Source organism: Buteo buteo, chromosome 7 (assembly GCF_964188355.1).
Source record: "Buteo buteo chromosome 7, bButBut1.hap1.1, whole genome shotgun sequence".
NCBI lineage: Eukaryota > Metazoa > Chordata > Aves > Accipitriformes > Accipitridae > Buteo > Buteo buteo.
In genome coordinates, this window is record NC_134177.1 from 31,485,802 (window position 1) to 31,557,890 (window position 72,089).

Here is a 72,089-nt window from a genome sequence, read left to right on the forward strand (position 1 = left end):
TTAAAATTTTCTCAAGTTAGGGTGATACATGGTCCTCTAAATGGTCCTCTGGTTTCTAATGTGATGTAGGGCATCAATTTTCAGGTAGTCTTAGAGCCAGGTAACTTGCAGTTTGCTTGTGTTCTCTCTAAACACCTGGGTTGGTTTTTTTTTGTCAAGAGCTCCATGTATGGCATTCTCGGAACTCGGCTTATGTGGGTCTGCTTTCTCCTCTGCAAAATTTGTGTCTCTGTGGATTGTCATATGCCTCCCGTGGTCCCAACAGCCTTTATTCTCTTGGCCTATGACCTATCACAGGCATGCACTGAAAGCTGATTAACATCTCTATCAGGTGGATCAGTTATTGCTCTGTATCTGGCTCAAGCCAAGGAGCTGTAGATGTTGGATTTCTTTGATAAGGTGCCAAAGTGATATTCTGATATCTGAGCCAAAGCACTGACTAAATGCTTTTCCCATGTCCCACCATGGTAGACTCCCGAATCCCAGTAGAAGCAACTTATTTCTATTACTTGGCCGCTTGCTACCAGGAATTATCTGCCCTAGCAGAAGATAGTTTGCTTTCTTTGTGTTTGTAAGGCTCTTGCTATTGCTTGCTCCCTGTAGAGAGAAGTATAAAACTCCTTCCAGGTGACATTTGCAGAAAAAATCAATTGTTTATCAACATCCCTGCAATCAATAAATGCAGTGATAGGTGCAGCTGTCTCTATTGGAGCTGAACCTTGCTTGCTAAGTAGCCAGCTTTTTTGCTAAAGCCACCTGCGTCTGAAGCTTGGCTGTTTCTGTGGGGCCAAAGCATGAAGTTGGTCTCGGAGCATGAGTCCTTGGAGGAGCAGAGAGTTGCCTTGTGCTGTCCTGAGCCCTTCCCTTCCTTGGGATGGTGGTGCTTATTGCTCTGTCTTTATTCACTATGATCTGTTGTTCTCTGCTGTCTAATTGAGAGAGCTCTGGAGATGCTTGCACACATGTGATCAGTTAACAGCCAGGGAGGTATCTGGTCTCTGGATATTTCTACACCAAGCCACAGTTTCACAGTGAAGAGGTGAACCACAGGACAAGAGCCTCAGCCCAGGAGAATTCACCACCGATTTTGAAGTCTTAAGTGAAGTAGTGTCTGCTTGTCCATCTTCGCTAAGCCCCTAGACTCTCCTCCCTTTTCCTGAAGTACTCCAATGCCTGTATTACATTTTGCTCCCTGATTCTCTTGGCATCCTGGGCTTGGTGCTTGAGAAGATGGGCATGGAGGAGGACGTCTTACAAGGTTTGGGTGTTCCTGCTATGGGTGTTGATGAACTTGCTTTCAGCATGCTGCACGGGTGGTGCATCTCCAGATGCCTCCTTCTGTGTGTGCTACCTCTACCCAGCTGGTGCTGGCTGGTGGGCACAGAGCTGTTCCCTTTGCCTGGGACACCTGCAGGCTTTCCCTCTTGCTTGAAGCTGTTACTTGGTATCTCATTAAATGAGGGAATTTAAAGACGGCCCTATTTGCACAGGGTTCCTCAGCCTGAGCTTTCCCACCTAACCAACTTCAAGGTCTCCTAGGAACTGCCATGTGGCCAAGATACCCCCTCACAAAAAATACAGCTAGGAATGGAAGAGTTAACATCAGCAGCTCACAGACACGCTGGAGAGTTACATCATGTTGCTGTGGAAACTAACTTTCTGAAACCACAGTGATATATGGTAAAGCTTTGGGTCAGCGGGTAATAAATTCTGTTTAAAAAGTGATTTTTTCCCCATCTGCTGATGTAAACATCATTAAGAGAAATGACGGCTGAGAGATGGATTTCTTTTTATATCAATTTTCAGACAAAGAAAATAATTTTTTTTATAATAAAAAAGTTGCTGGAAATCAGAGAGTGCTATAAATAATAAAATAAAGAAAAAGCACCAGTGATGGAACAGAAATTTTCCCTGGTGATTGGTTTACAGCTTTCTGTGATTTAATGGGAACTTGCAGTTGCCTGTGGGAAGCTGCAGCAAAGCCCTAGATCGGCTCCGTAAGCCAGCGCTTTGCAAATTGTAGCCTGAATCTCAAACTTTGAGGACTTCAGACCATCATTGTCCTACAAGTCCTTTGTCATCTGCATTTTCTTGGCCTGCCCATTGCCATTGAGGGGACATGTTTCTGACCTGCCTGCCCTGGGTCCAGGCCTGCCATGATGCCATTGGGATGCTCAGTAAGATGTGCAAGTTCGGGGGTTTGTTTTTCACCCTTCAGGACCCAGGAGGGTCTGGAGTGAGGCAGTAAAAAGGGCTCAGTTTATACAAAGCAGTGTGACGGTCCCAGCTAACTGTAAGTGTGCTACTGGGAATGCAGACAAAGGTGTCACCATGATTAATGGGGTAATTAAGAAACAATTAATGTGCTTTAGAGCATGGCTATATCTTTTATCCCAGCCATCTACTCAGCACTGATCCACTTTCTCTGACAACCAGGGTTCAGAGCAGCTTGGGCTGATGGAGATGATGCTTCCAGATCTTCTCCTTGATGCCACCAAGAGCACCCTGTGCAACTCTGCATTAGCACAGCAGGGAATCTGCTTCAGAGGGAAGGGAAGGCAATTTGGTTTTTTTTCACTAATTGATGGGATTTAAAATGATTCAGTGCAACGCCCTTGAAATGAGTGCTCTGAAATGTCCTTCTTTGGCAGCTTCTGCATTCACATCCCCAAACACTCTGAAAGCTGGCCCATGTGCAGATACCCCACCTGGCATCACAAATTCACATTTCCCTGACCTACAGCATTTCTCTCAGCTTGTCTTTCTGCCTCTTTGCCTACATTTTTACATGCCCTCCAGCAGTCTGTGTTAGCCCGGTTCTTCATCGTGCCTGGGAGGGTTCTCTTAATAATATTAAAGCCCATCAAGGTGTTATGCTGATGTCTAGAGCTAGGCAAGAAGTGTATTTTCCATTTCATGGCAAAATTCTGGTGTTTAATTTAAATATATTTTTTTGATCCGAAATATCCCTGTGAAACCATTAAAAAATTGTTTACATATTTTGAGTCAATTTTGGCATTTAAAAGCAATTGGAATAGAGAAACTTCTAAGTGAAAAGTTTTTTTAGACTGAAAATCAAAGTATTCTATGCCCTCAAAATAATGAAACATGATGTTTTGATATTATCAAAACACTTGGGTCATTTTTTCATTTGGAAACAAGAGTGTGTTGGTATTGACATGCCCAGGTGAGTTGTTTCTTTTGCAAGAAATCAACGTTGTCCTGATCAAAAATCCCCAAGCAGCTCTGGTAAGAGCAGCCAAACCTTGCTCACATGTGTAATGCCATCCTTTTCACTCCTCAGCCTCAAGGCTTGTACTCTATGAGCAATCTAAAGGCTGTTAATTAGCCAGTGTAGCTACTTCATAGACAGAGAGGGAATACAATAGCAAGAAAATAATTCCTCAATTGTGAGTGATGGGGTAGCCACAAAGGGCAACCAGGGCTTGCTGAAGCACCAAAGTATCTTAGAGGATATGAATGTTATAATGCAGTGTAATAAAAAAAAAGAAATTAATGTGATAAAGTTGACCAAGTCAACAAGAGGCAAAAGATACCACAGCTCTGACACAGCAGACATGGGAAATTTTGCACTTTGTCGTAGACTAATGGAAACATTAGCAGGAATGAAAGTTCACTGGTTGCTTTTAAAAAGCAGAGGAGAGGAAAAATGGATGTGAGATTGCAAGAAACCTCATCCCCGAAGGTCAACACACGTGTCATTTGAGCTCGGTGTTTTGGGATATTAAGTGATTTCAGTTGCCTCTGTTTATGAAGACCAGGTGCATTGCTGGGGAGCTGCCTGTGCACCACTGCAATGGCTGCTCCTCAGCACTCCCCATCCCTCCTCTACAGGAGAGATGCTTGCTCAGGAAAACACTTCTCTCGAGCTCTTGGCTGAATTTGCTGCGGCTTGGACATGGTCACAAATGTGGAGACCAGGTTGACCCACATTGACTCCTCAAACTGCCTGCACTTGTAAAGTGCACCCATAACCTTTTGTTTCTCAGGCCCAGCCTGGCATGTGGATATTTTAAAGGCTACTTTTAGCCTGCCTATCTGCCAACACAGCTTGTCTACTGTAACCAACTCATTCATGTCATCATTTACTGCTCCTCCAATATTTGTGTCAACTGTGGTCTTTGCTGGCAGCAAGCTCATGTTTTCCCTTCCAGATCATGGAGAAAAATCTCCAACAGCATTAGGCTGAGAGCAGAGCTTTCCCTGGACCCTGCCTGAACTCCCGGTTCCCTCCAGAGCCAGAGAAAGGCATCAGTGGCCTCCTCTGCTTCGGAGGGGTCAAGATTTCAAGTCAAGGCCCCCAGTTATTTTAACTCCTTTTTGTCCACCCAGCAGAATTACAGGACGTGCACTGGGGAAATTGTTTGAGCTGTGGTCTTAGCTTGACAGCAGCGTCGAGAAGGCAAATGATCTTTCTGTCAATGTAGTGAAGGCCATCACATGCTACTGACTTTTTTTATATTATTTTTTTTTTAAGCAGAACACTCCGTTCAAAGCAGTGCAAACCACTGCTTTAAATATTAATGCTTTTCCCCACTGCTTCCCCCTTGCCCCCATCTTCTCCTGTTCTGCTGCGTATGCCCCAGAGTGCCGGACAGCTGGAGGATGTTCCCACCAAATGATTAGCAGGTTGAGGACAGTGCATAAAACACTCAGCAGTGCCCCTTTAACGTGGAAGCACTTGACTTTTATTGCCAGTGCTGAAAGCACCTACAAACGTAGATTTAGCATCAGCCTCCAGGCTTAAGATACAGCTGTTATATTTTTTCTTTCTTCCTTTAATTTTTTTTCTCTCCTTTGCACTAATGTAATGCTTATTTAGGAACTGCAGCCATCTGTGTCTGCTATGGATGGCACTGTTAAATTTACTATTGCTTTCTGTCCCCTGCTTTGATGAGACTCCCAGTGCATAGAAAATTTCCCAGGCCAGCAGAGACTTTCTTTGATTGCTTTTTTGATAACCTCCAAAAGAGATTGTTCATAGTGCTCTTTCTCTGCCAGAAAAAGGTGGTCAGCCAGAGAGCTGAAGATCCTGCCTTACGTTGGGTTAACAACATGAGTTTAATGAAGAGCCAGCCAGAAAAAAAAAGTTGATGAAATTAGAGGTGGTGGCTTTATCTGCAAATGAAAAGGGAGGGAAGGAGGAAGGGCTAGGACTGGAGCCCTTCCCGTTCCTCCAAGCAGCTTGCGGTTAACGGTGAGACAGTTCACGTGGGAACTGGGACAGTTGCAGTACTCCAGGGAATTTTTTTTTAGTGTTTTTCAAGTGGAATAATTCTGTCTCGACAGATGGACAGGGACGTATCCCAAGTCAGCAATCTGGTGGGAGGCTGTGGCACAGCTCTGTTCCAGCCAGGCAGAGCAAGGATGGGTATGTGGCTTCGCCATCAGGCACTTGGCTATTTTTGTCAGGCGAGGCAGAAGTTGATTTCTTCCTGTTTTGTCACCGAGTTGTTCACAAATGGCTCATGTTCACCCTTGTGAGGAAAGGTAAACCTTAAAAATTTCTATGAAGAGAAGAAAAAATCTTTCTCATTTGGGCAAAGCCCTGTGGAGGGAGCTGCTGTAGACAGACTCCCCCATCCTACAAGTTATTTACCTTTTAATTCTCCTCTCTTTGATTTTATTTTGAGTTTTCTCTGTCATCTGCTCCTTTAAACTCTCCTCCATGGGAACCATAGCTCCTCTTTGCACCCTAGGGCCTCTAGCCTGCTGATTGCCCTCTTAATGGGAAGGTTAATAACAAGTTTAACTGAAAATACTTTTCTATCTTACGGAGAATCATAGGACCCAGGCATTAGGTGGTGGAGGTGCTACTTTATGGTCTATAGGGGCTGAGGAAATGGGTCGTGTCTGACCATAAACCATTTGGCTGCATCTGTTTGGGTACCCAGGACCGTTCCTTGGTCCCTGTCCATACTCCTCCTCCAAAGTAGGCAGTCTGTCTGCAGGCTGTCTATTTGAAATGGCCTTGCCATCTCCCAGGATAGAATAAGGCATTGTTCGAAATGGTGATAATTGGCCTGGTTCAAAACCATGACAGGGACTGCTGCAGTCATGAGATGGTGGAGTTGGTCAAGTTCCAGATGTCAGGGAAGTTGGTTTAGTTTTCTAGGATGCCTGAAGGTCCCTGTGTACCTGAAGTCACAGACTCGCTGGAAGCTTGATAGCTGCTACCAAGACTTCCACTGATGCCTCTCCATCCTTAGAATCCAGGCAGTCAAGAGCACATGATCATGCCTTGCATGCTCAGAACCAGTCCCTGGGATGTGCTGCCAGCATCCCGCAGAGTCCACGGCACATTCAGCTCCCTGAGCTGGCGGTGTGGATTAGTACCTGCAATGCTTAAGGCACACACACACTCCCCACTAACACTTGAGAGCCTTGCAATATGGTTTTGCAGCTGTCAGCATGATGAATGGATGTTATGTTTTATTTCCTGCTTTATCAAATACTAATTATGTATATGATAATTTGAAGTATCATGGTTACTTTTGGCTCATTTGTTTTTCACTCTATAGAGACATAACAGGGGGTATTTCTACCCCCACCCCCTTCTTGAAATTCTGCTTTAATTGCTTCTCTTTGGCTTTTGCTTAAGGTTTTCTACTCCAAATGGGTCAGTGTATTGATCCTGCACTTTGATAAGGTCAGCAGAGATCAGCTGTGACGTTTCGAAGAGATTTGCTCCTCCCCTAATGGGCTTAGTCATCAAAGAGTTTTACAGGGGACAGGGGAGAGATTGAATTTAAACTCTTACATGTGTTTATCTAGGCAGTCCTGCAAGGCTCTGAATAGTGATATCACTTGAGAGACTAGAGCATCCGATGTACGGGTTATGAATGCTGCATATCATACTGACCATGGTAACAAAACTTCATTGAACCTCCATGTCTATGACCCACATTACAGCAGATGCTGTCCAGGTAACTGGGTGAGGTGGCACTAACTGATCCCAAAGGGTGCAGAAAAAGGTGACCCCCACTTTTGACACATCTGCAAACCCTGGGCTGTGCCTCCAGCAGGGTGTCTCCAGCCGCAGCTAATCTCTGATGATTCAGAAGAAGGTGAGGAAAAAAAAAGAAATAGCAAGCAACATCTGTCTGGCCAAATGAGCCTGGAAGAGGAAAACAAATAAATTAATTCCTTCCTTATGTCTGCAGGCAACCAGCTGAGGTCTTGGGGAATGAGATTGGACTACAGCTACTGGCTTAATGAGGAGCTCGAAGGCTGAGCAGCAGATAATGCAGAATTTCCTGTTCTTGTCATGGCTGAGGGCAGAAGGAAGGGAGCAGGGGCACAGAGGTATGCCCTGCACCATCCAGCCCTGCTCCCTCCGAGCCTAGGGTCTGGACTTTCTCCCAGGAGCTGGATTAAAGCCTAGCTGTTCAAAAGTTATCTACTGCTAGGCTAACGATGTCAAACGAGGAGGATCCACACCCTTGAGAGGTCCTCCAGTGTTCGGTTTCCCTCCCTGCTGGGAAATTGCACTGTATTTTGGGATTTATCTGACCTGAACTTCCAGGCATTGAATCTTGTCATGTTGTTGTCAAAAGCCTGGGAAGTCCCCTGCAACCCAGGGTATCTCCATGTTTGAGATGTCTAGACATCTTGTGATTTCTTAAGCAACTCTTTGACAAACTGAACAAGCTAAGTTATAAGTCAAGAATTATGAGTTTTTCCAGCTCTCAGACATGTGTCTGGCCTCCATTTGAATGCTTTCCGGTATCTCCCCTCCTTGCATGGACACCAAGGGTTGGGGCACAGTCTGTGGGGGAGCGGGTGGTGAGAGAAGGCTGGTAGCACAAGCTGGTTGGACATGGTTGAATCTTCAGCAGCTTTGTTGTCACCCCCGAGTGCTGCTTGGCCAGTCCCCGCGGCAGTACCTTCGCAGGGTCAAGCAACTGGTGCTGAGCCCAAACCTACAGCATCCTATGTTAACCTCGTGGTTCAGCAGGCACGCTTGCCCATAGCCCCACAGCTCTCCTGGAAGGGGATGTGTTGATGTCCCCTGCCTCTGAGTGGCTCATAAGGTTGCTGAAGAAGGGATAGTTGTATCTTCTGCCTGAGACATCCCCGCAGCTCCTGGAAAAGCTCTGTAAACGCAGAGCTATGGTATGCTCTACACAAGGGCTCTCTGAGCCTCTATTTAAAATGTTGGAGGGGGTTGTTTTTTTCCTTATGGAGTCATGTAAATGTGTGTAAAAGAGGGGCAAAACCGGGGGGTAAGAGAGGGAGCAAATGCAAATGGCCAGGGAAAGCCTGGTTCCTGTCCCTGCTTGGATGAATATTCACTTACTCCATGGAAAGCATCTTTAGTCCTTGCTGCAGTCAATGCTTTCTGAGGTAATCTCTCACATTGTAAGTAGCTGTAATTTGCATTCCTGGTTCCCAGAGTTGTTATCTTGCATTTGGTTGCATCAGAATGCATTTTTCCACAGTAATATACCTAGGTGGTGAGCAGCTTGTTGTCAAGGGACCACGTATAGCTGAACAAAACAGCCTGCACGTTATGTCATCCACTTCAACCACATATGAATGTTTATCCTCTTGAATCCATGCTTGGTCACACAGATCAAGGGGCCCTTGATCAGGGGTAGACTCTGTTGGCACCTGATAGGATAGGGTGACAAAAATGTATTTAGTGGCTCTATAATGGGCCATGATTCCTGCCCCTTGTATCTGATTTTGTTTAGCCTACTTTGTAACCTGCCCTGTTCTCATCATTACTTATTGCATGACCTCTCTTTCTGCTGTCTATAAATGTTCCCAGCAAAGAGTATCACTCCAGCAAATGGTGGCTAAAATGCCAAATGATGTGGACAGGGAGCAGAGCATTGGCGTTGATCTAAGCTGCCTGGAAGTCCCTGCTGATGCCAGAGCAAAAGCTTTTTGTCGATGTTTTTGGACTAGGAAGTGAGGCCATAAAGTTTTCAGGATATCCCAGGCAATGGCAGAGCAATTCAATCAGGCTCTCTTATCAGATTCTCTTTGTCTCACTTATCTTTCCCTTCTTTTCTCCATCAGGGTAGGAAATACCTTCTTTAAATGGTTGGTTGTGCATTGCTACAACGGGCAGCTGCAGCCTTTAGCAGAGTAAGCAGATATAAGACTATGAGTTAACTTTAAAAATTCAGCTGCTTAATGAAACATCTGACCTCCAGGTCCTCCCCAGCTCCAGTCCTGCGCACCCTTGTGCCTTGGGGCTCACTGTCAGACTCCCTAGGATGGGATAAAACGTGTTTCTTGCACACAGGCTTCTTCTCCATGGAGGATTTCCAAGGTACCAGCCTCTGAAATTCTCCTGGATGCTGCTCATCTTGGAAGCACCAGGGAGACATCTGTCAACTTGAGCCCACAGAGGGAGGCTAAGGGTAGGTGACTTTTTAATAAGCCGCTTTAACTAACTTTTTCTCACCTGGGTTTGAATTATCTTGAGGAACAGAATAGCTTTGGGTATTCTGGCTGTGATCCCAGCCCTAGCCCTGCAAATCCTGTCTAGCTCAGTTAAGGTAGAGCAGTGTGAGAGAGCAGAATCAAGCAGAAGGTCCCCTGCAAGCTGGGATGTCACTGGACCACACAGACAGATTAGGTTTTGTGCCATACTTGGGTTAATGCTTTGCAGACACTACTTCTAGATAAGAAGCAATATCTCCAATAATGTTTAAATAAGTTTAAAGACTGGGGATGAGATCCTTAGGCCTTGGAGTGGATGGAGCAGGACAGTGGAGTCCTCAAAAGTCAATCTGAGACACATAGCTGTCTTGTTTCTGTTTCTGTCTGGGGTATTGTGTGAGTTAGAGCAGTGACAGGGCTCCCACAGTTAAGAGTTTGAGGTACCTCAGTATCACCAAGCTGAAGGGTGCAGCATGGGCTGTGATGGTACCCTGAGTCCCATCAAGAACCTTCCCACATGCTCCTGGATGCTGTGGCATGGCATGGGCTGCATTGGCGGTGGAGCTGCAGTGAACAAGGTGCAGGATGGGGCTTGAAATACCTTGGTAAACTGCTTTGCAAAATGTGGCTTGGGGCTCATCATCAATGGGACTGTTGATATCTCCCTGCCAAAAAATATCTGCAAGCAGGCAGCTGAGATCGCCCTTTTTTCCCCTCCTTTTTTTTCACTCTACTGCTCCCGTTAAGCTCTCTTCACTGCACTCACCTTAATGGTCCCTCTCTTGGTTTATGTCCTTCAAACTCTTCCCTTTAAACACTTAGTCATCACTTAGCTAAACTACTATATACAAATATAGCTCTTTTGATCTTCCTACGTAAATCAATACCTCCTGCCCTTTAATCTTTGTAGTGGCTTTCTCTGAGCTCTCTCCAGTTTACTATCTGTCTTTGAAAGGGAGTTGTCTTTTGGGCCTGATTCTCCACAATTTCAACTTTCCTGAAGCCCCAATACCTGTCCACAGCAGGAATACATGGTGGCTCCTTGCCACCTCCATTTATCTTCAAGAGGTACAAAGTGTTATGTACAGAGCATCTCTTGTCCCCTTGGACTGGTGTGGCTCTTCACAGCAGCCTCAGCCTGTGCTGGAAGTGAACTGTGATGCAGCCCAAGCTTGTGTTCCCAAGGCAGGTCTTACAAGACACTGAAAGCCAAGGCACAAGCCAGCCTCAATGCTGCTGTGCCATTTTGGGGTAAAGGACACTTGTCCCACTTGGGTTATGGAAAGGAATTTATGCAGTAATTGGTGGCTGTAGAGGTGAATCCCATGTTCTCTGCAACAATACAGCAAATATGTGACGTAGGTACAAACAAGCCCAAGACAAGTGAGGGAAAATGAGCTGCAAGTAGCAGTTATTTGTCCCTTCAGAGTGGGTAATGTAGGTATCCCTTCCCGAGTGAGGCAGCTAACCCTACCTGGCTGCTGCTGGGGCATCTTCATCCATGGTCGGTGGGGTTAGATTGCAGGCTCAGCAGGAAGCCAGACTTGGGACATCCATCCAAGGCGCACGTGGGGTGAGAGGCACTTGTCATTGCTGCAGCAGGGAAGGATTGCCTCTTGTCAGCTGCTTGGCTGGAGCCATGGGAGCACCAGGAGTGTCCTGCTGATGTACAGTGGGAGGTAACCTTGTGCCTTGATTTAATGCAGGTGTCAGACACTGAGCCCAGCTCACACTTTATCCCAAGTGTTTAGCCTGTTGGTTATGTTACATTTGGTAAATAAAACTGTCAGCGAAATGGTCTTCAGCATGTGACCGTGGCTTTAGGGCAAGAATTAAAGCTCTCTGTACGGCTTGAAGAGACATTGTGCAATTCCTCCCCCTCTCCTTGCCCTGACTGTTACCTCCAGTTACCCTGGGACCATTCCACCCCTGGACTGGGAACACTGGGAAAGTAATTTAAAGCCATTACAGTAAAAAGTCTTTTTTTTCCCCTTTCAAATGAAAGGTTTATAATAGTAATAAACCCCTTATTTTAGCATCTCGTTATGGGTCAAATAAAAGCTGGTCAGAGCATGAGACAGAGAATCTCACCACTCGGCTCATCCCCACTGGATAAATGTAGTAGTGCTGCCATGGGCCATATAGCTTAATTAGTCACTATCTTCTGCTGTTCCTAAAAGGGAAAGAAAAAAAAAACCCAACCAACTTTGCAAAGCCTAGGCAGGCTGTCTGTGTCATATTTCCTGTGTTCTTAGAGGTGTTAATGAATTCATTAATCACTTAATGGCAAGGAGGGTCTTTAGGGACCAGCATTGCAATTTACTGCTCCCAGGAGGCAGACTCTCTCTGTCACTGATCTAAAGTTTCAGCTCTGCTAATTTGTGCCAGCAGAGCCGCTGAGCTTCTGCCTGCAGTCCTCAGAGCGCACACGAACCTTCCAGCATCATGGCTATGAGGAGCATCGCAGTGGCATACAGAGCGACGGGGGCGTGCATTTGGTGGGTAGGGTCTTACAATGAATAATGTTCTGGCTCTGAAGTGTTCAGAGGCTGAACAGGGAAAAGGAAACATCTCCCCACCCTTGTGGTTGTGTTGCTTTCATTATTTATTTTTTTTCCACTGGGACAGGCTTCCTGAAAAACTACTGCAGAAGCTCCTCCTTGCAATAGGCTTGGGAGTGCATTACGAGCCTCAGAGCTTTCTTGCTGACTTACAGGAAATATAAGCTATGGCAGTGTGGCTGTATAATCTGGCCTGGGACTGCAGGCTATGCCATGAAATGAGTCTGTGAATCTTTTCTAATTGAAGAACGTCAGGGTGATGTATTTTGACTGAAACTGTCAGTTAAGATGTGAATTTGAATGTTTGCATTTCTGTTCCGCAGAAAATGTTGATTATTTCAGTCTCTCGCCGTTGTTGCAGGAGAGCGGCTGATGCCAAAGTTCCCTACAAAATGGCTCTTTTGGCTTATTTCTAATCACATGGCAGTTCAGGGAGAGGAGGACATGAACGTAGACCTCCTCTCTGCTAATTCCCTTCCACCAGCCTGTCATCACTTTGCAACTGCACCTTTTTAAAGGTTTTATTTCTCCCTGCTTTTCTGTTCTCCCATGTAACGTCTGCTCTGATTTCTTTTTCCACCTTTCCTCTCAGTCTGTTACTTTCCCAGATTGAGAGCCAAGGGAAGTGAAGTACATAAGATGAGGGCTAGCAGGGCGGGCAGAGCCAATGGACCATGGCTGTCCTTATGCAGGCATTTGCTCCCCATCCCTGGTACCCTCCTGGGATTCATTCCCTGCAGTCATGTTCTTTGCTCAACAGTTAGCGCAGGGATGCATGAGATGAAAGGTGGGAGAGAGGCTACACATCGGACTGAGAGAGAGGAGAAAGGAGGGAGAGAAAGCAGGAATACAAAACCACTTCATAGTAGAAAACACAAAGGGAGGCAATTTCAATAAGTGCCAGATGGTCAAAATTAACCAGAGACATGTAGAGCCCTACATGTCCAACTGTTTGCTTTGGCAGGGAGCCTTCAGCTTTTTAAATGAGAGTCTCCCAGGCGCCCTCTTCTTCTCCTTGGCTTTCCTCATCCCCTTCGCTCATCCTCTGGCCCCCCCTTCTTACTCCACCCTTCTTCTTCTCCCTTTGGTCTCTTCCCTGGCTTCTCATCTCCTACTGCTGCCCATGATTCACACCGCACCTCAAATGATGCCTTACGTAAGAGCAAAGGTTGACCCGTTCATGGGAACCACCCTTCTTCCACCACAAAGAGGTATCCCTACTCAATAGCAGGCTTGTTGAACCTGAGAGCTTACTGCATGGCCAGGCAGAGGGCGTGCATCCTGTTGGGCTATTGGGATGGTACCCGCATGGGGCAGCTGCAGGCACGGGAAGAGCACTGCCAATACAAGCCCATAAAAACACTGGAGCACCCCAGCTCTGGGGTTGTCCTTCCCATGAGCGTTAGTTTCTTCCTCCCCTTCTTGGGGGCTTGGGTCAGCTTTTATTTTTTTGTTTTGGCTGGAAAGCCAGCAGAATCCCTTGCAAGTAGAGGACCCAGCACGTGCTGCTTACCCCGGTGGAGCGGTGGGGACCTGCCATTGTTAAATTCGAGCACCACCACATGACATGTTGCTCCAGACAATGCAATCAGGAGGGCCCTTGTACACCACAGGTGGAGAGATCCAGCTAACGACAGGCTCTTTTGTGTGTGCGTGTGCTCTCTGAATTCAAAACATTTATAATTCTAAATTGCCTTCTGCACATTTTACAATAATTATGACTAGTGTTTGCCTTGTTATCTCCACAGTTACTAACAAGAATGCCATCATTATTCCAGTCATTAGCAAAATGGATGTTGTTGTCCGGAGCTGCCGGCTGTGGGACTGCTTTCAGGAGGAGGCTCATGCTCTCCAACCTTGCTTGCTCCATCTTTCTTACTGGGGGATATTGTTGTTCTCAGTAGGGCTGAACCTAAGGGGGAGAAGGAGGAACAGAGATTACGTGGAGAAAAATGGGTTTGAGGGAGTGCTGGTAGGCGTCAAGATTAGCAGCGGTGAGCTCAGGGAAAAGCTGTTAATGGCAACATCAGTAGAAATCAGAGAAAGCAGCCATTTCCCCATGCTCCTTCTGTGTTTGCTGTGTCTTAGGTCTGTTCCTGGCACTACAGTCTGGTACCTCTCCCTTTAAGTCCATGTTGCTTGGACTTGAAGAGATGCTTTTGCTCTGATGATGGAGATACGCAGATGAAGGGGAAAAGACTGGAATTAAGCCCTCAGCTGCTTTCAGGTGAGTCCAGCAATGTGCAGTCCCATTGGCTGCACGGTGGCACCCATCTCCTCAGCATTTGGAAGCCCCAGAAGAGATTCTGGACTCACTGGGTCCCCCTTGATAAACAAAAAAAAGACAGGTTGGGTAGGTTATATTTTTCAATAAAAGTATTTTTTTCTGTGGCCTCCTTCTCAAAATTTAGCAACCCTGAAACATTTGGAAATCCATTTAGATTTCCCTCATTTCAGTGGGAGGGATATGGGAGGGAAATTGTACCCCCCAAAAAAATCCTGTTTTAGCTTGATGCCTTCTGTTTTATGTCCTAATGAAAATGTTGAACTTCATATTTCAGCTCTTGCATACATTTTTCTTGAAATCTTACCAAACTGTTTACAGATGCTTGGTGGCCAAATGAAGCATTTTGTTTAAGTAAGTTGCATAATAGGTTTCATTCAAACCCAAACGATTGTTTTTCTCATTTTAGCAAAAAGGAAATAAAGATATTTCTTAATTTTCTTTCAGTTTTTGAAATCTTGGGGGAACCAGGACTGTTAAGTATCTATCTCACTATGAGACTCCAGAGGGAAGGTCTTATTGGCTTGGAGTTTAAAGACAATATGCACAAACACAAAGGCAAGTAACAAGCAAGGTTTGTTTGGGGTTTTCCCCCAAATATCCATCTTTTGCACCACAGTGCAAAAATTGCCACATTCACCCATGGTTCATTCTCACAAGGCTTGGTTTCTCAGTGTTTAAAACCTACTTTTACATCTTTGCAGGACAACCACATCCTCAGTACTTTTTAACTACAGAATCACATTGGTTGTCCTTGTTTTTTATAGGAAGCTAGGGAAAAATTATTTATGGGCATATTTTTGTCTTTTCTGAATGCAAATTATTAATTCAAGGGAAGATGTATAATTGTTTCCTGATATTAGGTATTTTTAGGTGTGCTCACATCTGAATGCTAGCAAGCAGGCCTTTTTCCATTACACTTCGGAAAGAAAAACAAATTTCAGTGGCATTGTATTTGTTGAATACTGATTAAAGTAACTAAATGGAATTCAGAGTTTACATGGGAACTAAGGTATAAAATGTGACTTACTGAGTTAAACTATTTCCTGTATCTTGGAAGACTATCACCAGATTAAATTGTAACTATGATAAAATATAACTTGTAACACAGATGATAGCATCATGTTCCTTATAATGAAAAAGGAATTTTTTGTGTTCTGCCAAACTTGGAATACAGCAGAAGTAGTAATATACACATATAACGAATGACCCAAATCTGCTACAAAACAAGTCATCTGCGTGTATATTGAATTATCCCAATGTGTGATATTTAAAAGTTATTAAGGGCCTTCTTCAAGTCTTGAGTAAAGTCAAAAGAAAAGGTGATCTGTGATTTCTGTGGAAGTGAGCTTGTCCCCAGAGATGATGCTACAGAGACAAAATTAGGACAGTTTAGGTGATCCCATAGGCCAGATTCACAAATGTGCCTAATTCTGCATCCAGGCCTTCAAGTTCTTCTGGTTTGTGACATCTGGAGGAGAAGATCTTGTTCCTCAGGAGTTGTGGTTCCCATCAAGAAAACCTGTCCTGCCCTGTTCCACCTCTCCACCTTTCAATGTGTGTAACCTAAAGTGGGTTACCAAGCTTCATAGCTTGATTTCAGCATGCTGTTGATATACAGCCCTATGCTATTAACTCATATGAACCCTGATCCCACTGATACCATGACCACGGTGCCTAGACATCAGGCATCTTTTGGTGGCTGAAACTCAGATTAAGATCGTGACAATGTTGGGTAGGTGGGGAAAAGAGGGAAACTGTGGATTACATCTGCAGCTTTGAATGAGGGCTAAGTTCATTATAGGCTGCACCATAGAAAGGAGGATTGGTTAGTGAAGGTAGCAAACTGGAGTTTTATGACCAAAAATGTGCCTTTTAATATGGACTTGAGCAGCCTTTTCTGAGAAAGACCGTGCTATTGCTCTGACTTTATTATGCTGTCTTTGGGCCATTTTAGTTCACTGGTACCTGGAGGTCACATGAGAAGTGGGCCTTGAGCAATATGCTCACAGAGGGGCAGGTTTACACTGAGAGCTTGCAATGCTGCATCTCCATGAGCCAAACTAGAGGCCTGTGTTCACTTTAAACCATCCAGCTCTGTACATTTACCTTGCATAGCTATGATCTCCCACTGCAGTGCAGGGTTTAGAGTGAGTCTGGATGCTAGTGAAGAGCAGGCAAGGAGCTGTGCTTGAACATTTACTCTGGAAGAACAAGGGAGGGCTGGTGGCCAGTTGATCATCACCTCAGTATGGTCAGCTGTTGCTGAAGGAAGCATGCAGAGCTTCAGCCTTCTCAAAAAGTCCTTCACCGCTTGGCTGTTGCAAAAGAGGGCAGCGGTTTGAGTTGTGGTAGGCTCTGGGCTTCTACAAAATGAGCTGCAATGCTTTAATGATGCATTTCAGTCTTCAGAAAGCTCTAATTGATCTTTGATGCAATAAGCCCAACTCCTGAATTGGATAAATCTATCTATAAATCTGATAATCCATCTTGTTTGATAACCCCAAGTGCTTGGAAGGAGACAAGACTAGCGTTTATTGGCAGCATTTGTCTGTATTAGAGACCCTCCAATGCTGTCCTGCATGTCCTCTGGCATGCAGCCCATGGCCCATGAACATCTGAGCAGTCCCTCTGAAGGAGGTTGGACTTGGTGACTTCAGTGTCCCGTGCCAACTCAGGATCTTACTGCTCCCACTAAAGCACTGGTAGTAGCATTTCAGTGACCAGACACCCAGGTCCCGTCATATTGGACTCTCCAGCCACCGCTGGTCAGAGACACTACTAAGGAATTATGCTTAATTCAACAAGATAAAGAGTGCAAGAGAAGCAGAGGGATTAAAACTAGGGCTGAGTAGCTGGGAGTTGCTGTTGCTCTTGTTTATGCTGAGTTTCTCCATGGGGGATGTTCTTCAGTTTGTCTCAGCATGCCAAGAGTCCTTAAAGTGAGAGGCTGTGGTTTACAGAGTCAACAGATTTAAGCAGACTACGAATATTAATTATTAATTACTCTTGGAGAGTGCTATACATTAGATTGGTGAAGTAGTTAACAGCTCTGCCTCCTCCTCCCTGCAGACATGCTTTTGCTGTCAGATTTCTCTCCCCGACTAAGACCCCAGTGCTAGAATTAGGCCAGAAACTATTTTCCAGTCGAGTGGCTTTTAATGGGCTCTCCAGACTTGTTCTTTGCATCCTGTGAGTGACTAGATATGTGGAGAGGAGAGACAGTGGGATTGATTCATACTGTAAGAAGTATTAGAGTCTTAACTAAGCGGGCCTTAGTGTTGCTGGAGGTTGTATCTTGTTCTCCAGAAGCATCCACTAATTACCCACACATAGGGCAGGGCTCTGCTCCGGAGAAGCCCATTTGCAGGACTCCTGAGGGGAGCTGTATTTCTGATGAAACGTACAGTAGTGGTCTTTTTCGGATCATCTCTTGTAGAGAGAGCATCTTACCAGGGGCTCAGTGTGTTTCTGGGAGTCCCTCGTCTACCTCAGCTATGGCAGAATGAATGAAGTGGTGTTTTATGTAATGAGCGTGATGATTTGGAGATGGTGGCATATTCCGTCTCTCTGCAGATGTTAAGGAGGTGTTTGAGTGTCGCTTACAGCTTTTAAAGCCATTAAGGTACTGCTTCCTTCCCGGCACGTTCTTCTCTGTATGACGCAGCATGTCTTGATTGGGGCACGTGCTCCGTTAAGGTCACCCACACCTTCTTGTGATCTGAAGTTTTGCCTGTGTGAAGGGACTTGCCATGGGAGAGGAGTGCCCTGAGGGAAGGCACTTTGGGATGGCACTGGGCAGGAAGTGTCCTCTGCTGATCTAATCCAGCATAGCTCTGCCAGCTTTAGGTGTATGTCTGAGTCTAAAATTAGAAGTAAGCCAAGAGCAAGCTTGGAGTCCTCCCTGGTGGCCTCCATAGCCGTGTGAGGAGCTCAGTCCTGCTTCCCAGTTCTGTCTTCCTTCACCCACGCATCTCAGAGCAGTGGCCTGGCCATGGAGCTGGAGGCTGAGCAAAGCTCTGCAGGTGGGAGCCAAGCGAAGGATGAGCCATGAGCCTCTGGGGAAATCCAGCTCCCCATTAACTCCAACTCTTGAACTGTCTGGGTTTCTCCACCTCCCGGGATGAGTGCCTGGCATGGCAATTTGGGATAAAGCACAGTCCTAATTATGGAAATCACTCAAGCAGCAACAAAAAGGGCAGCGGAGAGGAGGCGCAGGAGCTCCTTCTGCAAGAGGAAGGAATATTGTGATCTGTTAGCAGCTGACTTGTTTCCAAACACCTAGTACGCTTTGTTCGTGCACTATATTAAATAGCCTACAGAATTTAATTCCTCTGGGAAAAAACCCCAAACAAAACAACCTCCCCACCCCCAAAGTCCAGCAATGTTGTAATTGGGCTGTGACAAAGCTGAATGTCTCCTGACTGGGGAGGGGGATGGTTGGTTGTAATTCTGCATCATAAGAGAGACACGGTGCAATCCTCTGTCTAGGCAGACAGTTTGGCAGGGAAAGTCACAGCTGGGTGATTCCAGCTCCCCCAAGCTGGGGCTTTTAGAGTGAAAATGCAGACAGATCTGCAGCAATAGTGGACAGAACTATCATAATTTATTTTTAATGCCATGCTGTCTTTAACTGTGCAATTTCCTCTGGGGTGTTTGCTTTGAGATTGCGAGATAATTACATCTCAGAAACCAGGGTAATTACAGTTAACAGCCTGAAAAAGTGAAGGCCCCCATTCCCCCCCCCAGTTTTTTCCACCAGCGTTCCTTGCTACCGCCCCTTCATGTCACAGCAGTGCCAGCGAGGAAGTCGGTTTGGCACGGTGCTGGGACATTCCCTTCCTGTTCTCGCCCCACGGAGATGATGCCCCATTGATTTGTGTTGGGTGGGGACTTGGCAACCCCTGCCAGGACTGTGATGGAGAACTTGATAGTGGGAAGGTCATCACTGGTGCCTAGGGGAGGAGAAGGCAGTGCTGGTGGGGAGGACCAGGAGAGGTTGGTGCCGTGGTCAGTCTATCAGTGCCCTCTGTTGGGTGGACCAGCCCACTCAGCAAGTTGCTCTGTTGAAGGAGGATGCTTCCTTCAGCCAAGTGGGAAAAAATCCTGAATTTTCCACGCCTCACCATACATGATCTAGGTCCAGCATTGTGCATACATGCAGTCAGCTAGGGAGCAAGTTTTCTCCCTCCAGTTGTCATGCCTTAGTCCATCCATTCCCATTATCGCCTTCAATTACATGCAGGACATGAAGTACATGTTGGCAAGCCCTTGGGCTGGGGTTGAGGTCAGGATCCTATCGCCAGGCTTGTCCCTGCCTTCCTCTGTACCACGCTGAAAGATGCTTCCTCCTCCTGCCCCTGCACTGTTTTTTCTCCATTTAACACAGGCATTTATTTTTAGTGATGGCAGTGTTGTAATTGTGGCGAACTATGGCTTTTACAGGATAGTTAATACCTTTATTAGTCCAAATAGGGGAAAAAAACCCAACAAAAAAATCAAGCCCAAACCTGACAAGTGTGTGGGCTTGGAGTCTCGTGAGACAAGAGCAGCGTTTGAATCCAAGATGTGTCCTTGTTTCTGTCTCTATCAGCTGGTCTAATAAAAGCTCCTAATGTTTCCTACAGGACTTGCTGCCTTTATTTATGAGTTTGGTCAGGGACCAGGAGCCCACTCGGCTGTCAGAAACACGAATGGGTGGGAGGGATGCTAATTTTAATGGGAACACAGTGAGGCAGAGCAGTCAGAGCTCCATAGGAAACAGGAATGTGTTTTCCCCAGAAGCCCAGGGGTGGCAGGTTGTGGTGCAGGTCCTCACGGTGTTTCTGCAGGGCTTGGCTCTCTTTGCTCCGGCTGAACTGACAGCAGCACAGCTCCAGCACACTAACTGCAATGCTCAACACAGCCCATGCTCCTTTGGAAATAACTCTGAAAGCTTAAAAGGCTCATCCTGCCTTGAACATCGCCTCACTCTATCACAATGTGGTTGCCAGGCTCCGTAGAGAATGACAGCAAGAGCTTCAAAGCAATGCAACCCCCCCCCATCCTCCAGCAGCCTCAGATGCTGTCTGGCAGTGTATGCATACGCTTGCTATTCGTGTTTTTACACGATCTGGAAGACTGGACCCTAATTCTTGCAGTCTTGAAAAATAATTCATTTTCTCTTCTGGGATTCCAGATCGGGAATTCATTTAATGATTTTTTTCCTTTCCCATTGTTTGTTTTTAATGGTTAAGGTGATAGTTATAAATTGTTATCAAGTTCTGGTAGAAATGTGATCCCTGGGAACTTTTACACTGAATAAAATAACAGTGAGATTGATTTAGCAAAGCCGGTTGAGTTGCTGTGTCTTCAAAGATTATCTTGGTTCTGCATGAAGGGCCAGATTTTCGAGAAGTATTTAGGCCTAACTGAAATCAGGTGCTTAAGCGCCTTCAAAATAAGAGAAGCTTCTGTCTGTAGGGTGTGATAGTATTGTGTGTTAAATCAGCCAGTGTATTAGACCTTACTTTTTTGTCTGGATAATTTTTCCAGGTGGATCTTTTCCTCTGGCAAACTGCTGAGCTGGCACAGAGTGATTATTTTATGAAAAAAATCCTTTCTCTGCTGGAAACAGACCATTTCCCTGGAGGTCACTGGGGCTTGCGAGGGTTGATGCTTGGCCAGTGACATCTCCATGGGGTGCTTGGTACGGTGGTATTTCGGTACAACCCAGTATAGGGCCCATGACTTTGCAGGGAGGCAGAGCTTGTGGGGTTGCCTTGGCTCATTTTGCTTTCCTCTCCTTCTACTTAGTGTTTGCTGATCTACAAAGCATTTACTCCTGGCAATTATTCTGATGAGGCAGGGTGTTATTTGAAAGCTGTGAACAGAGGTTTCTGGGGAAATGTCTTCAAAGGATGATCTTCTTCTGATGGAGGTTGTAATTGTTTAATGATTTTCTATATGGATTTCCATGTGGGCTGCTACAGGACAGCCAGAGCCAGTTCATCAGCAGAGAGCTGCTCGTGCTTTGCCCTCTCTTCCCACAGTGCTTGGTGACTGGTCAGCTGGCTTCTGTGCATTATCGTAGTCTTTTGATTTATATTTCCCTTGGTTTTTACTGTTTTTTGTCAGACCCAAACCTCAAACTTGTCACATTTTTTTCCAATTAAATCAGCTGACTGTGCACAAGTGTGTTGTCTCTCCCAGCACACCTTGCCTCTCTGGCATCCTTAGTCTGCACGGCTGCGGTAATGCTGCTTTAACAACCGAAACAGGGTTGGGGCAGGACCTCTGAGCCACCAAGTCCTGCTGTTTGCTACTGCAGCCGATCAAGCATCTCGTTTCTCTCCTAGGCTGAAAAAACCCTTCATATTGTGTTGGCTTTTCCCCTAATTGTTTGGACAGCAAGAAGCCTTATTCTAGTTTCACACCTAAATTTATTCATGGGTGATTTATGACCTTTTGCTGATGTTGTCCTTTCACCTTAAATAGCACTTTCTCTTCCTTCATGTTAAACCTCCTGACACACGGAGAGAGAACAGTTTTATCACCTCTCTACCTTCATTTCCTCAGACTAACAAGTCAGGCTCTTGTAGCAGCAGACTCTTGTAAAAAGGCCACCTTTGCTCTGATGGTCCGGATAGCCTTCCTCTGAGCCAGTTCCAGTCTGAGCTCATCATCCTTGACCCCAATTTTGGGTGACAAGGATTGCACAGCGCTTCACATGCAGTCTCACCAGATTCTGTACAGTTACCCTTTGCCCACCCAAAGCACATACTGATGCTTATGAAGACCCAATATTTATGTGGGGCTTCTGCAACGCACAAGACCACTGTGTTTGAGGAATGGGATTTTAAAAGGTTTGATCCCTTTCTCAATCAAATCACAGTCAAAATTCCCATTGATTGCTAAGGTGTGTGTCCAGGACTTAATAAGCCTTGTTGCTCAGTGCCAGAAGTGGTGAACTCTTCTTGACATGATAAATCACATGCCAAAAGTGTTGATGTGTCTGACGGAGAGCTGAAGGGAGCAGGAGCTCAAAGCAGATGATGGCAGTGAAGGGCCAGGGATGGGTCCCCTCCTCCTTCCCCCTTTGCTTTGGTCAAGGAGGAAAGAGCATATAAATATCATTAAATAATTTTTAAAGAGAAAAAATGAGGCAAAATTGTACCCTTGACTCCCTGGCGGATGGGAGCAGAGCTTGTGCAAGGCTGAGAAGGACTCCAGAGGCCTGGATCTTGAGCAGACAGAGAGATTTTGGACACAGCCAGCCTTGTGGTCCGCATCTGAGATGTTTGACTCCTTTTACCCAGGTGGGAACAGAGGGTGTGGGTGATCAGGAGAGGTGCAGGAGGATCCTCCTTTCCAGCCATCTCATATGGTGTTGGGAACTGCAGTTGAGTCCCGAGGCTGGCCGGAGAACAACCAGAGATCCTGCCCAATGGAAACAGAATCCTTCTGTTTCCTGATCTAACACAAAGCAGATGTAAAGGTCTAGCTGAGATCAGGAAATCTTTTGTGTGCGAGGTGGAGGCAAATGGTGACTCTGCATGCTGCCAGCCTGAGGAGCCCATGCAGAGGGAAAATTAGGTACCTCTGGGGCAGGAGAGACCTGGCTCTGCAGGGGAAGGGGCACTATGCCTGCTGTAAAGTATAACCTGACTTTCTGGAGTGGTCCCAAGTTAAATAATGCCTGTGGCATGGCCTACATCTTCTACAGGGTCAGGGGGATGCTGTGCCTGATTCTGCCTTGCCTCCATCATCTCCACCTCTGTGCTGCGGAGGTCCTTTCTGAAAGCAGCTGCCTCCCGCGTCGCGGCACTGCAAGTTGCTAAACAAAGCAAGGGAAAATCAGGCACAAGCTGTGCAATTTGCAGATGATCTGTGTACCTGCTAGTTTGTAACAGATGTTTTCCTTCGTGTGACCGTTTGTGAGCTGCTTCCTTGTCACAGTCTGTAGTAGCTGTAATGCTCGGGAATGAGTGATATCTTACACCTGCACAGAGCAGTGTTCCTGCCTATAAACTTGCTTTGCAATTCCAGAAATCTCCCATTACACAGAGTTTTATATCCAGTGCAAACAATAGCAAAATAAGACTGCCTAATATTCTTGACACAGGCTTTAGAAACAAAACTAGAAAGCGGGGAACTGCAGGAACTGGATGGGATCCGCGTAACTCCATATCCTCTCCGAGGGGTAGCCAGAAGTGGATGTTGCAAAGGGAGGTGCAACAGAAGGCAAACCTGCACCGTGTTAGATCTGCTCATCATCTCCAATAGCTGGAGGTTGCCTGCAATATTAATATCACTTTCAGCAGAGATGTTGGTATTTAGCTGTTGTAACTCCGGCTATTCTTGTTATCCGCGTACATGCCTGCTTCCTCTCTGAAATGTCACAAATTCTTGGCCACGACAACTTCCCGTGGAAGTTAGCTCCATAGTTTAATTATGCATTGTGCAAAACCCATGTTTCCTTCTGCAGGGCTGTGCCAGGGTGGTGTCAGCAGCACAAAAATGCTGGGTCAATTATTATAGGGTTGCTTCTGAACAGCAAAACATCAGCATGGCATAACTAGCTCAGGCTCAGGTTGTGCTTGGCTTTTCAGACAGGCCTCTAACGGATAAAAGGACTGCAATTCCTCATCTCCCAGGCAGGTTGGCAGGTGTATGGGAATGTGATACCTTCCTTTGGGTTACCTGCAAGGTGAAAAGGGGGATCCATCTCAGAAAGGCTGTTGATTTTTTCTGGCTCCTTGCGAGCTCTACCAGTGGTCCGCCAGACTGGCATTTCAGATAAATGTGCAGCAAAAAGTGAAATGAGCCAAGAAGAGTCTTGTGCTGAAGAGACAAATTTTGCAGACAGCTTTTTCCCTGGGATGTGGCACTCTCCAAGATAACCAAGGTCTTTTGGTAGCTTGGGGCTTGAGTGTGCAGGGATGGAGGGATGAGTGTACCTCTGTGATGGGAGAAGGATGCTCTGCCCTGCTGCACTGGGCTGCACTGTGTGGCCACAGTCCCAGAAATGCCTTTCTTGTCCACTCTGGAGGTAGGTAATGCTAAACCACAGGGATGACTCTTGGAAATTTGCTCCCATGTGCATTTTGCACCAAATTCCCAAGTAGGCTTACCTGCAGAGATCTGTGGGAGCCTGCATTCCCCACGGGTGCTGCCGGAGCACACTGCAGTCTGTCAGGAGCGGCTGCTTGCCATCTGCTGCGAAGCTGGGCGGCAGAGAGCAGGGGACCGTGACAGGTTTTAGTGAGGTACCTTCAGGCACAGCATCCTCCAGTATACCTCTGTCCAGAACAGCAGGATCAGGCCTTTTGCAGTAGCTAAGCTGAGACCAGAATATGAATTTCTTTGCTACATACAACAGAGGAGAGATGTCTATTGCATAGTCCAGGTTTGTTGTGCTGCTGACCAGCCCGCTGCCGATAGCATGAACTTGGCTTAGTGGGGACTCTGGGAAACTGGTTGGGCAAAATGGGTATGGGCAGTCGGGTGCATCCTTGTACCCCTCAGCTCAATGCCTCTTCTTCACCTCACAGTGTGAACCGGTCTGCTGTGACAAGAAACTCAAGGAGATTTGAGATGGCACCTGCCTTTTGGGGAGAGTAGGGGTGAGTCACTTGGGTTTTGGGGTGACGGTTGGGCTAGGGTGAGGAGCAATGCTGACTGGGGGGGATGCGTGGGGTGGCAGGAGCCGCAGTTACAGGGGGTCTTGCTTGAGGCATCCACGCTTTGGAGATAACAGACAGGACAAAAAAGAGGAGGGAATGGGAAAGCAAGGAGTATCCCATGTCATGGATGAAAGGCAAACAGGCATTTTTCCGTGTGTAGCTTCAGAAAGCCGGGACAAAATAGAAGCCAAAAAATTTCCTCTGAGATGTAGCTCTAAACAAGGGGATTGTCCCAGTCAGTTCAGATCTCCCGGCCATCTTACTTGAAGGGGCCCAAAGTAACAAGTGCTATCTAACTTGGAAATCTGGGACAAGGTCAGGGAAAAGGGGGGACTTTGCCCTGGGTCGTCAGCTCTGCCAGCGTGACACCCTTTTGCTCTGTGTGCAGGGGAAAATTTTTCTTCCCTTCCCTCTCCTGTTGTCAAATTCATGCCCAGCTAACCAACAAATCCATCTCTTCAGAGATCAATTACAGTGTCTGGCTGCGAAGCCTGGAAATCCAATTAACTCCCAAATATTTTTTTTTCTTTTTTAAAGGAAAAAAAAGGAGGGGGGAGAGAGAGAGACAAAGAGAGAGAAACACATTGAAGTGGGGGCATAAATCACCTCAAAAACATTCCAAACATTAAAATAAACAAGGACGAATTTCAACTTCATTTGTCTCTTTTTGAGATTCTGTCACTGATTTATTTTACTGCTCTGTCTGAGCCTCTTTTTTGTCTTTGCTCACGTTCGGAGTCGGTCACTGTCTCTGGAGTGGAGCCCCAGGGCCGGATGCCTCCTGCAGCGATGCCAGGATGCATTGCCTATGTAGGGCATCCTCCCTTCTGCAGGGCTGTGGTCCACTCATCTGAGATTTTAAGGGGTTAAACTGTCTCCATCCTGTAGGGCATTTGGGGACTGATTAAAAAGGATGCTCAGTTCTGCCTGGGTCTGAATGGGCTGGTAGTTTAGGTGAGGAGCATAACCCTCCAGACTTCCTAGGAAGAAATAAGTCTGCTTCTCAATCACAGACTTCTGACTTTTTGGAGCCACCCAGAACTGGTGGTTCAAATTTAATCTCTCCATCTCAACATCACGTCCTTGATCTTTTAGGGGACTTACTCCATTTGACCAACTTTACCATGTCCTCAGGCCTCCGAACGGCTTAAAGGAAACTTTTCTCCACAAGATAGTGAAATGGTGTCCATGTGGAAATATACTGTGTCCGCTGAAGTGTCTGAAGGTGAGCAGGGCCCATGGGTGTCTCAGGCTGATGATCTCACAGAGATATTAAGAGAAGAACTGGGAAATATTGCAGGAGATTTAAGGGAAAGAAATAAGGACTGATGTATTTGTGATGTTTCTGGCTTTGAGAATTGGTCAGCCAAGGGTCTAGCAAGTCAGCTAGACAGCTGCCTATCAAAACAAGGGGGTATGAATGATGGTGGAGTCAGAATAAGCATCTTTGCCTGAACAAGAGGATTTTCTGTCTCTCAAATGCCCACTATTTGGCTGAAGACACTTCGGGGTAGGAATGCAGACACCTAACTGTGGTGGTTGGTACCAGTGACAGGTACTGAGCACCTGTACAGTAGCTGCAGATATGACGTAGCATCCTTGAGGGGCTGGTGCCCATTGGGAGTGGCAGTGAGCTGGGGGGGAATACCCTTGGATATCCCAAACAGGGAGGTGTCAGCCCGGGTCTGTGGGGCTGGAAAACCTCTGTCTTGCTCAGGCAGCAGGGATTTGAACCTGAAGCATCTGTGCTGCTGTCTGTAGTCCCTGTCCCCCTCCTTCAAGAAGCTTTAGTTTTCATTCCAGAGGAGGATGAATAATCCTTGGAGGTTATTGTGAAGAGGAATTGTCACCCTTCTGTCAGCTCTATCAGAAATTCTTCAAGAGGCAGTTAACAAATAACCTTCCCTTGGGATAAATTAGCTCCCAATCCCAATTCAATAGCTGCTCATTTTAAGATGTCCTTGTTACCTTGTGTGAGTGGCTGATCTTCCTTTGAATCCTGCTGCGTTTTCAGACCCCGTGATTGCTGCAAGCAATCACGAGTTCCACATCAACAGCTCATGCACTGATTGCACCGAGCAGTCCCAACACAACCTTTTGTGAAAAGTTTTGGAAAGTTGAGCTCCGTGCTATGCTATCAGAAAGCTACACAGAACTCACTCCATCACATATTCTGGTTACTGACTCTTCAAATGAGGACTAGGTTGCAGGGGCTGGTGTGCAGAGGAGATCTGTGCCTCAGAGTCTGGCTTTAGAAAGAAAATCTTGTAGGCATTGTCAAGGAAACCTGGTGATGGCACAGAGTTGTCCAACAGCCTCCAGGCAGCCTGGAGCAAAGTCTCTGAGGTGTGCAAATAATAATCCAAATGGATTTTTTTTTCTTTTTTTCTCTAGCCCAACATTGTTGCAGAGTAGAAGAATGGCATTGGGATAGCTCCAAAAAAAAAAAAAAAACCAACCCAAAATCCAACCCCAAACCAAAAAAACCTGCATCAGAAATAAAACCTCCTGCCTTGTCATCTTGCCCAGACCTTCCAGTGAGATAACCTTTCCCAAGTCTATTGAGGACCATCTCTCATGTACCAAAAGTATTGCCACTGTTTGCAAAGCCTAAGTCACCTTTATTAACAAGCCTCTCCAAGAACAACAAACTGAAACATGTAATCTTGTACAGATGCTCTAATATAGATCTTTGGCTTTCAGGACCACTGTGAGATTTTTATTTCCTCTCACAACAATGGCAGCTGTATTGTAAGGTAGCTTGCGTCGATTAAAAATCTCTTGAATCAAATACTGGCAGGGGAAATGTTCAAAATATTTGAAGAATTACTCCTAAAAGCTGCCACTTGCCTGTGAGTGAATTCATCCAGAGACCGGCCTGCCAGACTGGCATGGAATACAAACTCTTTGCTCACCTTTATTTCCAAAGCTGCCAACAAATTGCAGTGATGGGTATCAAGAGAAATCTGTGTCCAATAGGACAGAGTAGGCTATAGTCAGTTCTTCTGTGGGAGGTATTGCCCTAAGAAACCTTTGTTATAGACAAAACCCATTACTCAATTTATCAATCCCTAGTTACGCTTCAAATTCCTATATCCCAAATCCATGGGATAGATTAGATAGCTTAATTTAAAATGTGAAAGTAGGCTGGAAATCATCACTGTGCAAATTGTGTAGAGGGGTTTTTTTTCTGTTCCATAGCTGAACTGGACTTCAAAAGAATAAATAAAATCTGTTCTGGTAGCTCCCAGTGAGGACTATACTTCTTTGGTGAAAGGAGAAAAAAACCCCTCCCAATATTTTATTCAACCCAGAGTGAAGCATTTTGATTTGGGGGAATTCAGCTAATTTTCTTAGTCCTCAAAATAGGTCAACTTTGAAATAGGAAATGTCACGTTGAAACAGAAAGTTGAATAGAAGTGTTTAGAAAATGTAAGATTTTATATACATATATTTAGAAGTTTAACAAGCTTGTGAATGGAAAGAAAGCATCCAGGCTATTTATAATTCAATTAGGCTTAGATTTAGGACTAGTTTTCTCTCTCTGTAAACTGCATTTCTTTTTCATTTAGAACAATCTCCTTCTTCCATCAAAGCTTCTTCTCCTAGCTATAGCTGGAAATATATAGCTATAATATAGTTGGAATGACTATAGCTATACTGTGTCAGCTAACTGCTGTATTTTTCTTTTCTAAGGCTCTCCAGGCATCTAGGCATGTTCAGTTGGGAGTATTGGCATTTGGGACTGAGATATGGAAAACCAGGGCATGCACTGCTAGAACTGTTATCAAGGAAATTTAATCCAGCAAGCCTCTCCTGCAGGACTTCTCAAGGCTTTGTCTCCTTTCCCCCATTCCCCTGCAAATGTCCAATACCACATTTGCCTTTCATTACAAAAAAAATTCTTACAAAATAGACTCCTGTCCTTTCTTTTGTTGATGGCTTTTCTGTGTTCCTGCACCGTCTCTCTTTGTGGCATCGGTTATGTATGTGTAAGTAGTAAGTTAGTTTCTATTCTCACTTGGTGGGTTGGCTTCCAAACTGTTTATTGAGTAATAAAAAGAGAAAATTACAAGCCATTGCCCAGGGATAACGTGCTAATAATTTTATGACTGGACAAATGGTTGGAACAGCCCACAAATGGTGGTAAGCAGGAAACCTGGTATCTATTGCTGACAGAGCCGTCCCTGAGGAGATAAAACCTCGCTGCTAGTAATCAAAGTTGATGCAACAACTGTGAGCTATTAAAAATTACGTTGGGGATGGGTGGTAGGATGATCATTATTACTTTCAAAGTAAAAGTTGCAGATAAGCTTTTTGGAAGGTATTTAGAAGTTAGTCCTACATGGAGCGTATGTGATGGACCACCATGTCTGCTTGTGCTCAGGTCCACACGGCTCACAGCTGCTGGGCTGAAGGCTGGGGATTCCTGGAAAAACAAAGATGAAAGGGTGTTAATGCTTTCAAGCAAACACAAATCATCCCAGAGATAACAAAATATTTATGTTTCCTTAGACGTTGTGTAATTTTGTGGCACTCAAGCCCACTGAGCAGTGTCCCAGCTTTGGTGCTGCAGAGCACAGAGCCAGAATCTGCTGCTGCAGGGTGACCATGGGGTTGCACCCAGCTATATGGTAATATGCCCCATCCCTCTCACCCCAAACCCTGTGTTTTTAATTATTTCTATTTTTAAGCCCATACCTGTAGGTGGTTTTGTTCCCATCCAGTAAATCATCCAGCTCCTTTGAGACTCCCGATGAAAGCCTGGCCTCTGTGATGCGTGAGTACAACAGAAGCTATGGGCTAATTGTAAAGTTGCCTCTGACCACCAAATGTGGTCAACTGGTGCCATTTAGATGCTTCCACTCAGTTGCCAGAGACCTAGGAGTAAACAGCACTGCTCAGCTTGCCTGTCCTAAATCATTCTGAGAAGATGTGCCCCATTCGCCATCTCCAGGAGGATTTCCTAATCCTTCTTGGGGGCAGAACATCGTATCTGCACTATCTTCTTTCCACTGATGTGGAGTTCAGTGAAGGATTGGGCAAGGAGGGCCCTTGAGAGGTCTCACTCTCTGCCCATCTCCCATGAGGTGGGATGAGCCATATCTCTTCCAAACCAGCAGCAGATCCAGCTCTTGAAGTGGGCAGGAAGCCATGCAACTGGGAGTAGCTGTTTGCAGTTGCCAAGACCTCACATTTGTATGTTAGTGATGCAGATAGAATCTCATAAACCAGTCTCCATCCTGCTTTACTGCTGATTTAATGATCAGAGGAAGAACTTGACTGTTTATTAAAACATTAGACAGTAAAGTTTAACAATAGATAGTAAAGGGTTTTGTTTTTCCATCCTTCTGATTGTTAAAGCAACACACATTGGGCTGGAGAGGGACCTGCTCCCAATTCTCTGAATCCAGAATGACAGTACGGGGTTGTGATGTGACTGGGCAGCACTCCCTCCATCAGGCAGGATGAAGAAGTTGGCATTGCCACTTCTGTGCCTGGCAAATCCAGTATCTGAAGAAGGGCAGGACCTTATCCCTAATTGGGCTGTCTCACAAGGCTGACTTGATAATGGCAAAGGGGATGGAGCAGCACAGCTGTCTCTGAAGCCCTCTGTTGCTGCTAATCAGCAGCACTAACTCTGTGAAGCTTGCCAAAGGTATTTGCTTCATCACCCATTCTCCTTCCTCCCTGGCAGAAGGCATCTCTTCTAAGAGGCCCTGGTGGGAGCCAAGTTCTCCAGCATGTTGCATGGGTCTGGAGGATGGACAATCTCTGCCAGCTCTTCTGTCCTCATAGCAGCCTAAGCTGGTTCAGGCCCAGAGCCCAAGTGATGGCTGGGTGCAAAAATATATTTAGGCATCCAGTGGTGCAGATTGACACCTAGATCTGAAGTGTGAAAGTGGCTCCTTAGGGGATTTTTTTTTAATTTCTGTGGGCCATGGGTTCTCTCCTGACACTTCAGCCTGGTTCCTGTGCTGAGCTACTTGGCCTGGCTTCTCCTGGGGTTGGTGGAGAAAGACAGGTCTTCCTAGGATCACTCATCCTGTCTAAGGAGAGTTCAGTCAGCCTCCAGAGGGGTTGGCCTCTCTCCACGGATTGTAGTGGGACTCTAGATGAATTTTTTTGGATGTCTGACATGTAGACAGGCTAATGTCTGCAGAGGAAAATCTTGCTTTAGACACTAAACCACGGTAAATGTGTCCTTCAGCATCTACTTCCTTGGGCTCCCTTGGAGAACGCTGACTGCAAGCACAGCTGCCCTGCTGAGGGATGGTGGGCTTCCTGCGCCTTACTAAGCTCTTTGAGTCCTGGGTAAGCCCAAAGCAAGTTACCTTCTAGCTCAAGTCTCAGTCCTGATAAAAGTTCCCATCCAGCGGGTGTCTGGTGGATCACACAGGAGGGTCAGTGGTTCAGATGTAGGAGAAACTTCTGCCCTCCTCTTGTGCTGCAGTGGGGTGTGAAACCCAAGTGCTGCTGGAGGCAAGCCTGGTGGGTGCGGAGCTGGTTCATTAGGGAACTTTATCCAATGGACCAGAACCCGAATGTCAGAGCAGGGTAATATGTGCCTTTGCTAGGCTTGAAGGGAGAAGAGGCACAGAAAGCAAATGTGTGTGTGCACCAAGATGAAAAGGAGGGGGTTGATTGCTCATGGTCCTGGCATAAAGCAGTATTTGCATAAGCTCAGTACATTTTGGGCACTGAGCTCCTTTTCCAAGTCCTCCAAAAAGGCTTTCAAAAACAGTTGCCATGGGATAGGAGTGGAGGTGCTGTTGCGAACCAACAGCCTTCTCCAAGGGTGTCTGAGAAAAAGCGATCCCTTTGCACTGTGGGCAGGGATTACATGTGAAGTCCTCCAGGGATCTGTGGTGGGGCTTGTGCTGTCCTATCCACAAATGATCTGGAAAGCGGAGCAGACAAAATTTCCAAGGATGCAACATTATTCGGGCCAGAGCCAACAGAAGCTGACTGTGAAGAAGTGCAGAAGGGTTGCAGTGTACCGATGGCTACGTGATGACATGGCAGAGGAAGTTTGTTGTTGGGAACTGCACATGGAGAAAAATCAACAGTAGCTATACCTATACAGTGGCACCATCTAAATGAGCTATTACCTCTCTGGAAGGAGATTGTAGAGGCATTGCAGGCCATTTCTGGAAATGTCAGCAGCAATCATGAAGGCAAGGGCAATACAGAGGAGGAAATGGAGGATAAAACAGAACCTGTCATTATGTGACCAAATCTATCCACAGCGCACCCTGTGGTGCTCGGATGCTCTGTGTATTTCTGGTGTCCATGTCTCAGGAGGTCAGCCACAAGGAAAGATGTGAAAGGAAGCTACTGAGTACCTGTCATAGCAGCAGGACCTCAGGTGACCAGGAGACCTTGATCTGAAGAGGACTGAAGGAGCAAATGAGAGGAAGAAAGTCTTGGTTGGCTTGGAGGAGGTGGACGTGGAGCTGGATGGATCTCTGCTCTGGCCAGGGCTGATGCTGTACAGAGGCCCCAACCTTGGCTCTCTGTATTTAGTGGTTGGGAGTGCTAACTGTGCCATCACCCCAAAAATAGAGGAGTAAGAAGTGCCACACCTGATGGGACCCCTGCTGCCATTTGCCTGTAGGACAGCAAGCTCCACGTTGTCCCCTGTCCTCGTCCTGGCCGTTGCCAGTCAGCCCCTCCTGCTTGGGAGGGTTGCAAGCCAGGTAGCAGAAAGGTGCCATTCATACATCGTGCTGTCATCTGGGCTGCAGCGGGTGACAAACTTCAGCCCCAAAAGACTTAAATGGACTCACCCTGACTGCTCAGCCCTGGAAAATCTCCGTGCATCTGAGGATTAAATCCTGGCCCCAGTGAAAACAACTGAGCATTTTCTGGTTGAGTCCAGTAGGCCAGAACTTAATTCCCAGTTTTAAAGGCTCTTTAAAATCAGCTGTGATATATAACCAGTCTTCTCAGCTTCTAGATACCTCAGTAAGATTGGCAGTGCTTTGGGAAGGCCATGGGCAGGATTATTGGCAAATCCGTAGGTCGGGAGAGAAACTGGGGAGTCTGGCCGGGCCAGAGTGGAGCTGCCAAGCTGGAATTGCTTCTGGTTGTGCCTATGGTGTGCAGATAAAGCTGGGTAGCAGGTGAAGTCATTTGCTTTTTAAACACCAAAATACTGTTGATACATTTCTGTTTGTGCATACGGTGTTTGGAATCTGTTTGTGCACATATATTTATATATGTATACACACATACTTACCTCCCCACAAGTACATGCACCAAAATTTGTGTATTTCCTCAGCCTGCATCTTCCTGTAAATTGCAAAAATACAGACAAAAGAATGAAATTAGGTCCCTTATCATTGCTAAGTCATCAAAAACTAATATTACAGCTACTGGGCATTTTTTTCCTGAACTATCCTCACTTCAAGATCCTAATTTAATGATTCTTTCTGTAGCTCTTTACATTCTATTATTTATAAGGAACAATATTCAGTCCTCCCTTGACAGTATTTGCAGGGCTGCAGAAAGCAGTGCGGCAGAAAGGTGGTAGAACAATTTTGGTTATGTTTCCATAGCTACCTAGCTGCTAAATGTGGTTTATTCCATTTTGAAGTCAACCAACACACACACACACGCACACGCACACATACGTACCCTCTCACACGCAGGCACTCACAAATCACCAAATGCAGTATATTCAGACTAATCCCTGGTCTGCCTATTACAGCCTAATGTTCCTGCGATTTGTATATTTAAAGGGGTACTTGCTGCATAAATAAATGGCAGGGCAGCGTTCTTGCTGGATATAGCAGGATGATAAACATATTGTTTCTTTCTTGCTCTCCCCTCCGATGTGTGTGTTCCAGTCGGTCCTAGTAATATTATTATGGATATTTTTCCCCAGCCGTTGTGCGGCGGGGAAGTCGGAGGTAGGATAGTGTCCTCTCGTGGTAAATGGCATCTCTGCAGCCTCAGAGCGGCCGAGCTAATAGCATCCATGAAAAGAGAAGGGGAAAAGGGGTGTCCTGGCACTGGGTGGGCATTTTAGGAGAAAGCCCTTTGGCTGGAGCTTCCTACTTCTGCGACCATGTGCAAAGCCATCTTGGCAGCCCCCATCCCGCTCATACAGGCAAAGAGATAAATACAGCCCTGTGCTTGCTTTGCACTCTGTTCAACGTAGCAGGTTAGAGGCCACGGGTCATGCTCAGTTTTCCAAGCCCATCCCTGATTTAAGTAAGTTGAAGGAAGAAGAAAATGAGGCATGGGGAAGGGAATGATTGGTAGCGCTTTGTCCTAGAAAAGTGTGCATGCCTAGAGAGAACTGTGTTTTGTTAAAGAGCATCCCAGTGCTTGTAATGGTGGGCAACAACACTGCTTTCCACCAGCTGGAGGGGAGGGAAGGGCTGAGGATGTAGAAGAGCATCACCATCAAACGGTGGCCTTCAGAAGTGCCTAACCTGTCACCTCTGGGACCCCGCAGGGGCTGCCTCCCACTCCTCGAGCAGCACAGAGGGCTGCTGCGAAGAAATGAGTAGGGAGGAGGCACCTCCTCGTCCCCCCCACACCTGCTGCTCTGCCTGTGCACAACAGTGACGGCTGGTTTATTGTCTGCAAAGGGCTGCAAGGAGAACAGGGATCCTGACGGTTCTCGCTGCTTCATCATTAGCCCTGAGCTTTTGCAATGTGCGCTCTGAGGGCTCAGCCTTGACAGTGCCCTAGGGCAGGCAGTGTCCATCCCTGCCGGAGCTGAGCTGGCTTTGCAAATTCTTTCCAGCCCTGCTAATGAAGGAGACCTGCAGCTTGGGCATCTGATCTCTCTGGGGAGAATTTCAGGGCTTAAGCCAGACACGTTGCTGCATATGTGGGGCTTAAGCCTCTCACGCCCACATACCATTTTTCAAGTATACATGGCCTGTGGGATCACTCCTTCCCAGGTGCATGTTTCCCAGTGCCTCACTGGTAGGGCTTCTCTCCATCTGCGAAATGGGACAGGTAAAAGCCAAAAGCAGGACAAGAAATAGCTACGGACAGGGATGACAGGTAGACAGTCTGTAAGAAAATAAGACAAGGGTAAAGACATAGCCAGCAGGAATTTCCTGCCTTAAGGATTATCTGAATGTAAATAAAATTTATATGAGGAGGGTAATACACATGAGGAGGGTAAACAGGATGTAAATATATCTATGAGGAGGGTAGCATTTAGCTCTTGTCCAGCTGTCCTGGCCAGAGCATCCAGTCCCTGTTCCCTCCCATGGCTCTGCAGTGTTAGCCCTCTGTCACACCATAACTTCTGCAAACTGCATGCAACACGTGGCCTCAGTGGTGGCATGTGTCTGTAGCACACAGTACAGGGGCCGGCAGGTCCTGGAGCAGCTATGGCTTTTACTGGGAGATGGCATGGTTAGTTGGATTAATTCCTCTGCTGCGTCCCGGTGGTCTATGCAAGCCCCTCTCAAGGGATGCTCTGTGGTAAATCTGTGCCAGAGCTCTCTTGCTCCTGTGAGCATGGTTAGCAATTGCTTGTATACATCACCCTGCAAGAAATCTCTGTGGCATCGTCAGGTTACCAATATTTTCTGTCCTCTGTTACCTTTTTTCTCTCCCTTTTGCTGAGGAGTAGGAAGTGTGGTCATGGTGATGTTATCTTCCCCTCCCAAGCAGCAGCCTTGTTCAAGTCACTTCTAGATGTCAACAAAAAGGTCTCGTAACTGGCTTTTTGCAATGACAGGGATAGGCAAGCCTCTCCTGAAGCAAAGAATTTTTGTCACAGTTTTTTTCCTTCTGCCTGGAAAAAAATAGGAAAGTGAAAAATGCTGCTGAAAGTCATGTTTTATTAGTATTTATAACCAGGTGCAAACCAAATAAATCATAATTGTAAAACAAAAAACCTCTGACCATCCCTCATATGCTCATACTTCTTGTTATTTTGCAGATTCCCTCTGCTCCACAAGGTTGCCTGGGGTCTGCCAAGGTGCCAGGCACAGTTAGTCACAAATTCATCCTTCTGGGTTGCCTATGCTGAACAAGGTGGTGTGGCGGAGAGCTAGCAGATACCTTCAGGTGAGTCACTGGGATTCAGCTCAGCCCCATGCAGCTGTGCCAGCACAGGAGCAGCACAGCTGTATTTGCATGGAGCTCACATCTGGGCTAACCTGGTTAAAAACTCAGGCAGGTTTTATTGTCCCAGCTCTTTTCCTTCCCAGGCACAGACCCTGGTCTTGTACCAGACCACAGCTGCCTTGTGCACCAGCAGGTCAGGTGCCCTGGCTCTTACTGGCTTTGTAGAGAGGATGCTCCCACCTTTATACGTGAGCTTTTTCCATAGTGCTAAGTAGTTAACGATGCTCAGTCCAGGGCCAGCCCACTCTGCCATGCAAAATTGAATCCCTTTTGCTTCCCAAGTTTGCTCCATCTTTAAGCAGCTGCCGTGCCAGCCATCATTCCTCCAGCTGTCCTCCAAGCAGTCATACCCTTTCACAGACACAATTTTCCACCTATGATTGCCATATTTTTCACACCTTCCTATGCCCGGACAGCACAGAACCACAGGGCTGGTTTGGGCCAGGCTGACGAGCGTGGGCATGAGCTGCTCATGTGCTCATCACCCCAGGGCTTGGTTGTGCACCATGGTATGCAACAGTGTATGCATTAAAATGAAAACCTGAAACCTTATAAACAAGGACAGCCATGGCAGCCTATAACTATGTTATTTTCCTCCACAGTGTGAGATCCAATAGTAGGCCAAGAGACACCGTCATTAATGCGGGTGTCCAGTTTGTGATCAAGATGTAAACACACTCATCGTTGACTTGCCTTGGCATTTAGGGACATTTATCTTTGTTGCCTTCTGTTGGACCAGGAGGGACTGGTGATCAATTGATTCCCTATGGTCATGGTGCTCTCCTATGCCATCATTATGTGTGATTATAAGCAACAACAATAATCACCATGTCACTGTCTCCAAGGCAGGCTTTGCTGTCTTTGTATTGGCACCCTTTCACCTCCAGTCCCCCAACAGTCAGATGCTGGAGGTCAGTGTGTTTTGCTGGCTCTGTAGTGGCAGGTAATAATCTGAAGGCTACAGTATCATTGAAGGATTGCACTGCAGGCCCTTCTCTAGCAAAGAGCAGTAGCACAGAAACAATTCTTCCTGCCTTCTCTGCCCCTTTAGCCACTGGCACCAGGCAAGAGGCTCATGGAACCTGTAGAACCCAGCTTTGGCTTTCCTGCTGTGGGAAAGGCATGGGTCCCCTTCCCATTGCCCTGGGAAATGGTCGAGTTGATAGAGAAAGCTGCCTCTATGCAGCAAAGACACAGCTAGCCGAAACATTCATCCAGCCCTCCTCTCTGGATTAAGGAGGGCTTTTAAAATTTTTTTTAATCAGTTCAATGTTTTACAGCTCAAATTCAAATAGGAGCTTAAGAGCTTAAACAATGAAACATAAGGATGTATTGGCACAAATGAGCCATCTTTCCTCTCCCTGCCTGCTGAGCCTGTGCGCAGCTCTGCTTGGCATCAACCTGGGGAGAAAAATACCTGTGCCTCGCCATCGCAAGCTGATCAGCCTCTCCAGGCTCTTCACTGTCTTGCCGGGAACATGAGACACGCAGGCAGACCTTCAGCTAGTCAGTCAGGGTTAATCCTCAGGGGGTCATGCCATCTTACATCCACTGACCCAATCTGTCTGGCAGCCCTTTGCATGGTTTCTCCCTCTCTGCCGATGCCAACGTTTGTGACTTTGTGGGTGCTGGATGCTGGGGGTCCCCGGGGCTTTTAGGGAGGTTGCTATTGTAGGGTGCATTCAGCAATGGGGGAAATAGCAGGCAGGGTTCGGGCTCTCCTGGAGAAGTGTGTGTGTGTGGGGCGAGGCGGCATGGGGTCTCCAAAAAGCCACCCCAGGCGCTGCCATTCCCAACCTCGCTCCAGATGGACGGCACTGCCTGAAAATAATTGCAGGTAACTGCCTAGTGCTCGGGGAAGCTTGTTGCTATTCAGCATTGGCGGTCAGCTGCTGTCTGCTCCTTCGCTTGGGTGCCTCTGAATCCCAATGAAGCCTTGCCATCCCCCACCTCCAGCTTGGTCTCTCTTGTTCCATCTCCTCCACTCTTGACTGCTTCTCGTCCTCCTCTGCCAGCCTCAGCAGCTCCCCCTCTCTTTCTCTCTCTCTTTGCGTGCCCAGATCATATCACAGAGCAACTTTCCAAAGAAATAACTTCACCTCCCACCTTGTAGTTACTGTGAGAAGCAGCAATTGTCCAAGAAGCCAAAGAAAGCCCAAGAGACAGATCACATATCAGAAAAGGTGGCTTTTTTCTGCCCACCATGATGCGTCCTATGGACATGCGAGTGCCCCAGGTTATTGTGTTATCAGGGCAGAGAAAAGAGCTTGTCTAAAGCCTGGATGGAAAAAAAAAGCAGAAGAAAGGATCCTGCTCCATTTGGGGAAGGGAGACTCTTCCCAGGCTTCTGGACCCAATCCCCAGCTGGTGTAAATAAAAAAGGCACTAGACTGGTTTACTCTAGCTGCAGCTGCTGTAAAATACTTTTTCCAAAGCATTTTCCTGCTCGGGTTGCTTTTCTTTTTCTACCTTCCTCCAACTTAAAATGTCACCACTAAAATCCAGCCATGCAGCCTGCCCCACCCTGTCCCTTGCAGTCTGATCGGGGAGCAGCAGCCAGCAGGATGGCTGAGAAACGTCAGACCCCAGGCAAATCCAGAGACAGAAATGCTGCGCTAGCCTTCCCATGAATAAGGCCACCCAGTTCTCTTTGCCAGCACTCCCAGCACCCATCCTCCAGAGCACGCAGCACGCATCCCTCAAAGGCACAGGGCTGTTGGACCCGGCAGCTGGCGGATGTGCCAGATGGAGCTGGAAGGAGGACCGTCATCTTAAAGGATGGCTCTACAGCTGGCGTAGGCAGGTCTACTGACATCCCCGCTAAGCTGACACCTTCAGTGTCGTGACGCAGTGCTGAGGTGGGGACGGCCACACCAGTTGGAGGGCGTGAGCCTGGGCCGAAGGAGTCTTCTTAAACATTTCTGTTACAGCCCAGTTAGGTGAGCTTGTGTTTGAAAATGTCTTCCTCAAAGTTAGCCACCTGTGCTGTTTTCACTCTGAATGACAAACACTTAAGGGTCCCCTGCTTTCTTTAATCTCCTCCAGCTCATATGCATCCAAGCTGTGCATCGTATTAATTACGTTCCTCTTATTCTTGTCTATGCCAACACAGGTTATCGTTATTGTTATTGTTTTCTCATTTTATTATTTGTATGCTCTCACTCACCAGCCCCTAATATTCTGTACAATGAAAGTACACTTTCCTGATCACCTTCCTTCATTAAGAAAACTTAATTTTTGTGCTGATGGGAAATGAACTGGATTAAACAAAATAAACCACCCTAAAACAACCATAAGGTTTCTCATTGGATTAAATATTAAAATTAATAATCCAGTGCAGCATTCAGCTCTGTATTTATGTTAATATTTAATTCAATAAAAGCCCATGTTTTAGAACATTTTCCCATTTGTTTAAAGCTACAGATGAAATTGCAATTTCTGCATAAACTAGAACAATACGTAGCTAACTGTTTTATGGTAATGAGGAGGAATGGCAGCTCAAAAAATCCTCTACCTGGCAGGGAGGGGAGGTTTTAGCAGCAGGAAAGGGATGGCAAGGCTGCAGAGGAATGCAAATCCTGCTTGCTGGAGGAAAGCCTGACAGCTAGAAAAGAGGCTGTGGGTTACAAGGCGACAGTGCTTGGCTTCGAAATGTGTGCTGCCTCTGTTGCATAGGGTTGTATCTCCATAGCATCAGAGAGCTTGAGGATGTTTGCCCCTGGCCAGGATAACCACTGGGACCGCTGGTGAAGAGCCGGGTCCTGGGTGGGGGTGTATCCCGTCTGGCGGGGACACAACTGGAGTCCTTGCAGGTTCACCACTGCTCACATTTGGGATGGTTTCTCTAGCAAACTCTGCTAGCAGAAAAGTGGTCCCGTGGTGCTGCTGCCACACAAAGTCTGTGAGTTGGGATTGGATGAGGATATGGAGTCTGGTGTGAGGCCAGTCCCAGGCTGAGTTCTCCCCCGATGGCTTTGAGATGCCCAGGCTCTTGCTGTGAATGCTAAGCAAGATGCACTAAATAATGAGCTCTAGTTCATTCCCTTCTCCAGTGCTGAATCAAACCTGGCTGAAGTTGACCCCAACTGCTGCTGCAGTCCTGGGGTTCAGCCTCAGCATCCCAACAGCAAGGAGAACTGAGGCCAGGGGCAGAATCCATTGCCCAGGAGGTGTCACATTTCAGTGCAGAAAATCAACTGGGAAGGGCTTTAAAAGTCCTGCTCAGTTGTTCTCATTTTCCAAGGGATGGAAGATGGACGTTCTTATTTTCCAGGGGTGGGCAGAGCCCCTTGCAGAAGCTGGTCCTGGAGTTGTACCCATTGGGAGACATTACAAAAGCCCTTTACTTTCCCAGGATAGCTGCGATGTTGAAAACCAGAAGAATTATATTGTCTGATGTCACATGGAGGAAGAATGTGGAGCACGTAGCAGTGATGAGTAAAACTTCAGTGCTTTGGTGGTGGAGTTACAAGTGAGTTTTCTTAAGTTTAGATACATACCCAAACTACCTTGAACCTTTTGGGGCCTAATTAAATTCGAGGGGATTGATAAAAAAACTGTGTGGAAGATAATACTCTTTTCTATTAAGAAACTGCTTAATAAAACAGATTATAGGTAAAATAGAAATATGGGCCTTGCAAAAGAAGAATGAAAAGACACTAATGAGCAGTGTCTGAGTGTTAATGAATTATATTAGCATGCCATTACCTGCAAATATTATAAATAGACCAACCACTTTTAGGTTCCCTTTTCTCCAAAGAACCCTGTATGATTTCTGAAGGTGGCTTGATGCGGTTAGTCCTGTTTTGTACCAGGGGAAACTGAAGCAGAAGCATCACTTGCATTCACCCCTCAAGCCTGCAGTGGAGGTGGAGATGAGAACATTGGCTTTTTATTTTTATATGGTATGCTTTGGCCTTTGAGGATTCATAAAGCACCAGGCACCACCATCCCGACCTGATGTGTGTGTGCCACAAGCGGTCCCACCAGCTGGGCACCCTTGGTTAGGGGACCAGAACTCTGCTTCCTGTGGTGCCTATGGTTTATTGATCCCTGTTTTAAAAGATAGTAAAGCATCTCCCTCCTCCACCACTGTGTTGTCCTCAGCCTGTTCAGTGAAAGCCAGGAGTGATTTAATTTTTGTTTTCTTGCTCTTTTGAGCTCTGCTGGGAGTTGGCATTGACATCCATGATTGAGAAGGATCCCAGTTATAGGCGGATAGGACTAGGAAAGATGGGCTGGTTTAATGGTAATATCAGTAAATATGTGTTCATGGATGTCTTTGTCACCTCAGACTGTTGCTGTGGAGAAGGGGATTACTGCATTTCATTTGGGCTTAGCCTACAGAGACTGACTTTGGGGAGGAAGGTGTAAAAGAAAAAATGCTAGTGTGCTGGGAAAGGGCTTGGAGGGCTCGGAGGCTATGCCAGTTCACACAGGGACACTCCTTCCTTGTTATTATTTACAGCAAAACTCCCTGTTGCAGTGATGGACATGTTCAATAATATTCTGGATAAAGAAGCTGGGAGGAGGCGCTACTAATAATTGCGAAGGATGTCAAGAAGGAAGAACTAATGTGTTTAAACATATGGGCTGGGATTCCTCTCACCTCACCAATCATGTAAAAATTAGGTGCATGCTCATTTTAGCTCTCTCTGTAGTCCATGCAGAAGCGAGTTTCTTCCAGAAGGTGATTTGTCCTATCCCAAAGGGGTGGCCATGACGGATGGGTTCAGTAGTTCTCTTGAGGTTTTTTCGTCCTGTTGACAATAGAGAGTATAGACAAATTTTAGGCTAAATACATGACTTTTAGTTGGTGCTGTTAGTAGAGACAAGCCCTCTTCCCTCCTGGAAAAAGCACAAATAACTGTAATTTCACAAAATTTCTGACAGTGAGCCTTCATTTTTTAAACAGCCCTAGCTGTCAGGAATAGCTGATGCATTTGAAGAAGATGGGTGGTGGTTGTAAAGTGGAGTGAAGAAATGGAGTGTAACTGCTGCTTTCTGGCTGACAGCGTGATTGCATTTTCTGATGTCCCTCCTTGGCTTCAGAGTCAACGTCCAGACCTTTGGTGCTCACCAGGAGTTGCCCTGCCCGGTGTTGCAGACCTGGGTGAGCAAGCAGCCTTCCTTACATTTTCCATGGAAGAGCTGTAGTCTTACCAAAAGCCACTGGGACATTGTCTCCTACGTTCATAAATAATGTAGACAAACAGATTAATGAGCCACCTATGGGCGGGCTGAAAAATGTAGCTATTGCACCACCAAAGTGGAGGGCAGATTCTCCTGCATAAGGTTGGAGTAGAAAATAGGAAAGTATTTTCTCTGTCCATTCACCTGATCCGTTACTGTTGCTTTGCACCACTCCCTGTTCTTTTTTTTTCCCTTCTTTTTTGGAGGAGAGTGCGAATGTGTTTTACATCTGCTCTTGAGTCACCTGGATTAACACCGGCTTGCAGAGCCCGAAGATGGGCTGGATGTGGAAGCAGCCATTGTTTTGGGCTGGACTCATGTTATGCTCCCACCGTGTTGCTCGTGCTCAGCTGGGCCAGGATGAAAGCATCGCTTCATTGGGAGGTGCATCTTCTTCCAGAGTGGGGATCCCAGCATGCCCTTGCGGAGGACAGGCTCTCAGTTGGCTCCCTTGCTATTTTTTCCCTCTATCTGTGAACAGGTGAGGGAAGAAAAAGGCACAGATGACAATATTTTGCCTTCTTTTACTACTGGAAGCAAGGATGAGCAGCTTTGTTTTACCAGACGTGTCTCTGCAGGCTCCTGGCAGGTTGTCCACAGACTGCAGTCCGTGAAGGCTGTCCTGGGGAGCAGGAGGGCTGTGACTCTACATGCTGCGCGGGAAGGCTTGTCCTCCCTTTTTAATTCATACATGGCTTTGGAAAGTCTCCCCTGTAATCATAGCCCTCATCCTGCTCTCAGGCATTGCCTCAAGGGCAGCCTGCAAAGCCGAGGTTCCTGCAAGGAGTTGTAGGTGTAGTAATGTCAGGTGCTTGGGGCTCTGTAGCTCTCCCAGCTCATCTTGCCACGTTTGTAAATGTGTTTGAATTCAGGCTTCCAAACTGCCGGTCACACAGATATCTGCTTACGGACACCCCTGTTTGCACCATCAGGGAGAGGTTGCTTGTCCTCGGGTAAGTACCAGGCTGGGCAATGTTGCTTGTGTTTCATTTGCCACCGCGCATGGACAGCATCCGTATCCTAAACCACCCATAGAGTCCTAAAAAACCCCTTAGAGTCCTAAAAACCCTCTTTGATTCAGAGCAAGCAGCATCTTCCCTCCTGCAAAGAGAGATGTAGCAGAATTGCAAATGTCCAAGCCTACTAGGATTTCGCTACGCATTCAGCAGTCCTGCATAGGTTTTTTTTTTTCCACCTTAGGGGTTTAGACTGCACAGCAAGTCCAGTAATGAACTGTTACTCTGGAAAATAAGACTTTCATTAGGTTAGGATTCTGCCAGGGTATTTGCGTTCCTTTATAATGAACCATGATATTGTGCAAAGCCCTGGCGTGGAGCGGAGCGCTGCTTATCTTGCTGCTATCATTTACCCACTTATCACAATCAGATCCCCTCACCTCCATCGGGTGCTACAGCTGGAGGAAGGGAGGGGGACTGCGATAAGGTTTCTATCTCACCAAGAAGCTTTTTTGGGGGTTTGAATCCAAGCATGGTTCAAACAGTGGTTTTAACTGTTGATTGTAACCCTGCCTTCTAGTTACGGATGTCCTATAAACAGATGCTGATTTTTTTTTTTTTTTTTTTACATGTTCATTATTCATCACTAGCAGGTACTGAAATTGCAATGCGTGTCTCTTCTGGTGTGAAAACATTAATAACTGCTTTGGCTAAGCACAGAAAGATCATTTATTTTACAAATACGCAGAAAAATCAGGCTGGCTGGGATTAAAGCACAGCATTTCTACAAAGGCAAGGGTTTCAGGGCACATTTTACTATGAGAAAGAATTAGTTTTATGCAGATCTATGCTTCCACAAGCAGATGCAGCCGGGCTGCTCCTCCACCAGCCACAACCTTAAGCCACGGGGCTAGTAGAGGGCAACACGTTTAGATAAGTGAGGCATGAGCACAGGGACTGGGAGCTATTTCTGCCCTATCTAAGGGTCTCGATCAGAATCCATGTCGGGCTGCTGCTTTCTTCCTGCATCTCCCCTTCACCTGTGCATGTAAGGCTGGGCTGGGTCGGATCCTGCCCCACTGCTGCTCTCAGCCCACGCCGTCCGCACGTGGCTGTGGGGGGGCTCAGCACCACATCTCTGCCTCCCCCGTCACTCCTCCAGCCTTTGGATGCTCTCTGCGCACCTCACCTCCATCAAGGACAAGGAGCAGTAAATCCCAGCAGCCTCCTAAAAAAACCATTTTAATTAAAAAACACCAACATAACGGGAGCTTTAAAGGACATGAAAGAAAACAGCTGTGGAGCTCCTCTCTGCCCTCCTCTTGCCTCCCTCCCTTTCTGCAGTGCTCTTCAGAGCAATTTTCATTTAAAGCTTTTTTGATTTCATCAGCTCTGGACTCCATCAGCGGTTTTCAGCGCAGGCCATGTCAGCAGCCTGACAGGGATATTGTTCGGCTCAGAGAAGCAAACAGTCTTCTCAGGGGGATAGGCAGCTAAGCGAAGTCTTGGCTAGGCAGGGCTGTGGGCAGGGGTACAGGCAGGGCTGCCTGGATGCACAAGGTGACAATCTGCCTTCCCCAGCCCCAGAGCAGGCTGATGCTGCAGAACTTATGTTGATGTTGGAACTGGGGGTGTCAGGGAGGAAGAGGAGGGTCTGAAGGTCCTTTGCTGTCTGGACTGGCTCAGATGAGTTTGGGGCCACAGCCCAGACCAGTGCAAGGACTTGGGCAGTTGGTGTCACAGAGAGGTGTCCCGGTGTCCAGCTGGAGATGTGACATGCTGCTGGTCCTGCAGGGCAGGGCATCTCCTTTGGAGATGGCCAGCCATCAAAACTGAAGCCAAGATGGTTCTAGCTTGGCTGGTGCATCCAACGTTGGGCCAGTTTCTGATGTAGCTAAGCCTGGTTTTGCTGTTAGCTTGATGGCTCCCCGACCTGGCAGTCTGCTTGTCTGGCAGCATTGGCAAAACAGTGACTAAACCACAGAGGCTGCTGTAGATCTGCGTGGTACAGAAATGCAGTGCGATGGCACAGGTGCCGCCATGACTGCTCCATCCAGGCTGAGCTGCTGAAGGCTGAAATCTGCAGTGAGGGACTTTTTTTTTTACCCTATTTTAGTTACAATGTATTTCATGAGACCAGCACTCACAGCATCAATCCAGAGCTGGGGATGTCCAACCATCTCATCTTTCCAGCGGATCAGCACATCTGAAGATATCCCCAGGACCACTGAGCTAGGCTGGACATTTCAGCCAAAGGTGTTTCCAAACTCCATTGCTAATACTAACACACGATTTGAGGTAAAACATGATGCAGCATTAGCAATTAAAGTGGACATACTGATTATTTTTTTTAGGAAATCTGATGAGAAGGAGGAGCCTCTACAGCATCTTGAAGAGGGTAAGACAACATGCCGTGGCCTTTCTTTGATCTGGTCGCTTCCTCCCCACCCCACGTGTCCAGCATCTCAGGCTTAAAATCAGCAGGGAAGCCAACACAGTGAATGCAAGACCAGGGCCAAACTCATCCTACTGGGACTGTTCATGTTTTGCATTTTGCAAAGGTAAGGTACTCATCGGTTCAGGGCTTCCAATTAGAGCTGGACAAATGAAAAACTTCTCAGCTTGCTGCCCAATCCTCCACAAAAAAAATTCAAATAAGAAATGGTTTGGATCAATGCAAAGTACAGACCCTTTGATTTTTTTTCCCTACCAAAATAAACCCTTCTCCTCCCCACCCCGATTAATTTTAGATCAAATGAAATGTTTTATTCAATTTCAGACTGAAATGTCATTTCAGAACATTAACTAGAATAATATTCCTTTTTAAAAAGTGGCAGAGCAAAAAAGTTCAACTTTTAAAAATTTTTTTCTCCCCGCATGGATGTAGGAAGAAATTTGTCTTCTGATGAAAAAAATACGGGTTTTGTGAATCTTTTTGGTGAGCACCCGGTGACAGTGTAAGCCCCTGGAGAAGGGGGTGTGAACAAGCCCCTGGTGGGGGGGGCTGACCTCGCTGGGGTTGTGCAGCACAGGTTGGCCAAAATAATCTTTATTCCCCAAGAGCTTCCTCCTACTTCTCTGCTGACTGCTCTTTAATCAACTATTTAAAACCCAGCTCGGAGACTTTTATCACTTTCCAAATCCCTAGGACTTTAAAAAAATTAAATAAAACAGGGGGAGACATTACATCAGTGGCCCTTGACTGGTCTGAGCCTGACCCAGAGAGGCAGGCTGCAATGCTTCTGCATGGGGAGGTGGGTCTGGGACAGGAGGAAGAGGGAGGTTTTGGGGAATGGGCAATAAACTGATTTTCATGGAGTCTGAGGCTACACTGCCATTTTCAGCATGGCTACAACATGCATCGCAGGTGGATCTGGAGGCAGGGCTCCAAAGGGATTAGTAAAGATTTATTTTTCTTTTTCTGGAGTGAGATGAAAGGGGGGAGGGGGAGGGAGGGACGAGCAAGGAATCCTACAGAAAGGAACTCATTATTTTTTATCTTTTCCAATGACCTTGTTTGTTTTATTCCTACTTGAAAGCAGTTTCTTTCCTTGTGAAAGTTTGGAGATGTCTGGAGACTGGGGCCAGTGAGAAAGGGAAAAAGGGAAAAAAAAGAGCTGGGTGAAGATGAAAAAACATGGAAAATAAACAGAATAAATGTAAACCGAGCTGGAAAAAGTTCTCCTTTTGCTCGCTGATGTTTCTCCAAGGAGAAACACCCATCTGGGCTTGGCACTGTGATGAAGTACCGTATCTGGGGGAGATGGGCTGATGCCCATGGGGTGGATGGCTGCTCTGGGGATGAATGGGGAGGGTGTTTCTCAGCCTTGCTGTATTTATTACATGTAAAACCAGACCATGCGGGGAGCAGAGGCATCTTCTGTGTGACCCCTCTGGTCCTCATCCTAATCGTATGTGTGCAGCTCCTAAAGGAATTGCTTCAGAACCATTACAAGAGGGATTTTATTTGGTTTTGACCCCGCTTTGATTCAGAATGGGAACCAATGAAAGCTCACTAACACACGTATGCTTCCCTTCTCGGCCTATGTGGGCAGCTTGAAAGGGGGAGGTTGCCACTGGAGATTCATGTTGCTCAGGGTTTGAAGTTTGTCTTGCAGCACCCCATTAATTTAACCCTGGAGGGGGTTTTTTTTCCTTTTTTTTTTTTTTCCTTAAGCACCCTGTTCTATTTTTTTTTCCTTAAGCACCCTGTTCTCCAGTTAGCCTCTGTACTGGGAGCCCATGGACTCTGGAAGAAGGTAGCCACATCACGGAGGTGACCATTCTGGAGCCGCAAGGCATGGTGCAAGGGACCACCAGTAGATCTTGTGCGTGTCCCAAACGCCAGGCCCAGCTCTGCCCCAACTGATGCTGCCTTTACAGGGTAAGAAGAGCTCCCCAAGCCCCTGACAGGTGCCCAATGACCCTGATAACACCCCCATGGTCCCCATAACCTCCATAGTCCCCGGGCCAGGAATGTGCATGTGTCCATGGCCACCTTTGCTACCAGGTCTGCAGCTGGGCTTTGCCCTTGAATTGCAAAGACACAATGGCACATCCTTCCACACTGTCCCTAACATCTTCCTCTGCATTAACCCAGCAGGATTTAACCTCTAAATCCTCATGTTAATAAACAAAACCTAAAAAGCAGGTCTCCCAAAAATGTAAGGACAGCTTTTAACCTGGAAAAAAGCCCTCTCACCAACAGGCAGGGTGGCTAATTTTAGATAAAACCCAACCCTTGCTTTCAACTGGTGGCTCGGGTTGATCTTCTCATGGTTACTCATAAATACTTACCAAAATGCTTCAAGTGCTCAATTTGCATAGCTATAAAGTCTCATAAATAATTCTAGGTACTACTATTTAATTATGTGACCTATATTGTGGTCGAATTTTTACCTCATTTACAGAGACCAGAGTCCTTCTGAATGGAGACCAGGGCATTAGTTGGCCATTGAGTTGCTGTCCAACCAGCTGTAGAGAAGAAAGGGATGGGGATCCAGCCCAAATGCTTACCTGCAGCTTCTTATCAATACTAGCACTAATCAAGAATAATTTAACTTAAATACAACTTTTATGCCTACTATTGGGAGCTACATTTTAACCATCAGGAGTCCTAGAGATGCCTAGGAGTGGGGCAATATTTCCCAGTAACATTGAGGTGTGTGGCCCTTGGTATGTGCTGAAGACTCTGCTCTGCAAACTGGAGGATGCTGTTACCTCTAAATAATGTGCTTCCAAAGAGCATGCTGGCCCTTACCCAGTGCAAATATCAGCCAGCCATGCATGGGAAAACTCCAGCTAAACTAAGGGGTTTTAGGCTGGCTCTGATAAGCATTGCATTCAGTGGGAAGGCTCCTTTTCTAGATTTAGCCCTCAGACTTCAAAGGGAATAAAATAAAAGAAAAAAACGATTATTTTTTTTTTAACCCACTGCACTGAGTTTTATCTAAAGCCCACTGAAGAGAAGAGGAGTGAGTAAAGTTGTATGATGGGGAGCAAAGGGACAGAAGAGAAAAAATGAAATGAAAAGGTCTTTGTAGTAACTGTGCTTCAGCAAGAGACTTCCCAGCTGCTGGCTGGGGTCCTGTGTGCATCACATGAAACACCACGCAGGGGCAAAGCTGAATCCTCCTGGGCTGCCTTCTGCTTACGGGACCATGTGTGAATAATCCCAACCCCTGCCCCAAACTGCAGCAACAAAGAGACATTTTTAAACAACTATAACCCTCACACAGAAGAAAACACCTTTTTATTTCAAAGGGGAAATCTCTGCCAAGGGGTTCCCCTGTAAAAGGCAGCCCGACGGACCCAGCCGTCACCCCGGGGGTTTTACCCTTCCCAACAGCAGAAAGCAGCTGAGGCAGGCAGAGCTCTGCCCATGGCAGTGCCTGGCATCCTATGTCCCCTCCTGGGCGGGTGGTTCACCCCCAGCATCCAGCACCACAAGCGGTGTCTGGCTGCTAGCATGTCTAGCTGCTAACATCCCCTGCTAGCGAGGGTATTATAAATAATTTATTCTCTGGGCAGCGGGGGGAGGAAGAGAGAGTGAGCTTTTAATTAAAATGATATCTTACAGATCAAATAAATATGAATAAGATGCCAAAAACAACTGTATAAATCCCAAACATTCTCTTGTGTTTTAATTATTTGTGTTGATAAAACAAGAGCGAAGGCATTTTACTCTGCTTGGAGGGCGAGGAGGCAAAAGGTTACGCTGGCATTTTTTATGTTCTTTTCAAGGAACAAATGTTTCAGAAGCACAGATCTGACAAACTATAATTCATATCAGGAATAAATTGGAATTTAGGGAACAATTGTTAATATTTCAAAGTAATTGTTTAAGAAATTATCATTTTGGTATCTGCCTCAAAAATAATTACCCACCACTAATTTTTCTTTTTCAAAGGCTGCTATTTGTTGGAATAGTGGAAAGATGAGGAGTTTTTGCTGTGAGCTATTTATGTAGTTCAAATGAGGAGATAAATAGGAAGGGACTTTCATGTTCCTAGGCAAATGAATCTGACTAATGTACAGCTTCAAGCTCAAAAGTGGGCCCTGGATTTATTTAAAATTCAGGGAATTTTTTATGGATGGGATTTGCAAGTCACAGCAGGCAAGTGAAGAATCAAAACCTGTGCATATTAATTAGAAACAGGTCCCCAAATAAACCTCTACCACATGGAGAAACCCTGCCCGCCTGGTGTGGAGTACCAGCATGGTGGGCAGACCCAAGCAACGCAGCTGCAGGCTGGGCATCTTTGCTCAGTCTCAAAGAGGATAAGGTTGTGTATTTGCCGGTTATACATGTGCTTTTATCGCTGGTTTTTCAAAGATAGCCAGTGCAGCCTCCCAGACAGTCAAAGGAGACATGATTGTCTCTGCTGCACAACCCTGCTACGCAGCCCTACTGCCTTTGCAGCATTTTGAGGTGGAAGAGGAGGAGTATTCTTACTTCTGCTCTTCAGATAGGGTGTTGGTAAGTTGAGACACCTGTGGCCTCCTGGAAAGGGGGCTGGGTACTTGAATATTTAGAGGATCATGGAAATAAAATAAGGTAGAAAGGATCTTAAACATCACCTTATGCATCCCGCACCCTCAGGATGGGGTTATCCAGACCCTGTACCATCCTGCCCCTACACTCTGCTGTGCTGTGCTGCTGGAAAGCGTGTCCTCCTCCCTTCAAACAGTGCTTTCCTCAAAGGATGGACAGAAACTGCAGTGGTGATAGCACCAGGAAAGGTTCAGCAAATGGTAGTTTTGAGGAATTGCTATAGATGTCTCTGTTCAGAGAGGGTATTGCAAAGGGAAACTGTTTTCATGAAAACAGTTTCAAATGCAAAAGGGGAAATTATTTTCTGGGTTTTGTTAAATTTTTCTGCAAAATTATTTATCCATCTTTGTTAGGAATAATTCTCAAATGCATTTTAAAATATCTCATTAACATATGTTCTTTTGCAACCAGCTAGTTTTTCTCTAACCAACACTGATGTTGATGGTAATTTTTAAAGTGCACAGGGAGAAGCAATATTTTTGACCAAGTCTTCTGGGAAAGGGTATTTCTCACTGCAAAAACCATTGTTTCATCTGAACTGTCACCTCAATGTCAGGATACCCTCTGGCTTCCCCAGGCACTATCTGGGCCCCCAGTAAATCTCCCCAGTTGTCCTGTTGGCCACCAGGATGTTTTTCCAGTAGGTTGGTCCCTGCGCCCTGGGAAGGACTCATGCTGCCAATAAATGTGCCCAGCAACTTCCCAGGGAAGATCCTGTGGCTTTTGGCTTGTTAATGTGTCTTCCATCTCCTTCATGCAATACCTCCCTCTTCCCTTTGATCTCAAGGACTCCAGACTCTCATGAAGACACTGGTCTGGAGGCTAATGAGGAATATACTTGACCTTTGCAGATGCTGTGATTAAAGATTACTGAAGAATGTGGGGGAAGCAAAAAAAGCTCCTTTTGGCTTCATCCTCCCGGTTTGTTCTGAGTATCCCAATTATGAAGCAGATCACAGGGGCTGTGTTGCAAGACATTGGTATCAGCAAATTAGCAGGCTGCAGCGGGAGCAGTAATTAAGGCAGCTTTGTGTTTGCCCGGGTTTGGGGCTGTCACTCCTGTTTGCATGCTGCTTGGATTCAGGGTCCCCTTGCATGCCTGGGGTTTGGAATCCTGCTGTGCCAAGCTGCGGCTTGTGCTGCATATGCTGTGCTTTTTAAGTAATTGCTGTATTTTAGGAATTAATTGTAGTGATTGCAGGCAAAGGACAAAACACTGGCAAAATAGTAATGGTTTGTGCAGTCCCACTGCTGCTGCAGCCCACATAGGTATCGGTAAAACACTGTCCATCTAAGAATGGGCAAGAAAAATCAGAGAGGAAAATGTTCTCTTTCCCCATGGGAAAAGGCGGATGATGGATTTATACCCTTCCAGGCCTCCTGCTCTTGCAAGGCAGCAGGTAGGTCCACGGTAGCTCCTGCTACATGGGAGAGCTTGGAAAATGTGGGACGTTGATACGCACTTTGCTCAGCCGACCCATCTGCTGCTGGAGGAGCAGAGCGGTACTCTGATGCACAATGTATGCCCGTCCGGCTTCGGGTGGATGAGGCAATAGGGTTTGGAGCCCTTCCTTTGGGAAGTCAGTTTGTAGCATAGATCTGTTCATAACACACATCTCTGCCAGGAAGTTTTCCCCTACTATTAAGCTAATATTTTCCTATTCTTAATTTAAGCCCATACTACTTCTTTTGCGTCTGTGTAGAGGCATTAAAAAAAAAAAAAAATCTCCCTTTCATGTTGTTTATCATCTCTAAATATCAGAGCTAACAGCCCAGGTTTCCTTTGCTCTTTACAGCGTGCCTCATAAATCATCCGCAGACTATTGGGATGGTTTCAGAGCTCTTCCCTGCTGTCCCTGTCCATGGGAATGGGCTGCAAATTTCCACATGGATCGGATCTGAATTGGTTGTCTTAACCCAGAGGCTAAAGAAACAGTGATCCTTCTCTCTCCTGCAACACATTTATTTCGCAAAGGCTAAGAACTGGGTTTTTTTTCTTCTCTGATACAGCACAATAAATCTTTTTTTTTTTTTTTTTTTTTCCCCCATAAGGTTCATTATGGGAAAACCAAGGGAGGGAAGCAGAGAGGGAGAAGCCAGTCCCTTCCTGGGTAAAGCTTGCCACCCCTGAGTGTATCCATGTACTGGGGTACAGAGACCAGGGTGATTTCCTTGCAACTGCTCTGAAAGTGTTCTGCCCCCCCTGCAGGTCTTGCTGGCAGGTGAAGGAGCTCCTCATGGTTTTGAGGCAGGATTTGGCCACTCGAAGGTGACATTGCCATGTCTGTTCTCCCTGGGAGCACAGCACATAGTAGAAATCCTCTTCAGCAGCAGCCAAGGGCTGGGTTTTGAAGCACTCCTGCTCTCTGAAGGATGCTTGCAGGGTCAGCTGGGAGGATGCTAGGAGAAATGGCACATGCCCAAGTAACTTCTCACACTGATTTTCCAGCAACCCAAATAGTCCATGAAAGGTGACCAGCTCTACCTAGGAGCATGTCTCAGCACAATGACATAACCTCTGGGCTGAAGCTCTCACTTTGCTCTTTTTATTCCTTAAAGGCTTTACCATAAAGAAACTAATTTGATCTGTATAGTGCTAGACCCAGAAAATGACCTAACAAATCTGTGAGCATCTGGAGCATCTTCAGGAATTTGAAAAGAATAGTCACCCAGCTGGTACCCAAGGCAGGTCACTGCTAAGAAGGTGGAAGAGTTCAGTCACTGTGGGACATCTCAGGCACTCACGATGCTTTATCTACGTGCATGTATATTCACAAAGGGTCATGGTAAACCATATTTTCTTAGTAAATGCATCATGGGCATAGTGTAATTTACCATAACAGCAGTGTGGTACAGCCAGTGCAACCAAAAATACAGAGACCAGGTTTCTGAAAAAGGTTTTGCAAATGTGAACCAGATTTCCCCAATAGTCACGAATGAAGCAAAACAGCAAAGGCTTGCAGACTATCAGGGATGGATCAGCAACACTCCGCAGAGCCATCACTGGGCATCTGGGTCACGCTGGCTTCTTTGGCCAAGGGAGCAACTGTTCCAGCTGAGGAAAACCAAGTGGAGGATCAGAGAGTGTGGTCTGATGAAGGGAGGGAAAGAGGTGGTGAACAACTTTTTCCCTCCTGGGAAAGCTATGTATTTGCACCGAGGATAACTTAAAAGAGATGTGTGTTTCTCTATCTGCATCGGCAATGCCGCGGGTCTCAGGAGGCTCTCTGGGTAGTGAGGGAGGTGTCAATATATTTTTGCATACAGGGGAGCTGCTTGTGAGGAAAGCGCTCTAATTAGAGGAAAATATTTGATCTCCATAGGCTTTTGGTGAAATATCTTAGAAAGGCAGCAGATGTTGCTGAAATTATTTCATTCAACTGTTTTCCCCCCTTTTTCTTCCCTTGGCTTTTTTATGAGGCACACTGAATTAAAATTCAATAAACAGCTCATGGCAGTTTATTGGGGGGTGCCAAAAACTTGCTCTAAATCAAAGCCAATGCCTTATCCGAAGCAAAGTACATGCACATGCACCAGCATCCCTCCCAGCCTTGCTTTTGAAAGTCACAAGTTATCCAGAACCTCCAACTCACCCTGGGACCTACCAAAGACTCCCCAAAACATGTTGTAGCACAGCCAGCACATATTCCTCCACTGCATCTGGTGCCACCCTGGTCAGCACAGCATCCAGATGATATGCACTCTGCACAGTCCTGCCTTGTATCACTCCTTTGTCTGGTAATTCATCTTCTCCAATGAGCCAGAAGGCTGTAAATCTGGATCCTTAGTCCTAAAAGAAAGTGTGCATAAATATAGGACTGCCTTAAAGACTTTCCAGAAGGTCTCATGGAGGCATTTGACTTCTTCAGAGTGGGTTCAGATGAGGAACTTCAGAAGACAGGAACCTGAAGCCAGGTTTGATCTTCAGTTCAAGGAGACATGGGAGACCAAAAGTCCCATTTTAGAATATTTTGCCCTATTGTACAATATTATATTACAGTCCCGGCCATGTCGGCTGTGGCCGCACTAAGCTAGTTCTGAACTGATGTACAGCGAGAGACAGCACCTGCTACAAGCTCCACTGAACAGGTGGAAAAGTGGAAAAATTATTGTCCTTGTGTAGATGAGGAAATGAGGCGTGTATGGAGAACACGTGTTGTGGTCTACAACAAAGGGTGAGTGGAAGCCAACAAATGCAAAAGACGGTATCCCATCCCAGTGTGAAATTTTGCCTTTAATGTCAGAAGTAAAGGGATTTTCCACAGAGAAGGGGGTGCTGTCCTTGAACCCCAGCAGACCACATCCTAAATGCCATCAGGGTGTCCTACAAGCACAGGCAGCTCCATTCAAACAGGGGATAATCACAGACCTTTCTCCTTGAAATGTTGTTGTCCAAGGGTCTACAGAGAACCAGCTGCACAGGCTGAACATCAAACACTGCCTCAAATCAGAAACCCTGTCGTTTTGATTATAGAGTCAAAACAAGGGTCTTTATGAGTTTGCTTGTCTTGTGTCACCCCAAAAGCATCTGCAGGACACCACATTCAACCCCACAGGACAGGTCAGTTAATTATGTTGAGTGAGTCAATACATTGATCAGTTTATCAAATGATAAACAGAGTTTCTGCTTTCATCAGGGTTGTGAATATTAATTGATTTGACAGGCTGAAGCTTGGTAAAACAAGTAGAAGGGGCATCGGGGCATCACCGTATTAATTAGCCATGTTGAAGCTGCTTTTAGCTGCTTCCGAAGTTTAATCAATATGCTACATTTGAGTCCCAAAAGGCTTATGAAAACAGCCTTTGAAATCCTTTAAATTGTTGCCTCTGTGAGGTTTTAGACTCTTGGTGTATTCTTGTTCTGCTGGTTTTCTTCCTTTTTTTTTCTCCTTCCTGAAATCAATAATGACCCATAAGGACTGGTAGAGGCGGGCTTTCTTATTTGTATCATAAATTTGCATTCACTAGGAATAGAAATAAAATGAAAAAGATCTTCTCTTTTAGTACAATAATAATAATAATCCTAGACATTAATGAGCTGCCCTCTGCCTTCCAGTTTCTATATGCAGTAAATTACCTCTATAGACTTAATCTGATGTGAATGGGCATGGCACCATTTAAATCATGTTTTCCTGAGCCCTTGCATACTGTTCAGACTTTGATTTAATACAAGGTAAGGTTTGAGCTTGCTAAGACATTTTACTGAGAGGGAGGAAGGAGAAGGTGGAGCTGAAAATAAAGCTGGGAATGAAGCTGTGGAGAGAAGGGGATGGAGGGACCACGGCCACGGGATGAGGTGGGGAGATGGGTAAGGCAGAGCTGCTGCTGTACACCGAATCTCAATGTTTCCCCAAGTGGGGAAAGGAAAGCAGCTGGAGGAGACAACGGGAACATGGGGTGCATGAGGAGGAAGACATGAAAGCAGGGATGAATCAGGAGAGAGCAGGTGGGCCGGGCCACCGGTCTTCAGTGTTTGGGTGATGGGGATGTTGGGGCCATGAAAACACCACCAAGGAAGAGCAGTTCACCAGGAAAGGCAGCACAGGGAAGGGGATGAGGGGTCATCCTGTAGGCTGGGTCTTTGGGAAATGTCTCCTCCCTTCATGCTCTAAGACTGCCTGGGGAGGGCATGGTGTCTCTGCCACCAGCCAGCTTTACAGGGAGGTTGGACAAGTTGTGATGAAGGAAGGGCCATGCATCCTTTGCATAAATGTCCTGGTGGCCTGCCTTCCTGCAGCCTTTTCTAGGGCTTTGTGATTAACTCAGTGCTTGCTCAAGAGCCCAGCTGAATCTGGGACACCTCCTCTCCCAGGAGACGCCTGAGGGCTGAAGTCTTCAGTCTGTCCTTGGGCCACTGCTCCAGTAGACCTGTGAATATGCAGAGACCTGAAACAAATTTTCTGAATCCATGAATTTCTGACCTCGTAATTTGTCGGTGTTCTGCTATTTTGTCTTCTGATCCCTTTTCAAGACAAAACTTCCCCAGATGTGCCTGTAGCAGGTTTCCCAGCACACTTCCCCCCTGTGCCTTCAGTAATTCCACTTGTGTTGACTCCTGGAGGTCACCGCTACAGATGTCACACCAGTGCAGTCAACACGGGGAGACAAACAGTGCTTCAAACAGTTCTCAGGGCCCCAGCATAATTATAACAATTACAGAGTCAGGCCCTGACCTGTGCTTTCTGATGCATATATCTGCCATGCAGACTTCATTGCATGCACAGATCCTGTTGTTAATAATGGAAGATGCCCCAGTCTCTCTGGGCGCAACACTCTTTGCTGTGGGCAAGGTACTAAATCACATTTGAAGTTTTTAGGCCAAAATATTTTACTTTTATTTTTGTGGAATAAAGTTCCCAAAACGTGTGAGGCAAATTTCCAGGCCTGACTACCTTGGCTTACCTGGTAACAGGTAGAAAATGAGGCAGCCTTGCAATAGGTGAAGGCTAGACCATCCTGTAGTGATGGTGTAGAAGTGATTAGATGAATCAGAGAAAAATAGGCCTGAAAGCTACCCGAGTTGTGCATGCCACCCCATTCCAAGGCAGATTTAGCTCTTCCCTTATCACTGCCGATGCAGAGCCCCAGGAAGGTGAGAACATCTCAGCAACACACCTGGAAGCACCAGTCACTTCTCAGGTCTTTGGATCACCAACAGTTCCTGCTCCAATCAGCTCCAAATGCACTGTGGCCCTCCGAGCCAGAGGGCACAAAATCCTTTTACTAGTGGTATTTTGGAGGTGTAGGTTGGTCAGTGTGTGATGAAGACACCTCTGCTGCCTGTTGCACCCCACTCTGGCCTAAGCTAATCCCTGCCACAATCATATCAGAGAGAAAAGCTCCTGCAGAAGATGAAGTGAGGGGACCCTGATGACATCCAGACCTGTGGGTCTCTCCCATTCAGATGTCCCCTTGTTCATTCTTTCCCTCTACACCTTTAGCCAAAGGATTAAGGACATGGCTGCAACATGCATGTTATAGGGCACACCTTGGACTCATCCTCAATCCTCCCAGCCTTGGGCACCATCCAGCTCTGCCTGTGGTGGATGGGGGTGGCCCACAAGGTCCCCCTTTCCTGTCACACAGATGTGTTGGCTTGAGATGTCCTTAAATTTGGCAACATGGCAAAATGCCCTTTTCCCTGTGGGACAGTGGTTTGGGAAGCTGAATTCGATGCAATTTATGCATCCTGGTGATGAAATGGTTGCACTCATGAATGTCTCTGTAGGTGCAGATCAGGCTGTACAAGGTCAGGACTCCCTCCTGGGCTGCACACAATGGCAGTAACTAACATTAATAGCTTCTGCTCAAAGGGACGGGTCTGAACACTCAGAAGACCAATTAGTCTGTGACTCCTCCACAGAGGCCTCCCAGAGAGGAGGACAAAAAGACAGAGGTGTCAGAGCCAGGCAGAAAGGCACAGAGGAAGAGAAGAGAATGAAAATGCATGTTCTGCAGCTGAGCTAGCCCCTTGCTGCCTTGCTTGCTGCTGGCAGAGCTTTGGAGGAAGAAAAAATTGGTCCTGGAAGCAGTTCACTGTGGTTTCTGTCTTGTGCATGGACTGTAGGAAAGGCTGGATCTCCGGCCAGGGCACCATGGCATGGGCAGAAATGAAGATGATGACATTTGAGAAGGAGACGCCAACGGAAAGCTGATGGACAGCTGTCCTGGTGCTCAGGCCATGCAGGTGGGATATCAAAACAATGCTGATGGCTTCCAGCACCACTGTATGGAGCAAAGTTGCCCAAACCTGTCCCTGTGATTTTCCTCTGAAGGCTTTTGAAGGGTTTGCTGGTCCCCTGGTACCTGGACCCCAAAGCAAGGAGTGGAGCCACTTGACGTGTGGGACACAGGTAGGAGAGGGCAAGGCAATGCTGCAGGACAGCATGAACCAGTGGGTGAAGAAAGTGCTGAGAGGAGTCACTGCAGAGGAGAATGACCTGAGGGCTTCAAAGCTGGTTTGGAAATAAGCTCTGTACGAGTGCTTTACTGTCTCCATCATTCCTCCTGCTTACAGGAGACCAGAGGGAAACCCAGGAGTGTGCATTGCCGTTTATGACAATCAATACTTGGGATCTGTCCAGAAAAAGAGCCGCAAAATACATGTCCCTTGCCAGTGGAGCCTGCCTTTATTCTAGGGAAGCCATGAGTGCTGTCAGAGGAAAGCCTGGTGAATATATATCTATGTATACATTTATATACACTCACCTGCTTTTGCATTGCAGCAGTGGGAGCTGTCTGCCCTGTACCCTGCTCTCTCCAGAATTCACTGACACTCCTCCCCACCCCAATAGGGCAGATGCGATGGAGACCCACCTCGTCTATGGGGTTAGCACTTCTTTTCCTGCTAATCTACCTCCTCTGGGGGAGAAAGCCCTTTGCTGAAGAGAAATAATACACGCCTCATGTCATCGTTAGTTTTAAAATTATAAAGGAAACCCTCCATCAGCAGTGCCACAATTACCTTCCCATTTTCCTGCTTCACCTCATTAAAAGGAAAATGTTACAATTAAGGCACGGACAGGAGGAACAGATTAATGTTCTGTTTCTAATGCATTGATGAATCGGCACTTAGTCAAGGGGTTTAAAAATATTCAACCCTTTTCAAAAACTATCCCAAAAAGGAGCGTTTCTTATTTGAGGGGTACTTTCTCAGCTCAGACTGGTAGGTCTCCATCACTGGTGCTAAGGGTATATTGTACAGTGGTGTTTGCCATTGAAATGGGGTTTGTTTGGGCACATCTGCTGGTGCTCCATGGGGGTGGTCATATGCTCCCAGGATGGGTCTTTCTCCATGGTGAATCTTTTCCCTTCACATCTAAGGTGGGGGGTTTTTTTGGTGTGCATGGGGTATTTTACATGGAATTGGACATCACCTGCTTTTATTCTGGCTTTTCAATCCCATTTCTCTCCTGGCACATCTTTGTTAGAGTCATGGCTTTGTTCTGTCAAACACAAAAGCCTTTCAGGTTCTTATTCCATTTTTTTAGGTCAGGTCCCTGCTGCATGAAGGGAGTGGTGAGCAGGTGAGGGGGCAGGGGAAGGGTTATTCCCAATCCCCCAAACCAAATCCCTATTTCCTTCAGGATAGCGGTATGCCCTGGGCCACCCCAGGAGTTACCCTGGGGAGCAGGCTGCACCTTCAGCGAACTACCTACTAACCTAAACCTGCTTCAAAGGGGGCATAACAATGCCTATAATCCATACCCATTTTCAATATATTTTCATCCCATTTCAAAACCTTTTTTTGCTGCCCTCACAGCCTTAAGCCGAGACTTGGGGCCTGCCATGCCCACGTTTGCTACACAGTTGGTAAGTCCCAACCCTCCTATAATGAAAATGTCACTAATGATAAATATTTAAAGGGATACGATGCTTATCTTTATATTTACTACCCTGACCTTTATATATTTGGATTTTATTTTATGTTTTATGTGGCTTGCCTTTGCCTTTTCACAGACACACAGTGCTGCAGAGCAAGAAGTACTGCAACGGCTCCAAGACTGCTGTTGCGTTATAAATACGCAAACAGTACATACAATTACAGAACTTTAATGCCTGGTATAATTACTGTCTGCAGTTTGCATTAATGCTTAGGGTGATATAGTGAAGCAAGCCGTTCAGACACCAAGAGATCTGCATCCCGAGGGGCAACAGAAGATCATTTCTTATGATCTTGCGATTAATTATTGTGCCTTCTGTGGAGAGGCTGAGACTTTCCAAAGCACTTTGCACCCAGTTGATTGAAATGCCTACACGGGAACGATGCTGCTGTGCATAGCCTGCAGGTAGGGTGCTGCTTCATAATCAAGCAAGGGTCTTCAATTTTATTCTTGTAATACCGAAAGGGAAAAATCAAGGAAAACAGCAGGCGTAAGGAGGAAAACGTGTGTATAACTGGTTGAGGCATCTTAAAATGTGATGCAGGTTTACTTGCAGGACTTCTCCCGAAGTCTCCTTGTGTTGCCTGACCTGGGACCAGGGAGTGTGCACTGGGAGATGCTGGGGGGCATGGGGAGCTCACCCCGCTGCAGAGTGACTTGTGCCCTGGTCTGCCCTGCTCCTCCTGGGCAGGGCAGGGTGGCCAGCCCCTGCTCAGAGCCCTCCAGGAGCAGGGACAGGATTTATGGGTGTTTAGCAGATCCATGTGGACATGGCTGCCAAGAAACAGGGCATCTCCTGCAGCAGTGAGGAGAGGGAAATTCTCCAGATGGTTGCATCTGGCAGCCTTGGCCAAGTCCCACAGCCATTTTCCCTCAAGGAATGGGAAAAAATGAAAGGAGTTAATAGGCTTGATTGGACTTCACTGAAAAACTTTAAAAAAAAAGGGGGGGGGGGGAAGAAAGTGCTGAGGCAGCTCCTTTCTGCGTCTTTGAACTTCAGGCTTTGAAAAGAGGTGGGGAAAATCTTAAGGAATTAACAAGGACTACTGGGAAATTACTCAGGAGGAACTTTCAGTGCTCGCAGCTTGGAAAGAAATAGAAAAAAACCCCTTTTGTGTATATATATGTGTGTGTGTATACACACATACACACATTTGCATGCATGTTTTTTGTGAGAGTGTGACCCCCCTTCGGCCAGCCATTCATCTTTGTCTCTCTGATTTTTTTTAATGATGTATTAATTATTTGATTTGTTGTCATGGCAGCTGGGAAGGGTGAGAGCTGCCTTTCTCCCACTTCAGGGGCTGTGGAGGAGGCAGAGGCAGCTCGGCAAAGACCTGGGGCTGCCACCTCCCTGGCAACATTTGCTGAAACTCAACCTTGATCAGAATAGTTCTCCTTTCAGGAAATAAACTTTTTTTGGTCAAAAAAAATGTCTCAAAATAAATATTCTTGCATGAAAACCTATAAAAAGCTCAGACTGACAAACTATTTTTTTAGGCACTTCTTTTTCTCCCAACAAGAATATATCTGTCAAGAGAAACAGATGTTCTCTATGAAAAATCTTCTTTAATTACAAATCTGTCAAAAAAACTGGAGACAGATCTCTTTTTTTTCCCCCAAGCCCATTAAAATGTATGTGAATGGCCAAGGTTTTAAAGCCATGGCTCCTATCATAATATAATATTTTAATAAAACATTTCCCTACTAAGCAGGCTGAGTACCAGCAAAGCCACGAGTCAAAATGCATGGGTAAATTTAAATTGCTCAAGGTTTGTTTTTTTAAAGTGAGGTGTTGAGCCCAAACTTGAGCCTTCCCTGGCCGCAGCTGCCTGCAGTGCTGGTCTGGTTTTGGGAACCACCACCTCTGTGAACAACCCAGATTTTGTACTTAGTCAGGTGAGATGAATCCCCCCTCCAGAGTTTAGGACTTCCGCAAATCAGGCCAAATATTTGCATAATAAATTTAAGATCCAGCCAGGCATTTCTTTAAACCTCACACTATTTCTTCAATAATTCTCACTCTGTGTCCAGTAAATACTTACTTTAGTAAATACCTTAAAGCACTAACTAGAAGTCTTCACTTTCTTGGGACTTAGTCTGCTCTCCAAAAGCTTGCAGATGGTGGCAATGTGACATAAATGTTAAAAGAGGTTTCTCTGGCACAACATTTCCCCAAGGTTGGCATGACACGTGTTATCCAGGGGAATAAAGTTCTAGTAGAGATAGTGGCAGGAATGCAAGGTTGATATTTCTTTATTTATTGGTTACAGTAATTGGCTAGAACATGGCTGAGTAGTTGGATGAAAATAATCAATAGTTCTTGTCCACTAATGAATGATTTTCCAGCAGTCACTAGTGTAAATAGGTTTCATTAAAACAGCAAATCCTCCCAAACAAGAAAATTAATGAGAGCTTATGAAACCTATGAAATTGCATGGGTCTGAATATCTGACAGAGATGACAAATATCTGCTATTGTTATTTTTGGTAAACAGACTTTCTTTTCAATTTTCACTCTTGTCGCTTAAATAATAACAATACTCTAGCAAATCCATTATTCCTTTCCCAGAAATCTTCAAGTGCAAAACCTGTCAGCCCCAACTCAGGAAAACACCCCTTTCCTGAGCAATCCCCCCATGCATGTGCTCAAATCCTGCAAAGTCAGTGCCCTGTAACTCACTAATAAACCGGGAATTTTAGGAGTTGATTCTTCAGACTAGCCCACTTCAAATGAAGGGGACTGGGCACAACAACCATTGCTTTTCTTTATTCCTGGGGATAAAGTGGTGTGAAATCAACCCTCCACTGACAGGTTTCAGCCCAGCAAGTGGGTGTGCAGGGCAGAGGAAAAAAACTGGGACTTCGTACCAGTGCTGCTGGAGGGGTCAAAAGAGAGTGGGATAAAAGAAAAGAGATTGAACTGCTTGGTGTTGCTAATTTTGATATTTTTTTCAAACCGTTAGCTCCACTTCCATTTCTTTTGTCCAAAGAAGAATACTCAAAAAATTATTTGCTTTGGTCAGCCTGGAGTGTGGCTCCTTTTGCCCTAGAGGAAAGAGAAACTTCATCCACAGGTCAAAAAAACCAAAACCCCACAGCTACTTAGTGAAAAGTTTCCTGACACATTTTCTCACTTTCTCAGTTACTGCTGGAAGAGTCAGGAGTCTTTGGGGAGCAGCAAGGATATTTTTGCAAATGGCTAAACATGTTACCTTGTTACATGTAACAGAGTAAGAAGCAGAGAAGGCTCTTGCTCTGCTTTTTGCTCTCAGAGAAGACCCTCTCCTTCTCCTTCTCCTTCTCCTTCTCCTTCTCCTTCTCCTTCTCCTTCTCCTTCCCCCTCCTCCTTTTCCTCCTTTTCTCCTTTTCCTTCCCCCCACCCCCAAAATCTCTGTCTCCCCTTGGTCTTCCCTCCCTTTCCTTCTCTCCATCACCCATTGCATGCTTGATGGAGAAGGCTCTCAAAGGCAAGAGAAGGTTTAGGGCACCATGTGTCTGTGCTGGCAGCATCGACCCGAAGCCAGGGTTTCAGACGGGAAATTGCACTGATAATCTCCCCTTGAGGGAGGTGCTCCCATTTTTCATGATGGCTAGTCCTTTCGGGATGTGGATGAAAAGAGAAAGCATTTCATTTGCTCTTTGGAAGCCAGAGCTATAGATCAAGGCCTTGCTCATTCCCCCAAAGACTAGAAATAGTTTTTTCGTGCAGGAATTGAGGCTATCCTCTGAGAAAACTAAAACAGTTACCTACACTTTCATCTAGAGGTCAGCAGTAGAGATTTTTCTCCAAAAGCTGGATAAATCCAGGCTGTTAGTGCCTCTCCTTCCCACTTGCCTTAGTTATTGCTTTTTATTACATGAAGGGTGAGGAACAAACAAATACCTCTGCTTCCCGACTTTGCCCTTGCCTGTTTGTATGAACTGGCCAAACATCTTCTTGCTGATGCTCTGGACCCGAGCAACTTTGCTGCCTGTGATGCTCTTCTCTGCATGCCATGATCTGGATGCAGATCCGCAGGTCTGCTTAACCCTGGCAGATGGCACAGGAAATGTTGTTTTCAGACCACAACACACAGCCTGGGTGGAGATGCAGACTCCTCTATCATGAAGGCGGCAGCTCAGTACCTCACCCATGAGGTGGGGTGGCTTTTGCTTCTGCAGAGCCATTAGGGGTGTCTTCTCCTCCAGCCAGTGTCCTCCTGCCACATATCACTTGTCTTCTGCTCCCTGTGGGCTGGTTTTGGGGAGACAGTGACCTCTCCATCTTCGTCTTGTCTTGGCCACATGGAAAGCTAAGACCACAGCTCCCAAGAGGCCACCCAAATGGCCAAGCGCTTGTGGGCAGCTGGGCAGAGCTTCTGGGTTGTGTTTGGGTATCAAAGAATTTGGGTAAATCCGTGGTTCAAGCTCAGCTCTGCGAGGAGATTGCTTTGCCATTAGCCATCCCAGTGCAATTCCTCCTGCCCTGTGAGTCATGGCGCTTAAGAACTTTCCAACATTACATAAGAAGTCTTGTTACAGGGGTGGGAAACTGGGAAGGTGGAAGCCAAAGCTGGATGAGTATTCTGGCCATTAGAGCAGCCTGTTTTCATCATACGAACCCCATTACCTCAAAAGCCCAGCCAAAGATAGCAGCTAGAATTGCAGGCACGGCCTGAGCACAAGGAATGTGCTTGCTCTTGGCGCTGCTACAGGGGAAGCCACTTCCCAGTCCCTTCCCCTCTACCTCTCCAGAGCACCACAAAACATTTGAGACAGAAAAATGCCATTCAAGTGACCTCAGCCAGAGGCCCACAGACTTGACTCTTGTGTCTCAACCTTGTCCTGGTTTCACTGTCATGGACAGCCTTGGCTCCCTTCCCTGTCCCTGTCCCCACTCCATTCACGTGGAGTGGCTGCTATGGGACTGGGCCATTTCTGCTGTCTGGGTCCAGTATCATCGCAGAAAACAGGTTTCCGAAGCCATGCTGCACTCCTGCATCTGTGATCCTCGCAGTCATAAATCTTGTGCCTCTGTCATGAACAGTGATTGAGCCTGTCTGGCATAATTTATTCCTTTGGAGCCCATGCAGTTACAGCAGAGATGATCATCTGCTCAAGGAGCAATGCTTGGGATGAAATCTTTCCCTCTTGAGAGCCCCTATGAAAAAACACAGCAGCGTCCATAAGCCACCGGCATTGGTATATACCCTATATCCCCACCTTCCCTGTGACACCCTCACCCCTCTCCTGACCCTTTCTCCTGGCACCGTAGCTCATGCCTATTTGCTATACTGCAGCAGAAGAAATGGAGGAATGGAGTGGCGCTGGGGGGAGGACTGAATTTTGGAGCCTCAGCAGTCTGCTCACACCCATGGCCTTGCCCTTCCCAGCAGCTCCTTTGCTAAATACCCCAAATTCCCCCTGCCCTGCAGGGCTTTGCCTGGTGCCTGACAGTTGGAGAGGGGCTCAGCCCAAACTGTGGGATGAATAATTTTTCCCTAGGAGAAGTTCCCTCCGTACCATCCCCCGCTCTCCTCCCAGCCCCTCGCCTCGGTGCAGCTCCGGAGCTGAGCGTGAAGTGTGCTTTATTGTTTGTCACCTGAAGCACTTGAAAAAATTACACAAATCCATCAAAGTAATGAATCTTCTCAGCAGTGGCAAATAGACAGAAACAGACAGGCACTCATGCGAAACAAGTCATCTTTAAAAATTAATACAAAATAAATAGCTGGCCTTTCCCTCTGTTTCTACGGGGTGGCTGCCTGGTTTGGGCAAGGGGACGGGCAGGTGATGGCTCTTGATAGGACCATGACCCCGGGGGAGGGACACGTCCTCCTCCAGGTCCTTGTCACCCTCATGGTGTCCTACGACACCTCCATCCTAAGCAGCATCTGGCAGGTCCGGGAATGATGGAGCAACACAACAGTTGACGCTGCATTACACTGATGACCGCCAACGGGGTGTTTAGGAAACGGCCGGATTTTGGGGAGCGCTGAAGCCTCATTACCTTCCTCCAGCCTTGGCCGGCTCTTTCCAGTCCTCTGGGCTCTTGAACCAGTTTGTCTATGTCTGAGCAAGCTTGTAAACTCCTTAGGGGAGAGACCGCACTTGCTTTTACGCCTGTACACTGCTTGTCACAATGTGGGCTCCATAAATAATAAATAGTGGTGTTCCTGTCTCCTCCAAGCTTTCATTTTGTTACCTAGGTAAAATCTATCTATCTATCTATATGTGTGTGTATATATATATGTACGTTGTGTATGTGTATATAAACACAGACATATATATATATATATATACTTAGTGTATATAACACCATTATATGGACTCAGAGGGGACAGGTCTGAGACTGCTGCATGCAGGATAGTAATGTACCAGCTGCATATAGAGCTCCTCTGCTCCCATACCATTCCTACACCCATGCACACATCCTATTGCCCTGTGCTTGCTCCCTCCTTTTAAGCCCCGGCACTTTCAGTCCAGCTGTTGCAATGAGTTTTGAAAGATGCAAACCCACTCTTCTTGCTCCAAACTTGCTTTTTTTTTTTTAAACAAAAAAGCCTGCCAGTGGGGAGGAAAAAGAAAAATCAAACCCAGCTCTCATTTGAACAAACCCCAGAGAAATATAGTGATTAGCATACATGGGGGGAATGATTTTTATCCCTTTAAAATGTTGGTGTTGCTTCTTGAAGCTGCACTGGGAGAGCAGGGACACTCTCGGGAAGTGGCATTTCACCGACAGCCACGATCCCGCTCCTCCAATGAATCGAAAGGAAGGAAAACAGCAGAAGGCAAATTGCTTTCGACCACAAGAATCCCTCTTTTGTTTGAACCTCTCCCATCCTGAGGCTTTTTTTTTATTTACTAGTCTACAAAGAGGCGGCTGTGCCTGTACCTTGGGGCCTGCCCTTGCCCTGCAGAAAGGCGTGGGGATGGAGAGCAAGAAGGAAGACGGATGGATCCTGAATTGTTTCTAATTTATGGGGCTCCGTGATTCCTGCCGCCGTATGTCTCCGAGAAATGACACCACTACTTCAGGAGCAGAGATTAATCTGAGACGGCAGGAGAAGGACAAAACAAATCATCTACTGCAGGAATCTCATTTGATGCCTGTTAGTAAGAGCACAGGGATGAATGGCTTTTGCAAAGACCACACTGCAACATGGTTTCTTCCCCTTTTCTCCGCCGTTCTGCAAATTGAGGTCTATAAGGTGTGTGGCAGAGGCAATCCCGGGGCCATTTTTGGCAGTGCCAATGCTGAAGCGCAGGAGTTGCTGCTCCATGCAAGAGACCTGGCACCTGCAGGCATGGGACAAGGTGTTTTGGATTGAGGCTAGATGAAACTCAGAGCACGGGATACAAGAGCAATGAGAGAGCTGGAAGCTTAGCTAAAGCTGCAGTGGTGCATGTGTGCACAGCGACAAGGGAGAGGTGGACTCATCCTGCAGCGTGTTCCCTCTGAATGCATCAAACCCACTTTTTTTAACCATGAGATCACCTAAAGATCAGGGAGAAGGGCCTTTCCCTTTCCTTACCCCATTAAATCCAATCCACTGCCATTGCAAAAAGTCCCATTGATGTTCCTTATCCTACCCTGATGTTCCTTATCCTACCCAAGAAGTTCAGCTGGGGCAGAAGTGGTACCTAGTGCTGAGCACTATTCCAGCGCTACGTGGTGCATCTCAGATTGATACAGAATCAATTTAATTGATCTTTTTTTAAGGTGCAGTCTTGGAATAGCTGAGACTGTGTAAGGCAGAGCTAAGCGTGTACTTCCACAAAATAATTTGTCAGGCCGCACTGTAGCAACCTAATGACGGCTGTAATTTATTGCTGACAGACGATATTTATCACTGCAGCATCCCCTCTTTCTCTTTCTCTGTCTCGTTAGGAATGGCATCAATAATGTTTATTGTAGCTTTTAATTTTTTATCGTTGGTATTCTTACCTGTGCTGATGATGGCTGGCTGGAGATGAGAAAAGGCATTAGAGCAGACAGGCTTTGGTATGTATTCAAGGGTAAATGATGAATTTAGGAAATTCTTCCTGAATGCTCACGCAGGGTTTACGCTGTGGCAGAGTGTGCCCTAATAGCAGGGAAAAAGTGGGGCGTTTCCTCCCAAAAGCTCACCTTCTCTTTCCCACAGAGCCTGTTGACCTGTGCAAGGTCTCTGGAGGGTGCTTCCTCCCCAGGAAAATTGCCAGCGCTCACCCATGGCTTCGCACTGTGGGCTTTCCTCCAAATTACCCCCAAAAGTTGTGCTCCTGGCCCAAACCTCGTGCCAGGCAGCTCCCATGACAGTGAGCAGGAGTATCCTCTGCAGTGTTTTCCACCCAGGCTTGTCTCGCTGCTCGGTTTACAAACAATACACCACCTTGACATCGAGACCACCTACGAGTAAATGTTATTTACTTGTTTTTTATGCACAATTTGCCATTGCCCCTCCATTAAACAAAGCTCGGCGTTCCTCGATAGATGTTTGCATTTTACATGCAGCCTCTTTTCACACCTATTAAGCGATGCCCTGGTTAAACTGAAATCTGTGACCGTGCTGGCAGTTGCTTCGCTGCAGGGGTTTGTTCGCTGCCTATACTTGAATATTCAGGTGTTTGGACTGGCTGACAGGAAGATGCCCTGGTGAAAAATGATTTATCTCAGGTAGTACTTCTCCACTGAGCTCAAACTGCTCATATCATCTCACACATGATGCCAAGAAGCCCCTGGGTGCCCCAGCTTTGCCCTTACCCTACCTGGCCATTTGCAGGGTCACAGGGCACCTATTTGTGTCCCTAAAAATACCTGAAATCCCCCCCCCCTTGAAATTTTTCCCTTTTTTCCCCCTTTTCTTACACTTTCTACTAACCCTTGAGGGAATGTGATACAGTGGGTTTTGAAGCCCTCCAAACTGCTGGGATCAACATTTCCCAAAGGGGATTTTTTTTTTCCTCTTTACAGACATGAATAATTACCAATCCAATGGTTATTTTAGCATCATTATAGGAGCCTCTCAGACTAGCTGGTCATTTGCAGATTAGATAGACGTTGCTTACATTGTTCATAACTGATGACGGGATTGACAGTTTGGCTTTCACCCAAAATTCAGAGTCCCAATTTAGCATAATTGGAACTGAATAGCAGAGCGGGTTGGGGGAAGGGATAGTGACTGCTGACGATTTAGTTAACGTTGATTTTATTGATCCCTGAAAAGCCACTGATGCTGCAGGTTACTCTTTATAGGGCAATAAAGTTTATAGTTTGCGTTGTCCTGGGGGAGTAACTTCTACGTGTCTCTAACCACTCTCGGGCAATTGCAGAGGCCATTGCCAGACCCAGCTCCAGTTTGCCGATGAATAATCAGACTCCAAGCAAAAAGCCAAAATTCAGTTCTTGTCTTGGAATCAAAATTCCAGAAAAGCAATGATGACCAAATTAAAAAGTAATCCCTCCCAAATGTAGGATTTTATTGCTTTAAGAAGACCTTTTAATTATTCTATTTATTCAATTCTATTCTATTCTGTTCTAATTTCCCATCCCATCCCTCTGTTTAATTCTTCTATTTCTTGTTTCTTATTTTGTCCCACAAAATGTTGGAATTTATGATGTTCACCCTTAATATATTCATAGCCTTTCCTACATTTATTCTCACAATCCCTCTCTGATGTAGGCTGGGATTGGTACCTCTAAAAGCACAAAAAGATCAAGCAATTTGTCCAAAGCAATGAAAAATAAAAAAATCCATAGCAGGAGCAAGACAGATTCTGGATCCTCAACTGCCAGCACTAGTGACGGACCACTGAAATTTTGGTCAGATCCACTGGTCCTGCTGCTAAAACACCAATTAAAAAATGCCTGCCCCGAAGCAAAGGATGGGCAGGCTGGAGCCTTCGGCAGGGCACAGCGCTGCTCAGCTGGGCAGGGAAGCTGCTGCCACGTGCACAGATGTAAAAGCAGCAAGGCCACCGAGCAAAGGCAAATGTTTAAACAAGTCCCAAGCAGGCACCAGGTGGGTTTCAATCTGCAGCCTCAGGAACCTGAGTAATTGCAAGCTGGGAGGCTGAGGGCATTCCTGGAGGGGGTTGAGGGCCTTTTTTTTTTTCCCCCTCTCAACCCCTTTGCTCCTTCCCTCTGACCGCTAGATTATCTCTAATGTACTGGCAGAGCTCTGGTTCCCAGTCCTGTGGCTTTGAGTTCATTTGTCAAACCCAGAGATCTTTATGAAAGGCTGCTAGCAGAGCATTTACTTCCCATTCCTCATCCTACACTGTCATCACCTTCCAAGATTAATTAAGGAAAAAAGAAAAGACATCTTGTCTCTCTTCTGTTTCCCCCTTCCTTGCCCGTTTTTTTTACAGCCCCTGTCTCTCCATTCATATCCTGAATACTGCTAGGGAGCAAAACAAGCAAAACTCAATACTTTCCTCTTCCCTCTTGTGGATAATGTATCAAATTTTTTTTGCCTGTCTGTAAGTGGAAGTGGTTGTGCAAGCTTTGTCCTGAACATCAATTCTCTCCCATGGCCTCAGCTGCTAAAGCTAAGCCAGGAAAGATCCCAAATCCATTGACTTATGATTCCTTTAAGTGCTCGTTTCAGACTTATAGCCCCAATCCCAGGGGTCAGTGGCCTGTCCCTGAATCAATTCCAGGGTTGCACGATGCTATCTATCTTGCTCTCCACGGGGTAATTAGGTGCTTTTGTTCAGGCACCGGTTCATATACATGCTCCTTGTACCATTTGCTTCTATCAGGAACCGTAACCTACTGTTATTATGGTGCAATGGTCTTTTCCATGGCCCCGTGTGCCTAAGATCCCAAACGCAGTGCTGTGTTTGCCATAGCTCAGGCTATTTGGTCTGCTGCTGGGCTTGCTCTGGTCCCAGCTGTGTGAGTGAATTATACTTAAAAACCAGTGCTACCCCTTGCCCTGCCACCTTCCCAGCTCCGCTCCCTCAGTCCCCTCTATGTCCCCACACTGCCTGAGCTCCCCTTCCCCCAGCTCCAGTAACCTCAGTCTCAGGTGATTATTTTTCACTCTTTTATTCAGTGGCAAACTCATGTGCTGCATTACACAGAGGTTTATTTTACAGTTTGACTGTCCTCACAGCTCTCCTCTCTCTACCCAGTCTGACCAGTTCACCCAGTGGCTGGCTATACCTGACCTGAGGGTGCCCAGGGCGCTCCCACTGGACAGTGCTATCAGTCCCTCTTTGCACGCAGGCGGAGGAGGAGATGCCTCCTCATGCATGTGTCATTGCCAATCCAGAAAAAACTGAATGTAAACTCAAGGAAATGCAGGAAAAATGCCTGTCAGTTGGCATTTGCCTCCCTCAGGTATTGGCAATCCACTCTTCTGTGCATTCACAAACCTCATCCCTGACATTTTGCCTCACAGATGTGAGTCAGCCAAAGAGGAGGAAAACCATCCAGCTCAGACTCTGTCTTTCTGACGGTAGCTCCCAAATGCTGTCCTCGCTGATGTGTGTGACAGTGGGAGATACCTGCCTGCACCCCCCCCACCCCCGCTGTGGCACCATCCCCAGAGCTGCCACCATCATCACGGCAGCTCTGGCTCCCTGCGTGAAGCAAGAACCCGCAGCAACAGAGGGCACTGAGGGGAGAGGATGAAAACATTTCTTCCTTTTTCCTTGCTCTCCCAGCGACTTGGCCCGAGCCCACTCAGACCAACCGAAGTCTCTCCCTGACTTTACTGGACTTCAGATCCAGCCCTGCATTAGTGCAAGTTTAGTCCCATGGTTTTTTGAAGCCATCAATCACCGCCATCTCTGTAACCCCAAGCCACACACAGAATAAAGATGTGAAGCAGCAGATCCTCCACTGATGTAAATCAATACGGATCTCCCATTGTCATCGGAGTTAAACTTACAACCAGCCAGGGAGGTAACCCAAAATGCTGCTCGTTGGAGCAAAAGAAATTTCTGCAGTAATTAGATCTGGAGCATGATTACCCAAAGGGAAACGAAAAACAAATGTGGGTGACAGATATTTCCAGGATAACTGCAGTTATTAATGCTTTTCTCTACCAGTGACAGGCACAAGGGATTAGTATTGCCTGAAAAAGCCTGGTTTACTGTGGGAAAAAATGAGAGCTGGAAATGAAGCAAGTAGAAGGCCATATGCTGCTCGGTGTGCTTGTGGGGTCCTGGGAGGATAGCTTTAGCCAAAACAACAAAAGGCAAATATGTGAGGCATATGTGAGAAGAAACATGAACCTGTTGCTTATAAGTTTCCAGTTTAAAAAAAAAAAATTAGCAACCTGAGTTCACCCTCAATTAGTGACCCTATTTGTGAGTGCCCTGACACTGCAGAGCAGAGGAGGTGTGTCCTGGACTATGGAGCTAGGGCTTGGGATAAGCATTTTCAATTTAGCATGAAGCCTTGCCTTCCCTACTGCCTTGTGTTAAGTTATCTGGGTGGTAGCATGAAATACCAGCCCTCTCTCCCATACCCGTGCCCGCAGAACTCAGCAGGG